Source organism: Dromiciops gliroides, chromosome 6, assembly GCF_019393635.1.
Source record: "Dromiciops gliroides isolate mDroGli1 chromosome 6, mDroGli1.pri, whole genome shotgun sequence".
NCBI lineage: Eukaryota > Metazoa > Chordata > Mammalia > Microbiotheria > Microbiotheriidae > Dromiciops > Dromiciops gliroides.
In genome coordinates this window covers 3,476,730-3,539,446 of record NC_057866.1, presented here as the reverse complement: position 1 = coordinate 3,539,446, position 62,717 = coordinate 3,476,730, and the positions used below count along the sequence as shown (strand labels likewise).

The 62,717-nt window shown below is 50.4% G+C and overlaps 1 protein-coding gene across 1 annotated transcript; it reads right to left on the bottom strand.

Annotated features, from left to right (window-relative positions):
- Nucleotides 1–2,031: 2,031 nt before the first annotated feature.
- Nucleotides 2,032–19,588, bottom strand: LOC122731758. Its single transcript, XM_043972035.1, has 13 exons — nucleotides 19,458–19,588; nucleotides 16,497–16,620; nucleotides 15,107–15,181; nucleotides 14,436–14,523; nucleotides 10,972–11,156; nucleotides 8,733–8,810; nucleotides 8,161–8,301; nucleotides 5,647–5,880; nucleotides 4,863–4,969; nucleotides 4,665–4,793; nucleotides 4,003–4,093; nucleotides 3,068–3,286; nucleotides 2,032–2,542 (listed from the first exon to the last, which is right to left on the bottom strand). Exons 1-13 carry the CDS (start codon nucleotides 19,586–19,588, stop codon nucleotides 2,426–2,428), a joined length of 1,719 nt encoding a protein of 572 aa, XP_043827970.1. The 3' UTR covers nucleotides 2,032–2,425.
- Nucleotides 19,589–62,717: the final 43,129 nt, after the last annotated feature.

Here is a 62,717-nt window from a genome sequence, read left to right as displayed (position 1 = left end):
CCAGAGAAGGAGACCCCCAGAGCCTCTGAATCAGCTGAAGCGCCAGCGTCGTCTAGAACTAAGCTCACAGTCTGGTGAGTGGGCTGAGCCCTGGGCAGGGGAGAGACTACAGGGGTCTATGCTGGTGCTAAGGCAGAACTTGGATTTTACACCCCTTCTGAGAACCAGGAGGCAGGCTTGAGTAGCAGGGGCCCTGGTGGGGGAGGGGCACAGGCTCCTCAGAGCTAACAATGACAACACACAAGGCTGGTTGATTAGCAAGTTGGTCTGGGGTCATCTAAGGACCAGGGAACAGGCCAGGTGAGTGAAGAACCTGATTCTCCTTAAATCATACCACCTGGGACCCCCTGAAGCTTGGGACAGTGCCACCTGGAAACCGCCCCACTTTAAGGAGCTAAAAGTCAAGTAAAAGAAAGGCAAGATGAGCAGATAGAGAAAGATGAGGACCATAGAAAGTTTCTTCAGTGACAAGGAAGATTGAGGTGCACCCTCAGAGGAAGATGTCAGCGTCAGGGCCCCTATATCTAAAGCTGCCAGGAAAAATATGAATTGGTCTCAGGCCATAGAGGTGCTCAAAAAAGACTTTGATGATAAAGTTAGAGAGGTAGAGGAAAAAATGGAAAGAGTAATGAGGGGGATGCAGGAAAGACATGAGAAAAAAGTCAACAGCTTGAAAAGTCTCTGATGAAAATAATTGCCTAAGAATTAGGGTTGAACAAATGGAAGCTAGTGACTTTATGAGAAACCAAGACACAATAAAGCAAATCCAAATGAATAAAAAAAAATAGAGGGCAATGCAAAATATCTTCTTGGAAAAACTGCTGACCTGGAAAATAGGTCCAGGAGAGATAATTTGAAAATTATGGGTCTACCTGAAAACCATGATCAAGGAAAGAGCTTAGACACCATCTTCCAAGATATTCTCAGGGAAAATTGCCCTGAAATTCTAGAAGCAGAAGGTAAAATAGAAATTGAAAGAATTCACCCATCACCTCCAGAAAGAGACCCCAAAAGGAAAACTCCTAGGAATATTATAGCCAAACTCCAGAGCTCTCAGGTCAAGGAGGAAATACTGCAAGCTGCCAAAAAGAAAGAATTCAAGTACTATGGAGCCCCAGTCAGGATAGCACAAGATCTAGCAGCCTGCACTCTTTAAGTCACTGGAGCCCTGACAAGCAGTTTAATTTGGGTGAGGGGAAAAAAAATTAAACTAGCTGAGCATGACAATTACCTACAATGTGAAATCTGTCCCAAATAGAATGTTAGCCCTGACACTGCCCCCCCAGGGAAATTGCCTCTCCCTGAGGCCCCCTTTCAAATTGGGCAGATTGAGTTTATTCAGCTCCCACCCTACTCAATTTATAAGTTTGTATTATTAGTCTCGATCTGTCTGTTTTCTCTAGTGGGTGGAGGCTTTTCCTTGCAGGCAAGCTACTGTAATGGACCTAGCCAAGTACCCTTAATCCTCCAGTCCAGTAGAACCATCAGGCATCCTATGCCCCTGCCAGCTTTCTCCCCCCAAGGACTCCCTCACCAGTTTCCCTTCTGTCCTACTGCTGAAACTCACTCAAAACTTTTTGAGCCCTTTAAGTATCTTGTTCCTCAGTCTTTTTCTAGGGTATCAATCTTGAATCAGTGTACCTTGCCATTGGAGCCCAGAGACTGGGCCCAGGGGGAAGGGTCCTGCTGACCAGCCTTTCTGCTCCAAAACTGAAGGGAACTGCCAGCTGGGTACACCTATCACCCCCCCACCCCCACCCCAGTGGACAGCCACACCCACTACCAGCAATACCAAACGGTCTAACCCGGAAAAAGAAACAGCTGACTTCAGGGATAGCCCACTCATCTGTGCCCCTCGCCCCAGCTCACATGAATTAAAACTTTTTGTAACCCATGTCCCTCTACCAATGTCCCCTGGTTGTTACTCTATCTGTCCTATCCATTCCTATTACCATATGCCTTTTCAGAGCCAAAATGTGTATACAAATCACATCCCCCCTTATAAATCAGTCAACTTCTGTAGGAGTCTCGTTCCAACCAAACAGTGGCCTCAGCCCTTTATTGGGGTTTCAGAATTCTTAGGAATCAGGAGAGGAAATGACAAGCAGCACTGACTGAGGATGGACCGAACTGCATCACGTCTGTTCCCAGGCCAACGAATCGCCCGACATTATAGTGCAGCTTCGGATGATTGTGGAAAACCCCGAACTTTCCTCTTCCGGAGGTTGCCACGGCTTCTTGCTGGTCTTTATTTAGCCAGTTATGCCAAAGGACCCACATTCTTCCCTCTCTCTGTTCTGGTGCCCCACGCCAACCCCGTCCCCAGTTCCCATCTTCAAGCACCCCGAGGACTTGCTATGGAGCTGCGGCTGCTCTGCCCCAATTAAAGACCTTAGTGTTGTTCCACTGATCATGGTGATGATTCTCAGGCTGACAGCGGTAAGCAGAGGCGGCACCGGAAGCGGGCTTTCCAGTCTTCATCTCCGTGCTCCCTCCGCACACACATGTGGTGAACCCAGCCCCGACAGGATTCGCATTGTAGCTGGGAAGCACAAACAAGGTGGGGAAGGGAGGGATGGAGAAATGACAGCCAGCCCATGTTCCGCCCCCTCTCCTAAGCCCTCTTCCCAGTCCCTCCAAGGGGAGAGGAAAGGCCTTTTCACCTTCCAGAAGCGGCCACCTCAAGTCACAAAATAATGGTTAAACCAGAAGTAACCCAAAGCCCAAGTGCCTGACGAGCCTTTACAGGAAGACCTCCGGTGATGGGGAGCTCACCACCTTCCTAGGCAGCCCATTCATTCTACTTTGGGGTAGCTCATGTGATTTGGGAAATTGACCCCCCATGACTCTGCCCTAATCCTGAGAGCAGGCAATTCTCCTGTCCCTGGTGGTGGCGGTAAGCCTCCCATATAGGAATTCCAACCTCTGCCTCACCCACTCACCCACTCACCCTCCAGCCCTTAGAGCCACAGGAATCAGCCAGAAAGGGAGGCCAAAGGAGCAGGGCTCTGGCCATGGCATTGGGGAAAGAGCTGAAGCAAGATGACAATCAGCAAAATGTCCTCACCATGGTGAACACGTCACTGTTGCCTTCGTCGGTGAGCCTGTTGCAATAGGAGCACGTGTCATCCACGCTAACGGTTACAGCTGGGCCCTTGTCCCGCTCCTGGGCGACGTCCAGGGCTTCCGGAAGGCTGACAAACGTCGGCCAGATGTCAGCGTCAGAGTCCTCTGCGGAGGAATCCTCCAGGCTGTCGAGGTATTCATCATCTTCATCCTCTTCATCCTGGGTGTGAAGAGGAAGAGACACCAAGAGCTTCCCCAACTCTTTCTAATGTTGCGTTCTGAACTTAAACACCAACACAGCATTTCCACACGCACGGATAAATGAAAACAGAGCCACAGAAGGCTCTTTTACACCCCTCGGTTTTTACCAAATGATCAGAAATGCCATAAATTGCTTTCCAGACTCTCCGGTACAACAACATGTTCTGGGCACTGGGCTAAGTAAGTGCTTCCCAAACACCCCCAGATTAAATTGTTATAACAGGCCCCTCCCAGTTCCCATAACATCTTGGGAAGTTTTCTCCTACCAAGGCAAAATCTGGCCTCACAAAATCCTCCCAATGCCCTCTGGGCCAAGCCCGGGGACAGCCTCCCCCTATGCTGGAAGGCAGGATTGCTTCCCATTCAATTTAAGACATTCATAAAGTGCTTCCTGCGGGCCAAGCCCTTTATTAGAAGTTGGGGAAAGCAAAGAAAGAGACTGGGGGAGAAAGGACTGCCACCTATGGAATCTAAGGAGGGCCAGGAATCAGGTGCCAGCTCAGTAACACAAGAAAGGAGACCGAGTTCTAGAGTATAGGACACATGGTGTGAAAGGAGCCGCTCCCTCCCCCTGCTCCTGGTTGGCTTCACATCACAGCAGAACTTGGCAAAGGGTAGGAGAGGGAGAGGCCCCCCCAAACCCCCCAAAGAAGGCAGCCAGGCCTGGTCACTTACGTTGTAGGAGTCTCGGTTCTGCAGAAAGAGAATCTTCTGGAGCTGCTCATCCCAGTCCACCTGGTTTAGATTCACCACCAAGGAAAGCAGGCTAGAAAGGGAAGAGGCCATAGCATGGGAACATGCATGGTCCCCTAGAAAGAGCAAGCCAAGGCCTGAGGTAGGGCAGCAGCCCCAGGATCATCCCTCAGGATTCCTATTCTAGTGCCTAATGCCAATCCCTGCCAGTCCTCAGTGGAGCCTCTTCCTCCTCTTCTCCTTCCCCCTCCCCGCTTTCCTTTCCCTCTCCCCCCCTTTCCAAAGGGAGCGCTCCTGAAGGTTTTTGGGCTCTAAGATCTTAACCCTTTTCCAGACAGAATCTGAAGGCAAATGAGCTGGGCCTGGGGTCTGGAGAAACCTAATTTTGAACCGTAGCCCCAACACTGACTGTGGGCAAAAGGAGACCACTGAACTACCCTACCTTCAATGGATCATTGAGAGAAAAATGCTTGATAAATAAACTTTTGGGTGTTCAAGGAAAAACCAAGGCCCAGGAAAATCGGGTCACTCGCCCAAGGTCACGCAGCCAGGTAAGTGTGTCCCCAACTAGACTCAGAAAGCTTGGCCAGATTTCCCATCCCCCAGGTCTGAGTGCTGCATGGCAGGCGGCCCCATTGCCACACTGGCCCCTGAGGGTGGGAGACAGAAAATGCCTGGCTGCCAAGCAGCTGGATGCCTCCACCTCCCAGATTTCCTCCAAGGCCACACACGAGTGGGCAGACAGCACCAGGGCCAAGGCATGAGGTGGCCCCCTGAGGAGGGAAGAAGGGGGAGAAGGCAGTGACACCTCAGCCCAGGGCTCCCCTCCCACCCAGCCTCACCTCCTCACAAATGAGTTGGTTTTCTCCAGGAGCCCGTGTGTTTGGGGGTGATAGACGACAATCAGGTCGCACTTGATCTTTGTTTCTGCTCTCAGAATCTGATTCAGCTGCAAGAGTTGGGGGGGGGGGGAAGAGCTGAATTGGAAGCCAGCCAGGGGCCATGCAAGTGAAAGATGGAGGCAGGATTCTTGGGCACCTGAGGATCTCCTTCTGTGAGGCAGGGGCTCCAGATGAGTCCGAGGAACCAGCTTCTAACCCTAACTCTTGCTGCCTATTATCTGTGTCACCCTGGGCTCACACTTTCCCTTCTTAGGCCTGACTTAATTTACTCCACAGCAAAAGGAGGGGAGATTAGACGGCACAAGCTAAGTTCTAGAAAACCAATTCTCCTAAATAAGATGACTCTCCTTAGCACAGCTGGCAGATCCCCGTCTCCAAGCCTTTGCTCGTGTCCCTCCCTTCCACCTAGAATGCCCTGCCTCTCTGATGGCTACGTTTGAGATCCAGTGGAAGCCCTTTGCCACCCTTTCTGTGACATCTTATCCTGACATGTCAAGGACACTCAACCCCCCCCCCCATAGTATGCCAAGGTCTTGTCTCTCAATTCTCCCCCGGCCGCTGATCCGGTGAGTGCACAGCGCAGAGCTGCTACCTAATGTGTGGCCTCCACAGAGGCAGTCTTCTTACTCAGGCAGCTCTGTCTGCATCCACCCCCACCCCACATGCCAAGAGTGGAGACACCATGCCAAGCACTCAGCCAGTCAGTGCCAACAGATGACCCTACCTGTTGGACAAAGCCGCCGCACTGGGTACTGATGATCCTTTCTGGGAAGCCAAATCGATACACCAACTTGAGCACCTGTTCAGCCGTCTCCTCAGGGGAGCAGGTCTTCATGGGGGCAGCCTCGACCCATCGAGTGAAGTGGTCTACGACCACGAAGATGAAGCGAGCCCCCTGCGCCGTCTGCTTCATGGGCCCCACCAGCTGAAGGCCAATGAGATGGAACAGACCTCTGGCCTGGGGGGCACAAAGGGCATGGGTCAGTGGAGCAGAGAAACCCTGGCCGACTGTGTGGCCGGCCGGGCACCATACCCAGAGAGGGCTCAGAGGCCCAGGGACACCGGAGGGCAGGTGCTTGGGAGCCAGGAAGCCTGGGTTTCTGTCTCATAAGCTGCCCTCCCTGTGACTTCCAACGACCTGGCACCACAGAATGGTAGGATTGGCAGGGACCTTGAGGAACAGCCCATGACTCAGAGGTAGGGGGACCCTCCCTAGCAGCCCATAGTCCTTCCATTCCCAATGTTCCATCAGTCTTTTTTTATTTTTATTTTTTTGTGGGGCAATGGGGGTTAAGTGACTTGCCCAGGGTCACATAGCTAGTAAGTGTCAAGTGTCTAAGGCTGGATTTGAACTCAGGTCCTCCTGAATCCAAGACCAGTGCTTTATCCACTGTGCCACCTAGCTGCCCTGTTCCATCAGTCTTAAAGAGTTCCAGGATCCCCCCATTTAGTCCGCACAGCGTCATGCCCTTTCTAGTGACATGCCAGCCGGCCTGGCCTACTGAGCTACATTAGGGCTTCTTGGACTTTCCACCCATGACCCCGGGTGTCTGGGCCTATAAGATAAGGACACAAACCAGACATTGGCTGCCAGATTTCTCACCATTCCCACATTCAGTGCTACAAGCCCCTATGGTGGAGACCCAGGGCCAAAGAAAGCTTTGCTCTGTGTAACCCCCATCCCAGCCTTTGCACAGACAGGAGTGAGCTCCTGTCTCACGTGCCCACATAGTGATTCACATCTTCCTCACGAGTGAGAGTCAAATGCCACCTACCACAAAAAGCCTGTACTGCGCTGGGTACACAGGTGCTGCTCCACCCCCCCCCCCCAGCAGAGTGGAAGCTCCCTGAAGTCAGGGACTGTTTCATTTGTTTCCTACACCCCCCCCCAGCAGACTTGATGTAGGAGGCAAAAAGGGGTTAACAGAAAAACCCAAGACCCAAGCTCTAATCCAGATATTAGCTCTAAAAGGGATTCAGACCCCCCAGTTAATGAATAATTATAAATCAGGATGCTAGGTTCTCGTACCCACAGAAATCAGTACTCATAATGGGAACAGAGGGAGCTAGGCCATGAAGATCTTAAATAAAATGACAGGCTACAGAAATTCTAATGAAAAATGAAGATGTTTTGAAACTAGCCATGGGAATCAGAAAGAGACATGCACAGAAAAGGCCAAATTTGTCCCCAGATTCCCTTTATGAGGTGTAAACCCCCAAAACACACCTCCACAGAAAAAGGTACCCACCATGAGGGTTGGCTTAGGACCCCAGGAACTCCAAATTAGGATAGGCCCTCCCCTGTACCTCCCAAAGGTAGAGATTATTGTAATGAGACTGATAATCAGTTTATCCATACTATAAATATAACTATTTCCTTTCACTATTGGAGAGATAACTTTCCACTATTCTGGTTCTCTCCCTGTGGTCACTCACAGTATTGCAATAAAACGGGAAACTGAGTCACTGAGTCTTGTAATTCTTTTGGGATGACTAGCAATTTGACCCAAATTCCAGCCCACATCATTTGGCACCCAAAGCAGCTCAAACTCCTTTTCTTTTCTTTTTGAAAGCAGTGGGGTGAGATCTTGCGATGGTAAGTTTGGGATCTGCCTTTAATTCCTGCACTTGGGTTTTGTCTCATTTGGGAGGCTGGCTGGCTCACCAAATGGAGGGGTATTTCTCATTGATCCTGGATCAAGTGATTTACCCTGAGGGATTTCGCCCCTTTTTTTCTGAGAAGGGAAAAAGGGAATTGCCCTGTTAGCAAGACCCAGCAGTCTGGGGGGTGCCCTGGATTGGGTTCTTTGTAGTTAATTAATGGATACCCACATGGACACAGGTGAGGTGTTGGTAATCTCTGAGAGGTGACGGATGGGTCAGGAAGTTATGGTAGCTCGGGGTACATTTTGAGAGTCACTAAGTTTTGTAATTCTTTTGGGACGACTCACGATCAATTTGACCCCAAATTTAGCCCACATCAGACTGAAGTCAGGGGCTGCTTCATTTGTTTCCTACACCCATCCCCATAGTGCAGGCCCACAGTAAATGGTCGGTGGGCCCAAAATGGGCCCTTCTTTGTGGAAGAAAGGAGAACCAAAGTGGCGAGGGGGGTAGGAGTATAACAGAGGGGACCTTGGAGGTAACTCCCCCCATTCCCTCCTAGGCCCAGCAGGTTCTTCCCACATCTTGGCCCCAATGAATACCCCCAAACTCACCCCAATGACTCGATGCCTACCTGGGCCGCAGGCAGCTCCCTTTGGGGCGCCTTCTTCGCCTTCAGTGGCAAGGCTGGGTCTGCCTTAGGTGTTGTTGTGGTGCCTTCTTTCTTAGGAGCGCGGGTGGGCTTGGCTTTCTTGAAGGACTCAGTTTTCCCCATCTGTGAGACAAAGCACAAAGCTGGGCTCCCGCCTGGCCAGGAAAGAATCCTGTTCTGCTGCCCTCCCAAGGGGTCAAGAATGCTGTGCCGTCCTCGAGGAGGGACCCATCTAATCTTACTCCTTCCCTTGCCCACTGGGTCCCTGGAGGGATGGATGGGGGCGAGACAGAGCCCCTCTGGACCCCTGCCCACCCCACTGGACACCCACTCACCCCGCTGGACAGTCCCCCCACTCACCCCACTGGACAGCCCCCCACTCACCCCGCCAGACAGTCTCCCCACTCACCCTGCAGGACAGACCCCCACTCACCCTGCCAGACAGACCCCCACCCACCCTGCAGGACAGCCCTCCACTCACCCCGCCAGACAGTCTCCCCACTTACCCTGCAGGACAGCCCCCCAGTCAGCCCCCTGGACAGCTCCCCACTCACCCCCTTGGAGGAGCGGCTCTCTTTCTCTTTCTCTTTCTCTGCTAACTTCTCCTTCTGGCATTTCTTACATTCCTTGACCTGGGAGAAGGGAGGAGCTTTCAGGCCAGGCAGGAGAGAAGCCAGACCTCCCCCAGGACCAGATCTTAGGTTTTCACTTGCAGTTTTATGGAAGTCATTTGTAAAATAAGGAAATCACCTGGTGAAAGGCCTCCCAGGTCATAAACAAAAGGCTGGCCAGACCCAGGACAACATAAGTATTCCCATTCTATAGCTAGAAAAACTAAGGGTCAAAGAAATTAAGTGACTTGCCCAAGGTCACACCATCAGCAAATGTCAGAGTCAAACCCTAGTTCCCAGGGCAGGCTGCCCAGTATCAGGGCCCAGTGAGGGCCCAGCCCCAGTCCGTACCCCAACCCAAAGGTCTCAGGACTCTACTGATGACGGTGTTTGAGCATCAAACCAGCATCTTTCCTGGGGGAGTTAAACTGGCTGAAATGTGCAGAGAGAGAAGAGACCCTCAAAACTGAGATGCTCTTAGAAGTGGATGAGCTGGTGTGCTTGGAGATGGAGGCTGGCATCCTTATTGTTGGGACCTCAAACATCCCAGAGATGCAGGGGCTCCCCTGGACCCAGAGTTCTCAAAGTGATTCTTGAGGTCTGGTCCAAGGACTCCTGGGTCCCAAGAGCCTTTCAGGGGGCCTGCCGGGTGCGGACTTTTCATAATGACCTCGATGTTTTAGTTCTAGTAGGGTAAGTAGCGAGAGAGAACCCGAGGAAATAAAAACCTTTTGGCAAAAGAGGGACCAAGAATTTTTAAGAGTGAAGTCGTCCCGAGACCAAAGCCTTGAGAACGACCACCCTCGAGGGTCCAGCTACAGGACCCTGAGGGATCATCCACTCAGACCCTCCTGTCTGGGAGGCCGAACTTCAGCCACACTAGGTCAGCGACACAGAAATTGGAGAGTCTGCAGTCACCTCCCCCGAGGGCTGCCTAGGCATGCCCCGTAACGCTAAAGAATAGCCAAAGAATAACCTAAACCCAGGAAGATGCTTTCCAGCACACCGGAAACCAGAGTCTCCAATTAAGTGAGGCGAGTAACATGACTAATACCAAAATTGAAACGTTCATTCTCCCCAGGATAAAGAGCCGCCCTTATTCAAAAGCTAGGGTGGGGGGAGGGAAGAAGGAGAAAATAACCCCGGAAGGCGGCTTTTCAATACACCAGAAACCAGCTGTCTCAGCTTCAGCTGCTTAAGGAGCCCTTGTTATTCACAAGCTGCTCTCCCCCTCCCAATACTGCAGGTGAATTTAAATTTTAAGTAGGTCCCCGCCACCTCGGGGGAAGGAAGGAAGGGCCACAAGGTTCTTTTCAAAGCAAACCCTCAGCACCACTCATTGTTTCAAAACCGCAAAGGAGAAAACTTTGCATTCCCTCCTGCCCCCAGCCCCCAGCTCCACAACCGCAGCAAGATCGGGACACTTTGGAACGACAGAGTACTGACCATCCGGGCACGGGACACAAGGGAAAGGGGGGGGGAGGCGGCAGCCATGGCACCTGATGGCAGGCGCCCGGCAGCAGCCCCCTCTCTGGGGTGCCCATTTTCAGAGATGTAAAAAGGGGGGTCAGAATGGCCACCAGGAGAGGAGGTCCCTCGCTTTTCTGCAGTCATAACTCCTTGGGCATCAGGCTGGGCAAGCCTGGGCCCCATCTCAAGAAGCATTTCAAATGCCACCCCGCCCACCCAGGATTCCAGAGGAAAGCAAGGGTCAAATTAAAACAAGCTCTCAGTCCCCCATTAAGAATTCACTCCCCTAGCTAAGTGCAAAGAGCAGCAGCACCACCAGAACTGGGCAGGCTGTGGCTGAAGCTGGAGGCGAGCTCCAGACAGACTGGCAGCCGCACCCCCACCCCCCGCCCCACGAAGCAAAGGGGGAATTATGTGCATGCGGAGTGAGTTCACCGGAGATTCAGGATGGCGATGGGTGCATAAAAAGGGGCCTCCCCGCTTCCCAGCACTCGCCCCTCCCGCTTCCCAGCACTCGCCCCTCCCTCGGACGTGGGTAAAATCAAGCTGGGGGGTGGCCAGATAGGAAGAGGAGGTTTCCACTTCCAAATGTAGACACTTTGAGTTGGCTAAGCCAGGTCTCCCCTCAAAAAGCAGGGGCCCAGAGCCGTCCCTAAGGCTGGTGGGGACACCCTCCTCCCTTCCACCATCCCCCCCACCCAGCTCTCCTTACCCATTTCCGGGAGTCAAAAACCACCCCAGGCCAGTAGTAGGACTTGGTGACATTGCCCCCGGTCTTCCGGATGCCCAGGTGGCCTTGCTCTGAGATGTGGGCTTCCAGGAACGCTTGTCTCTTCTCCTCCAGGGTAAACAGAATCTTCTGCTTCTTACCTCTGCCCTTGTAGTACAGGTGATTTCCTTGCAAAGGAGACAAAACAAAAGCAAAAACCAGAAGTTTTACCTGCAACCTGAAACTCCTCTGTCTTTCTTCACCCCCTCCCCCAGCGAGGTCAAGGTTGTGACCTTAGCCCCGTGGGCTTCTCATTCACTGACAGCAGAAGACGATCTGAGCCAGCTCCTAGCAAAGGATTTCTAAGTCCCTCTACATGCCCAGCCCAGGGTTGGAGGTGACTACCCTGGCATTCTGAATTCCCTAGCATCCTTCCCCTCTCCTTAGACTCAGAACAGTAAAAGACTGCCTACTCCAGCCTTCAATGCCTTAGGATGAAGGGGGGAGGGGAGAGAAAACTGAATCAAGAGATAAGTGAGAGCAAAATGGTGGTGGGGGGCGCCTGGATAGGGAAAGGCCCCAGGTGGGAAGCTGGGAGGGAGGGAGGGATTCCAGGAGGTAGAGCTGAGATCAGAGAGAACCAGGAGGGTGCAGAGGCAAGAAGAGGCAGGATAGAAGAGCCCACCCCACTGCACCTCAGCCTGAGTAAGGGGTAGAACCAGGGAGAAATCAGTGCAGAGAACACTCTACCTGGAGCCTCATCAGCCGCAGGAACCAACTGTTCTGGAACGCAGTGGGCACCGCTGCTCACAGTCCTGGCTCAACCCGCTCTCCACACCCTGTCAGGTGCCTCCATCTATAATATCCTCTCCAGGGTAGTTCTAGCCACCCACCACTCTGTGCCTTACCTCCCTTTCTAGAGGATCCCAGTCTCTCCATTGCCAGGGTCACCAGACTGGTGGTTTCCTCATTGGTCCCCCTCCTTCCTCAATTTTCTCCCTTCCCTAATCCACCCTCCCACTCTGTGGCCAAAGTCACTTCCTTGAAAGACAAGTCTCAATCTGTCACATGCTGCTCCCACTCAATAAACTCCAGTGGCTCCCTACTGTACCTAGGTCCAGAGGCAAACTGAAGACATTGCATAGAGTCTTTTTTTTTTTTGTCTTTTTGCAGGGCAATGAGGGTTAAGGGACTTGCCCAGGGTCACACAGCTAGTAAGTGTCAAGTGTCTGAGGCTGGATTTGAACTCAGGTCCTCCTGAATCCAAGGCTGGTGCTTTATCCACTGCACCACCTAGCTGCCCCCAGAGGGTCTTTTTTTTTTAATTAAATAAACATTTGTATTTAAGGTTTCGAGTAACAAATTCTATCCCTCCTTTCCTCCCTCCCCTGTCCCTGAGAGAGTAAGCAACCATAGGTTATACAAGTGCAATTATGTAAAACATTACTGTATTAGTCATTTTGTACAAGAAAACTCAAATAAAAGGGGAAAAAACGAAAGAAAGTGAAAAAGAGCATGCTTCAGTCTGTGTTCTGTCACTATCAGTTCTTTCTCTGGAGGTGGATCATATGCTTCAACATGAGTCTTTGGGACTGTCTTGGATCCTTGTATTGTTGAGAATAGTTAAGTCATTCACAGTTCTTCAACAAACAATATGGCTGTCTCTGCACAAGGTTCTGGTTCTGCTCCCTTCATTATGCATCAGTTCATACAAGTCTTTCCAGACCCTTCTAAAATCATCCTCAACCACACAGTCCCTTTCCACCTCCAGTGAACAGCTCTCCCCTCCTCTCAGCCTTGGGAGGGATGTGTCATCCCACACACCTCTTCTACAAATTATTCTCATCTTCTTAGAATCCTCGGCCACCCCCAGGAGATGAGGCCTTTCCCATCTTTCTCGCCACACCACAACTATAGTCAGACCACTGCCCTCCCACCTCTCCCCCCCACGTGCGCGCGTGCGCGCGCACACACACACACACACACACACACACACACACACACTCACTGCACCTAGAGATGGTCACTTTAGCCTCTATCTGGCCTCTCTTCTTCGTGTCTCTCAATCTCCAGTCCATCCCTTTACACCAACATGAGTCCAACCATATCTATCATTTCCCAGTTGTTTCAGTGGCTTCCTTTAGGATGAGATAGGAACACCTCTTTCTGGCACGGAAGCCCCTTTCGACCTACCTTACAGGCCTCTATCTGTGGTGCCAACAGACTGACAAGCTCAGTGGTCCTGACACACAACCTGCCATCTGGTGGCTATGCTGCCCTCCCTTCCTCATCGCCAACTCCTGCCATCCCTAGTTTCCCTCAAAGTTCAGCTCAAGTGCCCTCCCTTCCTGACCTATGCGGTTCCCATCCCCCAAAGTTACTAGTTAGTGCCTTCTAGTGAAAAGACTATGTCACGTTATAAAAAGTCTCCAAACGAAATAGCAGGGGCCTTTTCACTTCTGTCTTTGCACCCGCCCCCCACCCCCATCAGTGCCTGGCAAGAAGTAGGCGCTGGCCCATCACACTCTCCTTTATGATTTCCCCTACAGTCCCCTCAAAATTCACAGCGAAGCAAGCTCTGGGGAGACAGAGCCTATCGGCACCAGGCTTTGTACATCCTAGAAAGAAAGGTAGCAGAGCCGAAGGTGTAATCAAACCAGGCAGTCTGGAAGCGAGGGAGGGTATCTGGGATCCTCCCGCCGGTCACTGACACCAGCTTCCAAGGGCAAGTTCATGATGTCAGATCTGGAAAATCCTGCTCAGAGAGCAGGGGGCACAGGGCAGGAAGGAATTGCCTTGGGTTCCGCCATCAAGGAATTCTAGGACTTAGTTACTCTCAGGGGAGTGGGTTCAGAGTTCTGGGCCAAGGGGTGGCTGCCGTAAGCCCATCCAAGATCAAGGTCTCGGGCCCTCAGTGATGGGAGGAAGGAGGCTGGCATTAGAGTCTTCTGAGCACCAAGTCTCCTCCTTGTCCAAAAAAGATCAAGGTTAATGTAATGGGGTAGGACTGTCGAAGTTTGACCTGGCCAGCTGACATGGGTCTTTTCCTGGAGACACACCTAGAAGCAGGTCCATTGGGTGCGGTTGCTGCCTTTGTGGGGGGAGGGGGACAGAGATGGCGAGAGAGATTCCAGCTGCCTCTCGCCAAACTTCCAACCACCACCAGCCGGAGACGGTCCTCCCCCAAGAAGGGAACTTTCCACAGTCAGATGGTCACCCCATCGGACCACCATCAGTCCTATATAAAAATATCTGCCTTTCTCCTGCTCTGGGAGATAGGTATCCCAGAGAGCCACGTCTCTGTGCCATGCCTTCTCTCTTGGTTTCCTTTCCTTAGCGCCCAAATAAAATCTCATTTTATTCTAATTGGATTTGTGCGCAAGAGCATGTAATTCTTTAAAGAGGAATTCCTAAGAAACCCCAACTACCACCAATTTCCCCCCAACAGTCAAGAAAGAAATACTGACCTTCCAGAAAGAAATTAGCCTTTTGAAGAAGCTGTGTTCTCAGTGCCTCTGGGGAAGACTCAGTCTTCAAAAGCTGCAAAACCGTGGCCTGGCAAAGGAAACGAGAATAGAGTGGTTGAGGGGTGCAGGTGGGGGAACTCCAAGCCCTGCAGTGGCGTGAGAGGTGGTCCGGACAGCCAGCTCACCTGCCGCTCCTTCCTAAGGGACTCCATCCTTTAGTAGCCTCCAAACTCAGGAAATGAGGCGAGGGCAGGACCCGGCCAGCCCCAGGCTCTATTTAAGCTGAGGGAAACTCTCCCCAGCCCCTCCCCCATGGTCCTATACATCCCCTCCCCCTCCCCACTTTCCGGCTTCTTGGGGTATAGCTCTGCTGCCCGGGTTCCCGATCTTTGCCTTGCAACTGAGTCTTTGTGTTTTAACCTAGCAGACAAGTGTATTCCCCAAAGGAGTCACCCAGAGAAGTTACTGATGAACTTGTAAAGCTGCTGGAAGGGTCAGATGAGAACAATTCATTCCAGTGGCTGCTGAAGCAGGCGCCTGTCTCAGGGCTCAGAGGGCTTGTTCAGATTTGGAAGATGCCAAGCCCATCCGCAGCTTCCCGGACCATCACCAGTCATCCTGACTTTTGCCCTGCCTCTGGAAGAGAGCAAGGCTGACACTTTGTGCCTCACATCCAACTGGGGGCTGGACACTTGGTTAAATTGCTGAGCCCAAGGATGGATGCAAAACTCCAGGTGAGCAGAAACCTGAGAGCAGAGCACAGGTTAGTTTGAGCCAGCCTGCTTCAGATGGGCATAACATATAAAGGAACTTCTGTGAAATTGAAAGCAGGACATTTTTTAAAAATAACAAATGTTTTTATTTAAAAGTTTTGAGTTCCAAATTTTATCCCTTCTTCCCTGCCTCCCTTCCCCCGCTCCTTGAGGTGTTAATAATCAGATATGGCTTTTACATGTGCAGTTATGTAAAACATTAACATTTTAGTCATTTTGTGTAAGAAAACTCGAATAAAAGAAAAAAATGAGAGTGAAAAATAGCATGTTTCAGTCTGTGTTCAATCAATATCAGTGCTTTCTTAAAGATTGTCTTGGATCATGGTATTGTTGAGAATAGTTAAGTCACTCACAGTTCTAGTTTCTTTTTTTTTTCTTTTTCTTTTTTTTTTTTCCGGGGCAGTGGGAGTTAAGTGACTTGCCCAAGGTCACACAGCTAGTAAGTGTCAAGTGTCTGAGGCCGGATTTGAACTCAGGAACTCCTGAATCCAAGGCTGGTGCTTTATCCACTGTGCTAGCTGCCCCCACTCACAGTTCTTCATCAAACCATGTTGCTGTCTCTGTGCACAAGGTTCTCTAGGTTCTTCTCACTTCACTTGACATCAGTTCATACAAGTCTTTCCAGGCTTTTCTCAAATCATCCTGCTTGTCATTTCTTAGAGCACAATAATATTCCCTCACCATCATGTACCACAGCTTGTTTAGCCATTCCCCAATTAATGGGCATTCTTTTGATTTCCAATTCTTAGCCACTACAAAAATAGCTGCTATCAATATTTTTGTACAAATAGGTCCTTTTCTCTTTTCGGGGATGTCTGGGATATAAACCTAGCAGTGGTGTTGTTAGGTCAAAAGGTATGCATAGTTCTATAGCCCTTTGGCCATAATTCCAAATTACTCTCCAGAATGATTGGGTTGGGGCAGCTAGGTGGCACAGTGGATAAAGCACTGGCCCTGGATTCAGGAGGACCTGAGTTCAAATCCGGTTTCAGACTCTTGACACTTACTAGCTGTGTGACCTTAGGCAAGTCACTTAACCCTCATTGCCCCCCACCACACAAAAAAAAACACAAAACAAAAAAGCAAAAAACCAGAATGATTGGGTCTTTTCACAACTCCACCAACAGTGCATTAGCTTCCCAACATCCAACATTTTCCTTTTTTTGTTATATTGGGGCTAGGTGTTTGACAGCGTCCTCAAGAAATAACTCTTCAAAGCAAAAGAGAAAGGAAGCTAGAGGCCTGGAAGACAAGAATGGGGAATCATTGTCGCTGGAGCCAAACCCACAAACACAGTGGCAGTGGTCCAAGTTCCTTTTGCATCCAACTCCTGCGTCCCCACAGCCCTGAAGGAGGCATCTCCCACGGGCTTCTGCCCATTTTGAAGCTGGAGAAAGCCCAGGATCTGTTGCCTATCGTGGGGAAGGGCAGGAGACTGCAGACGCTGAACGGGGCAGCCTCCCCACCTCCTTCCTGCTTGAGCTGTCTCAGAGATGGGGGCTGGGAAGGACTTTTGGCTTTTCCAATCACCCCATACTGGGGCTGCTGCTCAGGCCCATAAGCCTGGACATCTAACAAATTCAAAATGATCTAGCTGTGCAAATGACTGCACTGTCTCAGGTCCCCTTGCTGGATCACATCCACTAACACTGGGGGGGTCTCCTCAGCATCCACAGATTCAATTCTCATCTCTCTGCAGATGATTCTCATACTTACTTCTTCAGCCCTAACTTCTCTTCTGACCTTCATACTCACATCTCCAAATGACTATTGAGGCTCATCCAATCAGATGTCTGTCCAGCAGACATCTTCAACTCAGTATGTCCAAAACTTAACTCTTTACCTTTCCCCCCCAAAAAAACCCTCTTCCGAACTCCCCAATTAGTGTGGTTGAATTCTATTTTATTTTCCATTTTGAATTCTCTCCCTCCCCCTTTCAATTGAGAAATTAAGAAAAACAAACCCTATTACAAGTTCAGACAGTTATGCAATATAAGTGCTCTCATTAGGCGTGTCCAAGAACATTTGCTTCGGTCTGCCCTCTCTTCAGAGCCTGGAACATAGTAGGTGACGAATACATGATGAGATATACATCTCCAGTGAAAGAACTGATGGTTGGGGTTATCTATGGATCAGGGAACAGGCCAGGCAAGTGAAGAACCTGCCCCTCCTTAAATCATACAACCTGGGGCCTCCTGAAGTTTGAGACAATGCAGCCTGAAAACAGTGCCCCACTTTAAGGAGTTAAAATACAAGTAAAAGGGGGCAGCTACGGGGCACAGTGGTAGAGCACTGGCCCTGGATTCAGGAGGACCTGAATTCAAATCTGCCCTCAGACACTTGACACTTACTAGCTGTGTGACCCTGGGCAAGTCACTTAACCCAAATTGCCTCACCCAAAAAAAAAAAAAAAGACATTAAAAAAGTCAAGTAAAAGATGGGCAGGATGAGCAGGCAGAGAAAGATGCGGAAAATAGGAAGTTTCTTCAGTGACAAGGAAGATCAAGGTGTACCCTCAGAAAAGGACAGCAATGTCAGGGCTCCTACATCCAAAGCTTCCAAGAAAAAGATGAATTGGTCTCAGGCCACTGAGGCACTCAAAAAGGACTTTGAAGATAAAGTAAGAGAAGTAGGGGGAAAAATGGAGAGAGAAATGAAGGTGATGCAGGAGGATCATGAAAAAAAGTCAACAGCTTGAAAAGCCAAATTGGCCAAATGGAAAAGTAGGTGCAAAAGCTCTGTGAAGAAAGAACTGATGGTGTCTGAATAGAGATTGAAGCAGAATTTTTTTTAAATTAATAAAGTATTTTATTTTTTTTCCGTTACATGTAAAGATAGTTCTCAACTTTTGTTTATACAAGCTTTACAATTTCAGATTTTTCTCCCTCCCTCCCCTCCCTCCCCCCTCCCCTAGACAGCAGGTAATCTGATATGTTTTATATATATATATATATATATATATATATATACATATATATACATAATAACATTAATCCTATTTCTGCATTAGTCATGTTATAAGAGAAAAAATCAGAGCAATGATGAAAAACCTCAAAATAGAAAAAAACAACAGCACCAAAAACAAAAGAAATAGTATGGTTCATTCAGCATCTATACTCCACAGTTCTTTTTTTTTCTTCTTGGATTTGGAGATCCTCTTCCATCACAAGTTCCCTGGAACTCTTCTGTACCATTGCATTGGTGAGAAGAATCTAGTCCATCACAGTAGGTCAACACTCAATGTTGATGATACTGTGTACAATGTTCTTCTGGTTCTGCTCATCTCACTCATCATCAGCCCATGCAAGACCCTCCAGGTTTCTCTGAACTCCTCCTGCTCATTGTTTCTTACAGCACAATAAATTCCATTGTATTCATATACCACAACTTGTCCAGCCATTCCCCAATTGATGGGCATCCCCTCAACTTCCAATTCCTTGCTACCACGTAAAGAGCAGCTATAAATATTTTTGTACATGTGGGTCCCTTTCCCCTTTCCATGATTTCTTTGGGAAAAAGACCTAAAAGTGGAATTGCTGGGTCAAAGGGTATGCACAGCTTTATCGCCCTTTGGGCATAATTCCAAATGAAGCAGAATTTTTTAAACTTTATTTTTCTTGAGGTATTTTTTGTCTGTTTTCTCTCTTTCACAACCTAACATGGAAATGTTTTGCATGACTACACATGTATAACTAATACTGAATTGCTTCTCTTCTTAAGGGGAGGAGAATGGAAGGAAGAGAATTTGGAACACAAAGTTTTAAAAAGGAATGTGAAAATTGTTTTGACATGGATTTGGGGAAAAATAAAATTCCTTTTTAAAAAAGCGAGTTTCCCAGTCTGTGGAATGGGGTGCCTCATGAGCAGACTCCTCCTCCTCCTTGGCTCCCTCTGTCTCCACACACACCTTTCCCCATTTTATTACCCTTCCTCCCTTCTCCCGTGTGCTAAGTCCAGGCTCTGAGTCTTGCATACATCCCATGCTGTCTCCTCCCTGAAGGATCCTGACTTGGCTGTCCAGTGCTGAAAGCCAGCTCTTCCAGCCTCCCTCAGGCTGGGCCCCTCCCCTCTCACTGCTTTAGGTGAGCTTTAGCAAGTACTGGGGAAAGCAGAGACTCACACCCAAGCCAAGGGGTCATCTGGTCTATATTCCTGGGACAAGTGCTTGGAGACCTTCTAGGAAGGGGAGTTAGCCCCTTCCCCTGAGGCTCAGGACTTTCTCCCAGCATTTAGTCAAGTTGGCCTCTACTTCCCTAATTCTGCTCTCTGGAGACAGATGTGGTCCACCGCCTGGCGGCCGTCTTCTTTCCCTGTCTCCAGGCTATCGACAGCCAGTTCCCTCAGTCCATCCTCACATGGCGTGACCCCATTGTAGCCCATCTTCTCTAGCGGATTTTCCCATGTGGCTTAGCTTCAAGAGGTCAAGGTTGGGGGCAGCTAGGTGGTACAGTGGATAAAGCACTGGCCTTGGGTTCAGGAGGACCTGAGTTCAAATCTGACCTCAGACACTTAACACTTACTAGCTGTGTGACCCTGGGCAAGTCACTTAACCCCACTTGCCTCACCAAAAACAAAAACAAACAAAAAGAACAATACCCTCTTGAGGGCCAGCCAGGTGTTTTAGATTTAATTAATTTTAAGTAGGTTAATCACCAAAGTCAATCACTCTCAGTCTAACTTAATTCAATCAGTCTAGATTAATGTCCTCTGGTTGGGGCCTTTGGGGGTTGACAGAAAGCCCATTATATCTTTCTTTTCTTTTTTGGTGTGGCAATTGGGGTTAAGTGACTTGCCCAGGGTCACACAGCTAGTAAGTGTTAAGTATCTGAGGTTGGATTTGAACTCAGGTTCTCCTGACTCCAGGGGCTGGTGTTCTATCCACTGCACCACCTAGCTACCCCTAAGCCCATTATATCTTACAGAACTGATGGCATCTGAAAACAGAGTGAAGAATCTTTTTACTTTATTTTCTTGAGTTGATTTTTGGTCCCTTTTCTTTCACAACGTGACGAATAATGGAAATGTTTTGTGTGACTACATGTGTAAAACCTATATAGAATTGTTTGCCTTCTCAAAGGGACTGGGGGAGGGAGGAAGGGCAAGAATTTGGAACTCAAAGTTTTGATGTTAAAATTGTTTTTACATGTAATTGGGGAAAATACTAAAAAATCAAAAGGAATTCTGCTGTGGGAGATAACCTGCTGTGTTTTCTAATTTGGCTGTGGATTAGTCATATTGTGATGGGGGCTTAGTCAGGGAAAGTGGCTGGAGCAGCTCTTTACTGTAGCACAGTTGAGGGGTCCTTGCACAGCATACACAAACCCACCACCATCCAAGTCCGCAGCAGAACAATCCAGCAGCCACCAAAGCCTGCAAGCGCTAGGTTCCAGATGGCTTCTCTCACCTGATGTGTAATAAAGAACAAGCAAGCTGCCCATACAGAACCGAGCTGCCCTGCTTCCCGTACAATACTGCACACTATCTGTAGACGGATTTTATTTGGTCTTTAAGGTTAGAATTTAAGAAATGAAAACATAAACCAAACCGAAGCAGTGCTAGGGGGCGAGGAGGTGTTTGAAGGGAGGAATGCATTCCAGGTTTGGTTGGGGAAGGAGGTGGAGGCAGCTGTTAGCCGAGGACAATGTGCAAGGGATGGGCTTGGGGGCACAGTGCTAAGTGAGCTAGGGCTCTAGGAGAGCTTAATGCCTCATCCCCCAAGGTCACCATTTGGACGATTCTCTGCCCCCCAGTAAAAATGTTCTTCCCCTCTCCCCAGACTTCCTGGGCCAGCCTCCTCTTACTTCATTGTTCTCCCATCTCCAATCATAGCCAAATCAATTTCCCAAAACCCGAGCCTGGATGGGCTCCAGTACCCAGGTTTAAGAAATCACTACTGGGGGGCAGCTAGGTGGAGCAGTGGAAAAAGCACAGGCCCTAGATTCGAGAGGACCTGAGTTCAGAGGCCTGTCCTATGACTCCCCCCACCCCTTTTTTGTTTTTTTGGTAGGGCAATGAGGATTAAGTGACTTGCCCAGGGTCACACAGCTACTAAGTATCAAGTGTCTGAAGCCGGATTTGAACTCAGGTCCTCCTGAATCCAGGGCCGGTGCTTTATCCACTGCACCACCTAGCTGCCTCTGTCCTATAACTCCTTATCACCCAGTTCTCCACCAGCCAAACGGTCCCCCTTACTCTTCATAGAAGTCGGCAATCTCCACCATAGTACCTTTGCACCAGGCTTCCCGGTGGTGCCTGGAGTGCCCTCCCACCTCACCCTCCAGCGTCACATCTTTTGCTTCCTTGAGGCCTCAGTTCAGGGGACGCTAGCTAGGGGAAGCCTCTAGTTAGTCTTCCTACCTCCTCAAATCTTAGAATTACTTTTTATTTTATTTTTGATTTACTTGTTTTTAAAGGTTGTTTCTCCCCTTCCAGTCCAGCCCAGTAGAGATCAAGGATTGTCTTGGTTTTTTCCTTAACCCAGTACACAGTAGGTGCTAGATAAGTGCTTGTTTATTGATAGCAGTGCTTTTTGAGGTAGCACAGAGCAGGACAGACAACTGAGTGAAAGAACACAAATCAGGCTTCGGAAGGCCCCAGCTGATGCCACCACCCGGAGGACCTGCAGGTTTCCTGATTGAACTGACCTCACCACTGTCTGCAGAGGTACAGAAAACAACACCCCCATTTTCACTCAGGGCTGATGTGCTGATCCGTTTGGCGTGACTGGACTTATTTGGAACAGTGGAGAATGAAATAAGTTAGTGAGAAAGGACAACATGACGTCGGCAAGGGAACCAACCGGGCCATTCCGTCCCTACTTTGCTACCATCTATATACAAGTTCACAGTTTCATATCTAATCAATCCTCTTTTTGCGTTTGAATATGATTTAAGTTAAAAGGTTTCAAGGGGTGAGGGACAGTGGCCAGATCCGCTGTGGCCCCCGAGGCAGAGTATAGGGGAGTGGAGGCCATCCTGGGAGGCATGACCGTGGAGGGGCTGGAAACTAGGGAGACACGTGGGTTGGAACTCCATGTGGCCAGCAGAAGTCGTGGCCTGTCCTTTGGACAGGGAGCCAAGGCCTCTGTGTCCTCTGTGGATCACCAGAGACAAGCCAGAGACTTGGGAGTAGGTTAGGAGGGACAGGGCACACGGTGAGGAGGCTGCTACTTCTCAGTTACCCTGAAAGCTTGTGGTTTCCTTGGCCAGTGCCAGGATCAGCCCCACTTTCCAGAGGCCCCCAGCCAGAGAGAAGCCTATGGTGCTATTCTAGAATGGACTTTTGGAGGAAACTGTGTGTGCGAGGAGGGCAAGAGGAGGCCTGGCTGCTCCTTTGGCGTTCGATGATCTGACCAAGAGCATAATCAGGAGAGTCGTGGCCTGTGGGTGCTCAGGGTCCTCGGGCCAGGACCGCCTGGGCCTAGAGAGAAGGCCACACACAGCCCACGCCAGCCACCAGCTCCAGGCTTACCACCCAGCTGGGGCCACTCCATCACTCTGGTGCCGAGTTGCGCTCATGTCCCAGGAAGCAGGTTTTGCACTGGAATCCGGTTTTCCATTCTTCTTTTCTGTGCCACTGCATGACACACATCTGGTGGGCCCAGGCCTGACATTTGTTGCACTGCAGCTGGAAAACCCAAACATCCCCCTTAAATTGTAAGCTCTTTGAGGGCAGGGACTGTGCTTAATACAGTGCCTAGCAAGGAGTAGGCACTTAATATTGATTGGATTGGGCACCACTTATTCCCAGTCAGAAATAATAGCAATTACACTCTGTTCCCCAGAAATTCTTACCTCCCCACCCCCTTCAAGGGCAGCTGAGTCCTCACCCACCCCTAACACATTTTGATCTAACACCAGGGACGACACAGACCCCTCATGGGGTAAAGAAGCCCTCATCTAATTTATCTCAGAAGGATGTCACCATATTGTTTGTCTCCCCTAAGAAATATGGGATAGGGGGCAGCTAAGTGGCATAGTGGATAAAGCACCAGTCCTGGATTCAGGAGCACCTGAGTTCAAATCCAACCTCAGACACGACACTTACTAGCTGTGTGACCCTGGGCAAGTCACTTAACCCTCATGGCCCAGCAAAAAAAAAAAAAAGAAAAAGGAAAAAAAAAGAAAAATGGGATACAAGAAGAGCCAAGTAAGCCTCGTTGTAAAGTAAACTTCAGAGGCACGCACTGAAACCTACAACATGTGAAAGGACTCCCCCAAGGACATCCTGGCCACTGCCTGAAAATCGTGACCACTAAAAGCTATCGTTTCTCATCAGGGTGAGGCCTGGGCCCCAATACTAGGTCCGTTCAATCTTGGGACAGCTCTCCTAGTTAAGGTTCCCAGCTTTGCTGGCCAAGTTTCAGGTAGTTGTCACTAGCACCCAGATGAGCCTGGAGCATCCTGGGATGGGAGGCAGCAGAGTAAAGGTCTCGACTCACCATTGTGAAGAGCTCGCTGTTGCCCTTGTCAGTGAGCTGGTTACAGTACAGACACATGTCCTCCATGCCGAGGATGTTCGCCATCACCATCTCCGACTCCTCAACTGGGGGCAGCTCTGAGGAGGCTGTGGGGAAGGGGGCCGGTGGCAAGCTTTCATCGCTGTCAGACTCTTCTTCTAACTCATGCTCCGAGCTAAGGTCCCCTTCTTCTTCAGACTCATTCTCCACCTAGAAGGGCAAGACCCCAAGCCCTAGGAATCAGCATCTCCTGTGACCGGCTCCCCCTGAAGCCCAGAGAGGCTTCCCTTCCTCTGCTTTTTCTTCCACCCAAGCCCCTTCCCATCCCTCTTCCAGCTCCTACCGCATCATGCCTGGACTGTTGAGGTCCCTAGCCCCCTGACCATCCCCCAGCACACACTGCACCTTCCCACATCACACCTTTGTTCACCTGTCCTTAAAAACCTTCCATGGCTCCCCATTACCTGCTAGACCATTTCAGAACGCTCCGCTTGGAGTTCTGTGCCCTTCAAGATCCAGGCTTGGCCTGTGCCTTCAGCCTCACCTCTAGTTACTCAGAAGCGGTCAGAGGCGATTTACAGAACCTGTCTTTGCTTCCGTTTCCTTGTCTGCATGAGGGCATATTCTCTAAGCCACCTTTTAACTCTATGATGGTGACAATAGCAATAACTGGCACTCACGTCGCTGGGACAGTTTGTAAAGCACTTCACAAATATTATCAATCCTCGACCTTCCAGCATTTAACTACCTAACCGTGACTTCACCCATTCTCCTGACTTTATTAGTAACCTCATTTTCACTTTCATGTTTGTGATGGCACAAGCTCCCTTAATGGGCAGCAGAGAAATGTCCTACTGGGTGCTTCCCTGGCCTCGTTCTCTCCCCTCTTGTAGAGAACTCCCTGGGCATTCATTGAAGAAAGCTCCAGTTTGGTGTTGCAATTATGGTTCCAAAGCGCAGTGCAAGTCCTTTAGGCTCTAAGCCGGAGCATCCAAAGTCAGGGATGCGGCTTAGTGAGAAACTAACAGGGTGAAATAAGCTTCATGTTGGAACATCTGCAGCCACTGTTGGCCACGAATTTGGTTTTGTTCTATCAGTAAAAATGAGGAAAGGTTCATCCCTCCCAACCTCCAACACCGCGAAGGACAGTATCAGAGGTGCCGCTGGGACCTCACCACCACTTCTTCTGCATCTTCCTACAGCAAGGCTGAAGTCCCGGCAACCTCACTCTTGGTTTTCGGAGGGGGGCCAAGGTGGAGAGGTGTGGAGTAGCCAGCGCCACACCCTCACACTGCCATCTGACACAGTGGAAGGGAAGGTTGAGCTTCAAAAAATGTTTTTAAGAATTTTATTTGCCCTACGATATTATGTACTGTAGATTTCGTGTATTAGAAAAAGTGAATATTGTCCAAAATCAATTTTTACTGAGATGTTGGCACAAAAGGTCCCAGAGTGCTAGGGAATTAAAAGCCAGAAAAAAAGTTTTGCTCGTCACCAATTTTATTTTGTGTACTGCATTGTAAGGGCTATTGCAGAGTTACTATTAGAAAAAGTGCCTAGGATCAGAACTAATGGGATAACAAATTGTATGTGGACTGCTATTGACAGGGAGCTTAGCCCCAGTTGGCTGAGTCCACCTTTCTGTAGGCTCCTCTCTCAGCTCTAGGACCCTCACCAAGCAGAGACAGCAGCACAGCAAAGACCTTCCCCCAGGAGACGGCCAAGCAGAAGGTGGACAGACAAATAGCCGGATGGAGGAAGAAAGGAGGATGGGAAGGTAGATGGATGGCAGACGGGGAGATTGATGGCTAGAGGATGATGGGAAGGTAGACGGATAGGAGGGAGGAGCCCCTTACCTGCTTTTGTAGGAAGAGAATACTTGGCAGGTGGAGGTCCCAGTCATCAGTGTTCTCTTTCACCACCAGCTTGAGCAACCTGAAAACCAAAGCAGTTTGTGGGGCTTCCACCGAAAGGGGTGGGGAGGGGAAGCCAGCAGGGGGTGCACCCCTCCTCACAGCCCAGCTGCCCTCCTTCAGACCTGGGCCACATCCCCTCAGGCCCAGAACACAGCGCTTCTCTCAGAAAATAAAGGTGAGTCTCTCCACACAGAGCCAAGATTTCAAGGTTAAGAAGGATCCTAGGGGCAGCCAGGTGGCACAGTGGATAAAGCACTGGCCCTGGATTCAGGAGAACCTGAGTTCAAATCCTGCCTCAGACACTTGACACTTACTAGCTGTGTGACCCTGGTCAAGTCACTTAACCATGACAGCCTCACCTGACAGCCCTGGAAAAAAAAAAAAAAGGATCCCACAGAGTCACTTCTATAGAATGGGGAGCAGTCAAGAGGAGTGGGTAGGACCTGGAGAGAAGCCTGGCTTGGGCATGCACTCACTGCGTGACCGAGCCTCAGTGTTCATCTGGAAAATGGGGGAGAAGAGCACCACCCCTAATAGGGCTGGGGCATTGTGAACCACAAAGTAGAAGCTGCCACCTTATCACTGAACTCCTGTTAGAATCTGAAGGGACCTTAGAGAACCTTTTGTCCAAGCCTCTCATTTTATAAGTTAAACTGAGGCCCAGAGAGGGGGTTGTATTTGTGCATAAGTGTGTGCATGTATATGTGTGAGAAAGGAACTAGCCAAGGCCACACACACACTCTCACATACTCTCACACACTCTCTCTCTCTCTCTCTCTCTCTCTCTCTCTCACACACACACACACACACACACACACACACACACACACACACACACACACACACGCACATTTTCCTCAATTAGCCTGTGGAATCTCAGAGGGCAGGGATCAGGTCATGTGAGGATTTCTTTTCCCTCCTGCCCCCTGATCTTCCCTGCATGGCCATACTGGCCCCCTCTGGTGGAAGATTCACCCCCACAAAGCCTAGGTTCAATCTCTTGGGCGTTAAGTGACTTGCCCAGGGTCACACAGCTAGTAAAGTGTCTGAGGCCAGATTGGAACTCAGGTCCTCCCAACTCCAGGGCCAGTGCTCTATCCACTGCACCATCTAAACCAAAGAGAGCCTGGAGGCGGAAGAGCTAGCTGCGGCCATCTGCCAAGCTTTCGCCCGAGATCATACAGGGCCAGCCAGACGGAGGCCAAAAACACAAGGAGGGGAAGATTCAGGAGAAGAGAGGGCTCACTCACTCCCAGAGATGCTGGGCCCAGGCCACCGACCCTGGCTCACCTCTTCACAAAGGCGTTGGTCTCTTCCAGAAGCCCGTGTGTCTGGGGGTGATACTGAACGACAAGGTCACAGAGGAGCTTGGTCTGCATTCTCAAAGTCTGATTTAGCTGCAAGAAATGGGGGAGGAGAGCTAGGTTGACACGGGAGGTTGGGATGGTACAGACTGTTGGGCAATAGATACAGATGCCATCCGCCGAGTCAGGGGCTAGTCTGGGAGCAGTCTCAGGGCCAGTGCAGATCGGAACTCGGCTCCTAACTACAAGCAGGCAGATCCCTGGGCAAGCATCTTCTCTTTGCTCCTCTGCCAAGTGGAGATCCTTTGCCGGAATGAAGCATCTCTAAGGTCCCTTCCAGATCTAGAACCTAGAAAATTCTAGCACTACTCCCCTAAGTTGCATTGTCCCCTAATGATATGTTTCCAAGCTTTTGCTCACGTCCTTCTCTGCCACCTGTAATGCCGTCCTCCTTCTCTGCCTATCTGAACCCAACCTATCTTCCAAGACTCATCTGAATTCCTGTCTTTCCCTGAAGCAGCGTCCCCCTCCCCCCCCACATCAGCTCTTGACTGGTGACACCCCACACGGACACACCGCTTTTTGGTCTTTTTTTTTTTTTTTTATATTTGGGCACCCAAAGTGCCTACACACTGTGCTAAACACTCAGGAGGCACTCAGCCAGTCAGTGCCAACAAATGACCCTACCTTTTGGACAAATCTACTGCACTGGGTACTGATGATCCTTTCTGGGAAGCCAAATCGATACACCAACTTGAGCACCTGTTCAGCCGTCTCCTCAGGGGAGCAGGTCTTCATGGGGGCAGCCTCGACCCATCGAGTGAAGTGGTCTACGACCACGAAGATGAAGCGAGCCCCCTGCGCCGTCTGCTTCATGGGCCCCACCAGCTGAAGGCTGACAAGATGGAACAGACCTCTGGCCTGGGGGGCACAAAGGGCACGGGTCAGTGGAGCAGAGAAACCCTGGCCGACTGTGTGGCCGGCCGGGCACCACCAGAGGGGTGTCTCCTTCAGACTGACTCACTTCTGGGACAGAGGCGGGAAAAGCACAAACTTGTGTTGATGAAGAGATATCTGAGGCCTCCATAGGCCCATTTCTCAGAAGCTGCCTTGTGCACTAGAGTCTTCCCTCCCTCCTCTCCGGCCAGCCTTTGGAGGTTATTGACCCTCAGCCCTCCCATGATTCCCTCCCCACTGGAATCCGGTGGGAGACTGAACAGCCCCCACAAGTCTCACTGGAGAAAACTGGGGCCCCCTGATACCTGGACCACTGGGGCCACTCTCTTGGGTGCTGCCACTGCTGGGGGGAGGGGCGCCATCTTGGGGGACCTGGGGGGCGTCCTCTGGACCTGAAGTGCCAGGGGCTCTTCCTCCGGAGGTCCCGGGAGCCGTCTCCTCTTAGGTTCTGGGGGCGATTTTGGCTCGGGGACCAAGGGCTCTTCACTCTTACACTTCTTAGCCTCAACCTGTGAAGGAAGGAATGAGATGACTCGAACCCAGCCAAGAAAGACCAAGGCCAGATGGTCCCATCTCCACCCACCCTCCTGGCCATGGCATTTTGGGCCAGTGCAGAAGGGCCCTGGCTCTTCCCTCTCAAGCTCTGCCTCCCACATCGGTGTACCAGCCCTTACCTTGGCATTCTGGGCTTCCAGCTCCGCTAACCGGTCTTTCTGGCATTTCTCACATTCCTTCACCTGTGGATGGAAAAGCCCTAGTTGAGTCAGATGGGGAGAGGGAGGGAGGCTTGCTGCACATGGCGCATCATCCACCCCCTGTTGCTCCCATTCAGCGCGGCTCTTATTCCATGGGCCCTTTCGGCCATCTCGGGAAGCCTCTGGGGCCCTCTCACTTCCCCAACCAGTGTCTTTAATGAGGGAGTCAGAACCAGGTGAACTCCCTCTAGGGAGAAGAGATGCCCCAGAGCCCCTGACCCACTGGCTCAAGCCCTGACCTACAAATGCAGTACCCAGAGCCAAAGGAGAGCTAGACTCAGCAGAGGTGTGCTGTGGACCAGCCTGGGGCTCTGGAGCCCCACCCCCCAAAACAGAACAGGGCTCATGCGAGTGAGCCCTGAAAAACATGAACGAGTGAGAGGCATGGAGGACAGCCTGGAAGGGCAGGAAGAAAGGAGGTGAGTGTTACATGTGAGGAGCATGGAGGCTGGGGCCAAGCCATGCAAGGCTGGTCACACATCCATTCATAAAGTGGGAGAGCTTCTTGGGAGCTCCCCTAGCTCCCCAAGGACTTGGTCTCTTTCCTGTCAATTCCCTTTTATTCTGAATCAGTATCTGGGGAACACACAGCCACTACCTCCCGGGAATACCCTAGACATGCCAGCTCTTAGTGGACAAGGGTTCCCTTTGCCGGCCCCGCCCCCCACATACCCACTGCCGGGCTTGGATGGTGATTCTTGGCCAGAAGTAAGATCTGGTGATGTTGACACCCGTGGCCCGGACGCCATGGTGCCTGTCCTTAGACACAATATGAGCCTCCTCAAATGCTTTCCGCTTCTTCTCCAGGGTGAAGAGAACTCTTTGATACTTACCTTTACCCCGGTAGTAAAGTACATCATCTTGGGGGAAACAGAGGCATGTTTAGCTCCCCCAAAGGACTGGGGTGGTTCCCTAGCCCTGTTTGGGAGTTGCTGGGACATCTCCTCCCAGCTTCCCCAAGACTCCTCTTTCTGCCTCTGTCCTCGCTCCCCTCCCCTCTTGTTTTGTTTTAGTGAGGCAATTGGAGTTAAGTGACTTGCCCAGGGTCACACAGCTAATAAGTGTTAAGTGTCTGCGGCCGAATTTGAGCTCAGGTCCTCTTGACTCCAGGACCGGTGCTCTATCCACTGCCCCACCTAGCTGCCCCTCCCCTCCCCTCTTAACCAGAGGCTCAGTCACCACTTCTGTGCAGATACCCTCACTCTACTTCCCAACTGGTGGAACTCTCTTTTCCTCCCTCCTTGAGTCATTTTCAATCATATCCAAACCTTTGGGACCCCCTAGGAGGTTTTCTTGGCAAAGATGCCCAAGTGGTTTGCCATGTCCTTCTCCAGCTTATTTTACAGATGAGGAAACTGAGGCAAATGGGGTTAAGGGACTTGCCCAAGATCACACAGCTAGAAAGTGTCAGGCTGGACTTGAACTCAGGAAGATGAGTCTTCTTGACTCCAGGCCAAGTGCTCTATCCCGTGCCACCTCTGTCTGCCACCCATACCAAAAAAGGCTTGGAGCTTTTGCCTCCCATGCAGGTGGGCATAGCCCCCTCCCTCCCTCTCAAGGGATCAGCTCTCTCATCCCTCATTCTCCAAATATTCTACCTCTAAGGCTTTTCCCCACAAGTACTCCCCTCCGCCCCATATACGCGTCCTTGCCTTTATTTAGGTATTTCTTCAGCTTCCCTCCCTCAGCCCTAGAAGGCTATGGAAGGGGCAGGAAAGGAGAACATCCGGGTTCTCCTCCAGCCCCAGCCAGGCTCTGTATGGACGCCCATGCTCAAGCTCACTGAGATTTGGGGATAGGGTTGGGATCTGAAGCTCTTTCCCAGCAGTTCCCTCTAACGGAGCTCCACAACCACTGGCCACCAGTCAAGAGTTGCAAAGGGCACAGAGGTCAAGTGACTTGTCCAAAGCCATACGAGGATTAGTAAAGCAATTATGTGTCTGTTCCAGGCACCTCGGGTTTTCTTCTGGGGACCCTTCCCACCGACCAATCTAGGCTGCAGCTCCCTAGCCAGGGCACAGTCTGAGGGAGGCCAGAGGATGCCTCAGGGGTCGGTCAGACCAGGTGTGAGAGCCAGGCTGGGCCCGTATTGGGCATCCCCTTGTGTCGGCTGAATACTTGGCCCCCGGGTCCAAGGCAAGAAGGAGATACTGACCTTCCAATACAAAACTGGAGTGCAGACTAAGCTTTCTTTTGACTGACTGTGTTGGGGAAGACGTCATCTTTAACAGCTCCATGATATTGCTCTGCCCAAGAAAATGCCCAGGTCATTTTGGCTTGAGCAGACGCAGACGGAAGCCTGTGCAAAGGTGCGGATTTCCTGCCGGGCGCCCCCCCCACCAGCCAGCCCAGCTTCCTTACCTTTGTGGTAGAAGAGGCCATAGCCTGCCAGTCTGGCGAGGTCTGTTTGCTCACTAGAAGGGGGAATTAAAAGGCTAAGAAGAAGCCCCCCAGCTCAGTGCCCCCTCCCCTCTCTTCACCCCTTCAGCCCAGCCGCTGTCTGGGTTTCTCTCTCTCCAGGAATCCCACCAAGGTCTCTACTCACAGAGAGGAGGGAAGAGCCAGGAGTAAAAGGGGAGGTGTACCCATCCACACCGCAAGCTAAAATCCAATCAGCCAGGAAGCGATAAGAGCCGGGCTGTAGTCCAGGACTGGGGACGCGAAAGCTGGAGGCCGCAGGCCTTTAGAGTATTCCGGAGGCAAATATTAAGGTGTTTGCTACAGATAAGAGCAATCCGCAGAGGGGTCTGGGAAAGCTCCCTGGGCCTGAGATTGGGACAAACTCTAGCCCTGAGACCTGCAGGACAGAAGGTCGGAACTAGGAAAGAACTAAGACGACGATAAGATTCCCCCTCCCCCCCAAAAAAGGCTGGCCTGGGCGGGAGGGGGAAACACTGAAGAGATTACCCGGCCCAACCCCTTCCTTTTCAAAAGGAGGCTCTAGGTTTTCCCCCAACACATACCCTGAGGGCAGGGATGCTTTGTGGTCTGTTCCCCCAGGGCTGGGGGCAGGGCTCTGAATTTGGTGTCTACTAGTTACTTGACTTAGCTTCAGTCAGTACGGAACCTCAGTTTACCCCTTGGGAAATGCCCCTTCGGGCTTGTACCGACCCTGAGGAGCTCCTCCCTCCTCCCCAGCCCTCTGAGGGTCTCTTTTTGGAGATGGAAACTGAGACACCAGGGTGAGGTTAAGGCATTTTCCCCAGTGTCACAGCTAGTAAGTGTCTGAACAAGTTCTCAATCCATCCATTTGCAGGCATTTTCTAAACGCAGTCTCTGCCCTCAAGGGGTTCCAGTCTCTCGGTGCAGACAATATGCAAACAACTCCGGACAAACCCGAGACGGACGGGACGAGGTAAAAGGGAAGAGTTTGAACTTGGAAGAAGCTGCAAGGTTGAAGTGAGGAGGAGGAAGGACTTTCCCTCTGAGGAAAGCCAGAGGGGTCAGCTGGGCTGAATCTCAGAGTTTGGGAGGGGAGGGAACACGGGAGGGCGGAGCTCCCTGGGAAGGGCCACTCTCTTGTGGGGGGGGGGGGTCTGGGAGGATTGAATAAGGGATTTCATTTGGGAGGTGGAAGAGGGGAGCCTGGGGGTCTCAAAGAACAGCCGGGGCTGAAGGAGCCAAGCACCCGGACACTTCCTTCAGCATCATTCTGGGGATGTCCAAGGCTTGGCAGTGCGGGAGGGGGCTGGACGAGGGGAGAGAGGCTTGGAGTCAAGTGCTGGATCGGGCAGGGTTTCTAGGAAAAGGCTTCTGCTGAGCCGAGCTTTGAAGGAAAGGGCAGATGTCCAGGAAGTTGAGAGTGTGCCCAGGGCAGAGGGTGTGCGGGGCCATAGCTGGGATCTTCATTTCCATTGCCTGGTTTCCTTCAAGACTATAGGGCTCCAGGCTGGGAGTTAGGAAGGCCTGAGTTCAAATGCTGCCTCAGACACTCTGGGCTAGTCACTTCACCCTGTTTGCCTCAGTTTCCTCATCTGTCAAATGGGCTGGAAAAGGACATGGCAAGCCCTCCAGTATCTCTGCCAAGAAAACTCCAAACGGGGTCAAGAAGAGTCGGGAGTGACTGAAATGACTGAACAGCAGCATATCTGATGCTTCCATGTTGTCTCCCCTTCCCCCCTAGACTGTCAGTTCTTTGAGGGAAAGGCCTTTTTTTTCCTGCCTCTTTTTGTATTCCTAGTGCTTAGTACAGTGTCTTAGAAGGTGCCTAATAAATGTTCATTTGCTGACCCTGAGGCCAATGACCTGGCGCCTCATTTTCCTTGGCTGTAAAACGAGGGGCAATGATATCCTCTACCTGCTGCTAGGACTGCTGGGGATGAAATGAGACCGTATTTTTAAAGGGTTTATTTGGCACAGTGCCTGGCACAGTGAGTGCTTGATAAATGTTCACTGACTGGCTGGCTGGAATTAAATATGGAAATCCAGAATTCGAGGTCCCACAGCTGGAAGTGGCATAGGGAAGAGTCGGGCATTCATTCCATCGCGCCCTCCACACACAGACACAGACACAGACACAGACACAGACACACACACACACACACACACACACACACACACACACTCTGCCTCTCCTAAGAAAGCAGAGATGGGGGTTCACTCAGTGACCTCAGGAGAGTCACAAAAGGCTTTGGTGGGAGCCAGTAACCACCACCAGACCGCCTGGATCACAGGCGCCCTAACCTCACCAGTGGAAGGACCGCTAGCGGATCCTCTCCTTGACTTCCCTCCCCCCACTTTCTTTCCCATCAGGTCCTCACCCTTGATAGGCTCCGCCCCTGAGCCGGACCTATAGTTTGGACACCTGGGTCGGAAGGTTGGAATAGTTAGTAAGCCAATTGGAGAAGGGTATGGAGTCCCGTGGGAGGTCCGAGTCTAGGAGGGAGGGATGGATGAAGTACGCTAAGAAGGGAACTCTGGGTGCGCCTCGGTAAAAGACCGAGGGGAAGGGACTGTGTGTATGTTGGGGGGGGGGGGCGGGGTGTGGTAGAGGGTCAGGTGAAGGGGGAGGTCAGTGAAGGAGTGTAAGAAAGAGGGCCGCGCGAGAGTGGAGACCCGGGAGGAGAGACCTTGGTCTTGTCCCCTCTCCTCCTCACAGACTAATAATCATGTCAGCCGCTGAGACTTTGAAGCACACCTCCAGCTCCTTCATGCTCCAGTCCCAGAGGGGCCAACTTCCTCCCAGTAACCCAGAGGTGAGTGCGCAGCCTGGGCTCGCCTGCCCCCTGCTCGAGGAGTCTAACAGCCCCGCCCTCCCCCATTCCTTCTCTCCCCCCACCCCCCTCCGAGGTGCCCACGCAGCAAACCACCCCTGGCTTGGAGAGGTAGCCAGGATTAGGCTTGCTCGCCTTCTGAGCAGACGGCCAGGCCTGGCCGGGAAGGATCGGAAGTGTCCTGGGCTTTGGTCTTGGGTTTCTTTGCCTCATTCCCACCTTTGGGGCTCCTCAGCCACAACAGAACTACAGGGGGTGAGGGCAACGTGGAAGGGAATTGGAGCTGGAGGAAGGACGCGGTCTCCAGTCTCTGGGAGGAATCCTGGGGTCTTTAGTGAGTGCCCCCCCCCTTAGGAAGCTGATCAGACTAGGCTGCTCCATGCTTGTTTGGGGACGCCTACCTATGGGCACAGCTGAGCTAGCACCTAATACGAGTTTCCTGATTGATGGAATGCCTTCCCCTTTCCTCGCCTTTGACAGACCTGAAATTCTCTCCCTCTTCCTCTCCCGGACCCTTGGAATCTCTACCTTCTTGCAAACCCCTTCCCTCACTCTCTTTTCGTTCTTTTTTTCCGGAGTCAACTGGGGTTAAGTAACTTGCTGCTCAGTCAGTGTCTGAGGAAGGATTTGAATTCAGGTCCTCCTGACTCCAGGGCCAGGGCTCTGTTTGCTGTGACACCTAGCTGCCCCCTTTCCCACCCTCAAGTCATGTCAGTCAATCGAGTTAAATGTTGCTAACCAATTAGATTTGTTTGATGTATAATGATCCGTTAGCTTCGACCAATGTTTAATGACCCACCTCTATCAAAAGAGGATAAAGGGGAGGCAGCTAGGTGGCACAGTGGATAGAGCACTGACCCTGGATTCAGGAGGACCTGAGTTCAAATGTGACCTCAGACACTTGACACTTACTAGCTGTGTGACCTTGGGCAAGTCACTTAACCCCAATTGCCCCACAAGAAAAAAAAAAAGAGGATAAAGGAAGGAGGTCTTCTAGGACTCCTGGAGTTTCTGTGGCATCTACTCTGGCTCTCTTGGTTCTCTGGGACCACCGTGGTTTCTGTCTGTCTCTCTCTCTGGAAGACCACATGGGACTCTCGGAGGCTTTTCTCCTGCTTGTCCTAACTGGCCTGCTGCAGCTCTCTACTATGTGGCCTGAGACCTTTAGAAGTTAGGGAGAGACACACAGTCAATCCTTTACTGGCATAATATTGATAAATGAATAACATGTTCACCCCAAACTGGGGTCTATAGTATTTCATTTGAAACAACACAATGTGCTTACTAAATGCTTGTTGATTGTCATAACTAGTAAGTGAAGCTGGCTCCGAGTGCATTGATGTCCCACCCGCAGTCTTTCTTAGAAAGGGGGTGGGGCCTTGCTCCATCCGATGCTTAGGGAAGACCCATGGAGGTGACCAGCCATAATTAGCAATTTTCAAACCTGATTGGCTAGGGCAGGGAAGGAGGGAAACAGGAAACCCACTCTCCCACCAGCTGGCCGCTCCTAATGAAGCTCCTGATGCTGCTAGGTGTCACTGACCTGGCCTGGCCAGTCCCAGTGTCCCCTGGTTGGGAGGGCGACTTACACCTTTCTCTGCTCACTTACCCATCTCCTTTCCACCACCATCCTTGTCTATCAGCATGGGCTTCTCCTGTTGGCTCATGGGGTTCTGGCCACAGCTGGCAAAGGGCCCTGACCCTTAGCTCCTCCCTCCACAAGAAGAGCTGACCCTGACTCGGGGCAGGGCACCGGCAGCTTAGTTACCCAGATCTAAATATAGAACCGCCACCACCCGCTCCTGGACTGCTCCATACCCCATGAGAGCATGGCCAGGGGGATGAATGGGGATGCCAGCACTCCCCAGCACTCCACCCTGCCTTAGGGGAATTGAACCGGAAGCATAGCTGCTAAGTAAGAATGGATGTGGGTGGAGTTTTTTTTTTTTTGTTATTTTACATATAAGGTATTTTATTTTTTCCATTACATGTAAAGATAGTTCTCAACTTTTGTTTATACAAGCTTTCCAATTTCAGATTTTTCTCCCTCCCTCCCCTCCCTCCCCCCTCCCCTAGACAGCAGGTAATCTGATATAGGTTATATCTATATATCTATATCTATATACATATATATACACATAATAACATTAATCCTATTTCTGCATTAGTCCTGTTATAAGAGAAAAAAATCAGAGCAATGATGAAAAACCTCAAAATAGAAAAAAAAACAACAGCTCCAAAAACAAAAGAAATAGCATGGTTCATTCAGCATCTATACTCCACAGTTCTTTTTTTCTTTCCTGGATTTGGAGATCCTCTTCCATCACGAGTTCCCTGGAACTCTTCTGTACCATTGCATTGGTGAGAAGAATCTAGTCCATCACAGTAGATCAACACTCAATGTTGATGATACTGTGTACAATGTTCTTCTGGTTCTGCTCATCTCACTCATCATCAGCCCATGCAAGACCCTCCAGGTTTCTCTGAACTCCTCCTGCTCATCGTTTCTTACAGCACAATAGTATTCCATTGTATTCATATACCACAACTTGTCCAGCCATTCCCCAGTTGATGGGCATCCCCTCAACTTCCAATTCCTTGCTACCACGTAAAGAGCAGCTATAAATATTTTTGTACATGTGGGTCCCTTTCCCCTTTCCATGATTTCTTTGGGAAAAAGACCTAAAAGTGGAATTGCTGGGTCAAAGGGTATGCACAGCTTTATCACCCTTTGGGCATAATTCCAAATTGCTCTCCAGAATGGTTGGATCAGTTCACAGCTCCACCAACAATGAATTAGTGTTCCAATTTTCCCACAGCTCCAACATTTATTATTTTCCTTTTTTGTCATTTTAGTCAATCTGATAAGTGTCAGGTGGTACCTCGGAGTTGTTTTTATTTGCATCTCTCTAATCATTAGAGATTTAGAGCATTTTTTCATATGGGAATAGATAGCTTTGGATTCTTCATCAGAAAACTGCCTGTTCATATCCTTTGACCATTTCTCAATTGGGGAATGACTTGGATTCTTATCAATTTGATTTAGTTTCCTATATATTTTAGAGATGAGGCCTTTATCAGAAGTACTGGCCTCAAAAATTGTTTCCCAGCTTTCTGCCTCCCTTCTAATTTTGGATGCATTGCTTCTGTTTGTACAAAAACTTTTAAATTTAATTTAATTGAAATCATCCATTTTGCATTTTATAATATACTCTATCTCTTGTTTGGTCATAAACTGTTTTCCTTTCCAAAGATCTGATAGGTAGACTATTCCTTTCTCTCCTAATTTACCTATGGTATCACCTCTTATGTCTAAATCATGTATCCATTTTGACCTTATTTTAGTATAAGGTATAAGATGTTGGTCTATGCCTAATTTCTGCCATACTATCTTCCAGTTTTCCCAGCAGTTTTTGTCAAATACTGAGTTTCCTACCCAGAAGCTGGAGTCTTTGGGTTTATCAAACACTACATTACTAGTGTCATTTACTACTGCATTTCCTGAGCCTAGCCTATTCCATTGATCTACCACTCTATTTTTTAGTCAGTACCAGATAGTTTTGATGGTAACTTGTTTTTACACACTCACATTTGAGCCTTAAAATAGGCCCCAGAGGAGGAAGGCTTTTCAGCGATTATAGCTTGGTTTTACAGATGAAGAAACCAGCCCTGCAATAATAAGTGTTAAAACCAACTTCAGCTCTAAGGATCTTCCTAGTCCCAATGCTGGACTCGGGGATGCGGTTTCCCAAGGCCACATCTCTTAGGGAGTCCAGGATAAGACCCTGTGTCCTTGCCAGCTGGCCAGTTGAGACAGGTCTGTGCACCTGTGGCCAAGGCCTGCAGGCTGGTTAATGTGTGAGCCGTCCCATTCCAGTGAACAAGAATGTTTGAAGTGTCTAGTCTGTGCAGGGCTCCATGCCCGGTGATAGGGATGCAAAAATAAAAGGAAAATTCTCCTGCCTTTTGGGGGGGATAACTTGAGGCAGGGGAGAAAAGTGACAGCAGGAGCTAGGAAAGGCATAGCCAATGTCCAGAGCCTCCAGGGCAGAGACAAAAGCCTTCAAGCCCTAAAGGCCAAGCTCAAGGGCTCAGGACAGTGAGGGTCACACAAGACATGGAAGCTTCTACCTCCATGAGAGGAGAAGTTAGACTATAGAATGCCCAAAGGTACAGGATTACCACGGCCTGAAAAACTAAGCAACCCCATAAGGGAAAAACAAACCTTTAGTGGAATAAAAGACCTTCAGAGGACCTGAGTTCAAATCCCATCTCAGACACTTGACACTTACAAGCTGTGTGACCCTGGGCAAGTCACTTAACCCCAATTGCCTCACCCAAAAAACCAAAACAACAACAACAAAAAGACCTTCAGAGAGTCCAGATGAAAAGATCAGGCCTTGAATAGGAACTTTGAAACATAAACACAAGAGTAAGGTGCCCACCATTTCAGATCTGAGTAACTAAGTTATTCAGGTTTGATTTCATCTCAGAGCTGAGTGTGGAAGAGGCCTAGAAGCCCCCTTGAGTCAATCAAAGACCCTGAGTGAGAGCTCGTCACCCTCTAGGGCATTGGAATAGAAGGAAGATGCTCTCTCAGAACCAGAAGGGGAGACAGAGGGGTTGGATTTGCCAGGTTGGAGCCCGGGGCATTTCTAATCACCTCTGGGCAGCAGAGGGAGGATTGAGCTGTGGGAGGGAAGGGAAGTATTTTTTTTTTTTTGCGCGGGGCAATGGGGGTTAAGTGACTTGTCCAGGGTCACACAGCTAGTAAGTGTCAAGTGACTGAGGCTGGATTGGAACTCAGGTATTCCTGAATCCAGGGACGGGTGCTTTATCCAGCTAGCTGCCCGAGGGAAGGGAAGTATTGAGAACAGAGTCACTGGCTCTAGAAGCAGCTCCGCAGATCAGCCAGACTGAAGAAGAAGGCCACTTCCTTCCCAACTTCCCCTCCCAAGGCCTGTCTAGCCACAGAAACAGAATGTGATCAATAAGTTGGTCATCCTAGTTGTTGGTCCTAATAAGCTGAATTTTTTGCTTCAGAGAAGCCGGGAGATAGGTAGATATACACACCTATACATAGATACACATCTGCATGTGCGTATGTGTGACATATATACGCATGTTTTATAAAGGTCCTGTATATGTATGTGTGTGTTCATACACATATGCATGGCTGACTCCATTCTGAGGGTTTGTAGGGATTACAATAGAATGTCTAAGCATGGAGCGGGCGGCAAGGGGTAATTGGACCAATGAGGGTTGAACACAGGCGCACACACCCCATTCAGAGTTTGTATAGAAACACATCAAACTCAACAGGGAAACAAGTCGGAATAGGGAGGGAAGGAGGGAAACTTAGGAAAGTCAATTGTTGAGGTTGTCAGTCTAAGTATCTACACAGGGCAGCTAAGTGGATAAGTCACTAAGAGTCGTCATCATGAGTTTAAGCCTGGCTTCAGACTCTTCCTAGTTGTGTGACCCTGGGTAAGTCACCTTACCTGACTTGCCTAGCTTGCCTCATCTGTAAAATGAGCTGAAGAAGGAAATGGCAAAATACTCCAGTATCTTTGCCAAGAAAATCCCAGATGGGGCCACAAAGAGTCAGATATGACTGAAATGGTTGAACAAGGAATAGGGAAAGTACCCTGACTGGGGTAAGGTGGGGAGGTGCTCAAGATTTGAAATGATATATTATAGCTTTTTTATCTACACAGCTCTGTGAGGTGGGTGCTATTATTATAAAACTGTGACTAAGTCCCTTGCTCAGGGTGACCAGCTCAGCGAGTAAATGAATGTGGGGTTAAGACTCTGAGTGCTGCGCCATCCCCCGGCCACCCAACTGCTCCATAAATCTCAATAAATAGAAGCGGATCCATTGGTTAACCAACCTGTTTTGGAAGTTGTACAGGCCGAGACTTCTGTCATAGGCCTGTCCAAGCAGGACTTTGTCTTTGTGGGGGTGGGAAGGGGGTAATTCATGTGGAGCTTGGTCTCCACTGCAGGGTCCGTCCACATGTGTGACCCCTGCTGAACAGTGAGAGGCTTCAGACACCACCAGGTGTTCTGGGGGGCAGGCGGGGGCAAGGTATGGTTAAGGTGGGCTGCCCCGCCTGAGGCTACCCAGGTAATGTTTGAGGCAGGATTGGAATGTGTCTTCTCATTTCATGTGAGGCACCTTGGCATAGTGGAGAGAGGCCCAGGACCTGAGTTCAAATCCAGCTTCAGACAGTAGCTGTTCAACCCTGGGGAAGTCACTTAAAACTGTTTGCCTCAGTTTCCTCCTCTGTCAAATGAGCTGGAGAAGGAAATGGCAAACCTCTCCATTATCTCTGCCAGGAAAACCCCAGATGGGGTCAGGAAGAGTCAAACATGACTGAACATTCAACATATATTTGTTTCTCAGTCCTCTGTCCTTCTTTGAATCTGTCTGTCTACCGAGGTGGCCTGGCAACCAGGCTTTCTGAGGGAATTTGAAAAGCCCAATTATGTGGGCCAAACCATCGGTCAGGTCTAGTGGATGCAAAGGATCAGATGGGGCCCAAGAGAGCCCAGAGGGACACACCCTGGCCTGGAACAAAGATCTACTGGTGTGGATCAAGGTTCCTGATTGCAGAATGTGGGGGAGGCCCAGGGACCAAAGGCCAAGGGCAGGCTGTGGGCGAGATAGCCCCAGGAGAGGGAGGGCACCCTAAAACTGGGCTTTGGGGGCACGAAAACCAAAAAAAGAAAGTGCTTAATTCTGTTGAAGGGAACCAGTGTAGGGGTGTGTGTGTGTGTGTGTGTGTGTGTGTGTGTGTGTGTGTGTACACGCTTACTGGGGGGGCAGTCTTGTGAGTTTCTTTGACTGCCATCAGACATACTGGATGGATGGCCAGACGGACTGACAGACTGATAAGGGACACAGACAGGGCTGACACAGAGGCACATGAGGGATGGAGGGACATGGAGGAAGGGTCTTATAGAGCAATCTGGCTGTAAGTAGGCATGGGGGAATGGGAAGCCTGCAGGGTCAGCTGGGTCCAAGGGAACAGTTCCTTGGGCAAAGTGGAACCTGTGGTGATTCCTGTAACTAGTGTTTGGCTCCAGTGACCCTTGGCCTGGGTGAGCATGGGGTGGGGTGGCTTCATGTAGGAAATGGGGCTCTATCTCCCTTTAGCTTCCTAAACTCTCTGAAGGCTTAATCCTCCCTCTAAGAGGCCGCTGGAATCCCCCTCCCCACTGTCCCTGGGGACTCCCCACCCTTTATTCTGTGGGTCAATCTGCCCCTCCTCTCTCTGCCCGCTGTTGGGGGTGGGTATCCATGAGCACGGCGAGAGCAATTGGATTGGAGGGACGAGGCCCTGGACATCACAGTCCTGTTGGCTGGGCTGAGGATGCTGGAGCTCTGTCCTTACCCACATGCTCCTGGGTATGTGTCCTGGGGACACACTGTAACATGACTAACATAGTGCTGTCCTTCATTTTGGGTAATGACCGTCCATCTCCTAAGGCTAGAGCCCCCATTACCCAGACTGCAGATCTCTGCTTGATGTCTCCTGCTGGGCATGTCCCCTTTCTTGAGCCTCATTTTCATCATAAAACAGCTCCTACGCCCTTCCCCCACCCCTGTCCTTAATAGTAAGTGAGGTTCCTGTGAGAAAATAGTTTGAAAAGCTTTGGCACCCCGCTGAGCCCCAAGAAATGGGAGGTGATGGCTGGCTGGTCCAGCACAGCCTGGGAGGCCCTTGTCCCTGTTAGGCCTCCTCTTCCCCCCACCCCGCCAGCTGGCCCACACTGAGCTTGCCCGGCCTGGGAGATCAGTCCATGCCATTGGCACCAGTCCTATGCTGGTAGGAACATAAGAGGCTCAATGGAGTCTAGGCCTGCCTGGTTTCACCTCAACAAGCATATATTAAGCACCTACTGTTTCTGCTACTTTGGAGGGTACAACCCTCCTTCTCCCAGGTCAGCCAGTCCTATAACCTCAGCGATTCCCTTTCTCTTCTGGATGAGGGGGGGCCCTCACACATCTCCCCAATTTCTCCTCTCAGCATTGCCCCCCGACTGGCGCAGACCCTCATCCCTTCAGGCCTGGACTAAGCCAGTAGCCAGCTTGGGGGGGGGGGGATCTGCCTGCCTCAGTCTCTCCGCCAGTCGCTTTTCCTGAAGCCCAGGTCACCTCTCTCGTTTTAAGGCCAGTGGCTCCCTAGTGCTCCCTGGAGCAAATGTCCGATGCTGACTTGTGCCCCCCTACCCCCATCTTTCTTCAGCCCCCTCTGCCGACCACCCCCCACCCCTGCATAGCTTTCCTTCCACCCTTCAGGAAATCTGAATTTTTTTCTGGCATCTTTCAAGTGACCTTTCTTGGCGCTGCCCCTGCCCTGGGACATCTTACCGCACTTAATGCTAGGCACGGAACTAAATGCTGGGTACGGACAGACACATAATTGACCAGATACCTAGACAGACACTGGACAGACAGAGGGATGCATGATAGAAAGATTCACCAGGAACCCTCAGTTTAAATTCTACCCCAAACACTTAGTGGTTGTTGGGACCACAGGCAAATCCCTTCCCCAAAGAGCCTCAGTTTCCTCCTGTTAAATGGGGTTACTGGCTGCAGCCTCATCAGTGGGCTATGCAGACATCCCCCTCGCTGGGGGTGGGCTTGGGTCAGATGTATTGGGGAATCTTATACTGAAGTGTTTGTTCAATGAAAACAAGATTCTTTTATTTTTTGTAAGGCAATTGGGGTTAAGTGACTTGCCCAGGGTCACACAGCTAGTAAGTGTTAAGTGTCTGAGGCCGAATTTGAACTCAGGTCCTCCTGAATCCAGGGCCGGTGCTCTATCCACTGCGCCACCTAGCTGCCCCTCAAACGTCCAGTGCTGGGGGGAGGGGGGGTTGGTTGAGGGCAGAGGATGGGAAGAGGGAGAAGAGTGGGGGCTGGGGGGGCGGGGGGGGGGGGGGGGGGGGCCGAGGCCTGAGGCCCGGCCAGGTGCACTCTACCCAGTTTGTTCTGTCTCCTCTTCACCTGGAGAAGGCCAAGTACTTGGCCACAGCCCCAGCAGTGGAGACTGTGGAGCCGGAGGGCCTGGCAGCTGAAAGGCCTGCCCAGGCCCCAGCTGCCCCTGGTCTGGATGCCTCGGGGCTGGCCGCTGGGGACACCCTTCTGGACACAGGATTGCCCGTGAAAACACCGAGATGGAAAAAGGCTAACTACTTCCAGACAGGTGGGTATCTCTTGGCTGAATGGCCAAAGGACTTGGCAAAGTTACCCCAGTTTGGCTAAGGGGTGACGACCCCCCACCCCCACAGGACTAGTCTTACTTTCCACTGAATTCAATTTACCTAAAACCTGTTATGGCTCCTCCAGATCTTGCCCTGAGGGTGTTTACCTTCCTGAGACTTGCATTCACTTAACTAATTAAATGCAAATTGCTAATTTGGGGGGTGGGGCACTTGGCTTCTGAAGAGGGAATGAATTTCAGGTTTTGGGCACTGCACGGCCTATGCAAAGATAAGGAGGTGGGAAGGGACCTGTCTCGGAGACTACTAGATAAGTCTGACTTGCATGAAGTCAGACTGGGGAGGTAGGTAGGGGCCCCCGGCTCTGTTGGGCACTCACTGTCCAGCCAGCCTTCTTCCCCCCTCCTCCAGGTGCCCTGGGTCATGAGCTCAGAGTAGGGATAAGTCCCAGATTTGGAGAGGACCCACCCCCCCACACACACACACACGTCTGCTATTACAGACTTCCAGTTGTGTTTAGCTGATGGCTGGGCCCGAAGGAAGGTTTTCACAGGTAGCCTCTACCTTCCTCCTTGCCTTAGAGTGACTGGGCACTGTTAACCTGCTAATTTGTGCCAAGTCCTGGCCTTAGGGATCCATAGCCAAACGAAGCCAGGATCCCTTGCTTCCCAAGTGGGGATGGGGTGTGTGCACGCATAGCCTAAGGCTGGGTACCAGAGGGAGAGTGATGGAGGGGGTTGGGGAGGGGCCTTGGGGAAGAGGTGACAGCTGTGATGAGCACCTGGGAAGGTAGAATAACATCTCTCCAGAAGAGATGGGAAAGCACAGTCCAGTGCAGGCATGCAGGGCTGCCAGCTGATGGAATCCCATAGGGAGAAGGCCTGGGGAGTTGAGTGATGCTGGACCTGGGAATAGAGAGAGCAACAGTGGCCCAGGTTTGGGGGAAGGTCAGTTGGGGATGGCTGGAGCTGCAGGTGTCTGCAGGACAAGTAGCCAAGGGCTTGGAGTTTAGAGATTATAGGTCTAGGAGTCCCTCTCTTCTGTCCTCACCTGCCTCCCTGGCCCTCTACCACTAGTTCAAATCTGGCCTCAGACACTTCCTGGCAGTGTGACTCTGGGCAAGTCACTTCACCCTGTTTGCCTCAGTTTCCTCTGTAAAATGAGCTGGAGAAGGAAATGGCAAATCACTCTAGTATCTTTGCCCAAAAAGCTCCAAATGGGGTCAAGAAGAGACGGACACAACTGAACAACATTCATTTTGGGGGGCAGCAGTGGATTCAGGAGGACCAGAGTTGAAATCCATCCTCAGACACTTGACACTTACTAGCTATGTGACTCTGGGCAAGTCACTTAACCCTCGTTGCCCCACAAATAATAATAATAATAATTCTTTAGAAGTTTCCTGTCTCCTCTTTTCATTCTTTATCTTAATCCTTTAGTCCAGTCTCCAACAAGTGCCATAGACCTCATTTCCAGCACCTCCCCCCATTGCTTATCCACTTGTCCTTTCTCTCTCTTTCTCTTTACCAGGCTCTCCCTAATCACTGCTGCCTACCCCCACCCAGGGCTCCCCCAAACTCCACATCTCACCCTTCTATCCATGGCCCTCCCTATGTCAGCCAGGCTTTCAGAGAAAGTGCCTCCCAGCCCCCTGGGCACTTCTCACTGCCTGGGAGATTCAGCAGTCACCTGGCTGCCTTGATGTCCCCAGAGCTCTGCCCGGGGTCAGGGAGTACTCCCTGGTGCCTTTTCGGCTCATCTCTTCATCACCAGACCTGAGGGGCTTTCTCAGCTTGCCCTTCTCAGCCCATCTTCTGCTGGGACACTGGGTGCTTCTCCGTCCCCTCACCCCTTGGTTTCCCTAACCATTCTTTCCCCGGAATGATTGGAATGACGCCCCCTGCTGGAGACTTACTGTAGAAGAGTTCTGCCCATGAAGTGAAGGTCTTTGAGGGCAAGACCAGGAGTCTTTTCTTTGGCATCAGGAAGTGACGTCGGCTAGTGGGAGGAGGAAGGAAGAGACTGGCGCTCGGTCTGGGGCTCTTTCCTTGGGACTCTGGTGGAGAGCGGAGCTAGAAATGTGCTCTCCCTTTAATAGACAGGAATCTAGGCCTTTCTCTCTTTACCAAATTCTCATTCTCCTTAATAAATGCTTAAAAGTCTAACTCTTGCTAAAGCTTATAATTTATTGGCGACCACTCACTAGATATTTTAGACAGTTTAGCTAGAATTTTAGCTCTTAACACAGTCCAACTGCAGGCTCTGGCCTGGGCTCCCTCTTTTAGATCCTCCTTATCTCATTGCCTTTCATGCTTTTAAAACAATTGCACTTGTTAAAATTTTTATTTTTATTTGTGAGCAAAGATCTGTTTTCTCACCATCCTACCTTCCCTTGAGAAAGCCAGAAAGATGAAACTCCTGGGTTTAATTGTAGACGCTGCTAGATCCATCTATCCAGGCCTTTCCCACATGGTGGGGGGGCTGACCCTACTCAGTGACCATCAGCTTCCATTTATACAAATCCCTCCCCAGCCTGACACAGGCCCAGACTGAGGAGGCCCCATCTGGGACTGGTGCCTCTGGCTGGGCTGTCCCTCACTACCGCCTGGGGGTAGTGGATGCATGGCACCATCTTTTGCAGGAGGCATCTCCTGCTTCCCCAACTGTCTGCCACAAATGTGCCCTATACCTCTGTGGGCCCTCCTTCCCCGTGGAGAGGAGACAAAACCCCTCGGTATCTTCTTGCTCCCAGGTTCCCACAGTTTCTCCTCGGTCAAACAGAATTCACTTCAAGGCGGGGGCTTTCTCTTGGGCTGCCCAGGACCCAACACAGCTCTGGGAACATGGCGCCTAGACAGTGTTTTGACTGCACAGGGATGGAGCTGATGATCGATGCCCAAAGAAGTCAGGGGAGATGAGGACCAAGGACAGAGCCTAAATGCAGGAAGGGGAAGGGCACGGAACCCAGCTGGGCACTGCCACGTGGGCTGGTTAGGAGAGGAAGGAGGAGGAGCCATGGGCCAATCACACACCCTGTTTCTTTTTCTTCCCCAAGATGGCATCCTTTATCGCCAGAGCAAAGATCGAAATCAGAAGTGTCTCTTCACCGAGGGGGAGAAGAAAAAGGCCTTTTGGGAGGCCCATGTTGTGAAACGCAGGCACTATGGTTCACGAACTACCCATGCCAATCTCAGGAGGAAATACTACTGGCCGGAGATGGCCACTGATGTCCAGAAACGGGTATGAGCAATCATGGAAACAACAGCCTTCCTTCAAGCGGTGTGGGGAAGGAAGGCTGGGTGGCACAGTGGATGGAGCTCTGGACACAGCGGCCGATCCTGCCTGGGTGACCCCGGGTGACCGTGTCTCTCAGCCACGACTTCCTCACCTGTAAGAAAGGAGGGGCTCTGGATTCAGTGGCCTCTCAGGTTCACGTCGCCTCTAAGTAGGATCCTCTGATCTTAGCCTGGCCGCTCACATCTTCCTGGCTTCCCCTCGTAAGTCCAGGGGTGTGTCTTTGGTGACTAGTTTAATCCTGAATGCTCACAGGAGCTTAGATCATAGAGCCAGAGAGAAAGCTGGAGCTCCGGACATGGAAGGGGGCCCAAGGTCACTCAGGTGATGGGGGGGCCAGAGCTGGGTCTTCCATCTCCAAGGCCACAAGCTCGTGGGTGTTTCTGAAGGCTCACCTTTGGAGCCTCCCTCCTCCCTCTGGAGAGTTCATCCAGCTTAGCTTTTTCTCAGGAATAAAGCTGGTTAGGGAGACTTAGCAACCCCAGCCCTACGCTGCTGCATGCAGAGAGCCCTGGCAGCTCAGAGGCTCTGGGCAGAGCTTGTGCCCTGGTTGGGATGTGGGTGGGGGGGAGGTCGCTGCACAGAGAGCAACCACTCGGGCTGGGACCTGCAGTTTGACTCTAAACCCTTCCTGGGTATGTGACCTTGGGCGAGTCCATGAAGTTCTAGGAGCCTCGGTCTGCCCATCTCTACAATGGGGAGCATGTGTCTATGCTAGGGAGCGTTGCTGTGGGCCAAGCTCCTTGTCGGTTACTCTCAGATACTGCTGTGACCTTTCCTAGTCTCCCACAAGTCCTTGCCATGTCAATGAGAAATGCCCAAGAGGCCTGGGGGAGGAGGCCCTTGGCTGGAGAGAGCCAGCCCCCTTCCTCCTCCTGGCCTGACTCGGAAGCTTTGTGCTCTCACAACCCCCAGATCAAGAAGTGTAAGAAATGTGAAGACAAACACATACGGATGGCAGCACAGGTTGCCCTGGTGAGTGCAGGGAGACAGTGAGCCCAAGGGGGCCTCCCTGGGGGGGTGCAGATAGGCTTCCCTCCCCGGGTCTGGGATTGGATGTGTCGGGAGCATGCGTACCCGACCCGGCACTTGGGGGCACAGGGTGGAGAGGGGGCAGCGCCAGGGCTTGGGGGGAGGCCGGTGGCTCTCGATCCCTTTCTCAGCCTGGCTTCAGTCACTTCCTTTGTTCCACTCCATTTGAAGGAAGCCAGCTCACTGGGAGGCCTTAAGGAAGAGAGCAGGACCGGCCTTCAGTCCTTGGTACCCCAGGTACTGTTGCATGCCCAGGAGCTGTCCCTGCCTCAAGCAATGGTTGCCATGCAGGTGGCTTGCTTCATCATGAGGCCTTTGGAATTGGGGGGGGGTGCCCATCACTCTGGAAAGAGTGTGTTTAGCTTGGGGCTGGCCCCTCAGTGCCCCCCCACCCCCCTCCAGTTTCCCTGCTGAATGACATCTGCTTCAGGCCCCAGCCACGAGCAGGTGTCATCTTCCCTCCTTTTGGCCAGTTCAGATGAGGGAGGGCCCGGAGTTGCCCACTGCCCCCAGCCCTCCTTCCTTGTGCGCAGAGACTTTTCCATTCACTCCCCGTTGTGTGTGCCCAGGCTTCCTACCTCCCCTCCCCGCAGGGCTCCCATGGGCCTCCATTGCTGTGCCTGCCTGGGCAGCTCCTGAGCTTTTCCCTGGTGCTCGTGACCTCGGCAGGCAGCCAGAGCCTGGGCTTCCCTCCCGCTCCCTAGGAGAAAGGGCTCTTCAGCTTCGCCAGCCTGCATCTCTTTGGGCCCCTGGAGCTGACGGCCACGGGAGCCCGCTTTGCCTTTGTGGCTGTCGACTACTTCACCCAGTCAGTCCATGCAGCCCCTATGCAGACCTGCTCCCCCCAGGAGACCGGCGCACAGATCCTTAAACTGGTGAAGAGGTTCGGCTTACCGGAAGGGATCATCAGCACTCAGCAGCACAGCTTCCTCCACCAGGTAGGGAGGGAGATGCTCTCTGCTCATCCACAGCTGAAGACACCCCCTCGCCGGCCCCAACACAACGGCGCGTGGCAGGCAGGGCGTTGCTCGGGTCTGAGGAAGAAGTGTAGAAGGGCCCCACCCCAGGAAGGTTACCAGGGAAGTGGGAAATGAGAGCAAGACAGAGTGGGTGAGTCAGGAGGCACTAGAGGGCACGGGCCACAGGGACCTGGACAGACCCCCAAGGGCTGCCAGGATGGGGGGCCCGGGCGGCTCCTCAAACAGCCAGGGTTCCAAGAGGCTGAGGAAGGAGAGGACCCTGGGCGCACAGGCAGGATGCGGTGTGAGCACAGAAGGACGAGTTGGCAGGAATGGTAGCAGGGAGTGAAGTGTGAAACGATGATAATGATAAAGCACCTACTAGGGGCTGAGCGCTTTACAGAGTGGCTCCTTGGAGCCTTACAACAGTCCCAGGAGGGGGGCTACTTATTGTCCTCATTCTACAGGTGAGGAAACTGAAGCCAACTGCAGCTTGTCCACCTGGTGCAGTGGGACTGTGGCGCCCCTAGTGGCAGGGAAAGCTTGATGGGACCCAGATGCATAACATGAGGGAGGCAGTGAAGAGTGGTCAGTGTGTGTGTTGTGCTTGAGGAGGCTTTGTCACACAGACACCACTTGGGTGGTCGGCCCGGCCTCACTGAAAGGGCAGCATATGACCTGCTGGGCGCCAAAGGCCCCAGAAGCCTGGGGATGGCATCCCAGGGGAAGGGGAGGATGTGAGAAAGGGCTCAAAAGGCAGAAGTGGCGTCAGAACTGGAGGTCAGCAGCGATTTCCTGGGCTCCAGAGTTGGAGCATAGAGCTCCTCCCTCTCACCTAAGCCCTGGTTTTACAGAGAAGAACTGAGGCAGACAGCACAGGGGAGAGTGTGGACTAGAGAGATCTACACCTACCTGTGTGGCCTCGAGTGGCCCAGGGCCTCATGTTCCTCATCTCTTAAATGAGGGAGTTTGATTGCGTGACCTCAGAGCTTTGGCGCTTCTAGCTTTAACCTAAAGTCCTATGTCAGAGGCCATCTAGTTAGGGGTGCAGCTCTGATTGGAACTCGGGTCCAGGAACTGAACAAAGTGTTTCTTTAAGCTTTAAGCTTAAATTTCTTTTTTTTTCTAATTTCTTTAAGCTTTTTTTTTAATACCACTTATTTCTACGTGAATACTTGTTTAACAGAACACCTCTTGTCCACCCCATGAGTCCTCCTCTGCAAGAAAGAAAAGCCAGTAAAGTACAGCTAGCTCCCCACCCCCACCCCATGGCCACTTCCTGTTGGATGTGGATACATGGCTGTTGGCGTCCACCTCTCTGTTGCCATCTGTCCTTAGAGGGATGGATCTGTCACTGCATTTAACCTGAGCTCAGCCGCCACGTTTCCATTCCCTTTTGATTCTCACTTCATTCAGGTCTTCCCAGCTTCCTCTGAAATGATCCCTTTTGTTAGTCTGGGGAATAACATCCCAGTTGCACCCCTTCCCAATGGATGGGCATCCCCTTGAATTTCCAGTTCTTGCCCACCATGAAAAGATGCTTCTTTTGTAAACACAGGTCTCCTCTCCTTTTGTCCCTGTTTTCTTTGGAGGTACAGGCATCATTGGATTGACAGGATGCACCGTTTAGCAGCTGAGGACATAGTTCCAAATTGCTTTCCCAAATGGCTACACCATAGGCACAACTCCACCAACCATGTACCAGTGTTCCTTAAGTCCTCTCCAACAATTTCCTTTTTCATTTTTTGTCATCCTCTTGGCCAATCTGATGTTTTGGGTGTTGTTAGGGGTTTGTTTGTTTCTTTGTTTTTAATGTGGCTTTGGAGAGCTTGTATTTTTTTCCTTCTGAAAGCTTCCTTCCAGTGAGTGGCTACCTGCCCTTGTGGAGTCCCAGAACTCCTAGGGACTGAAAGATGAGGTGGATGGGTTAACACTGCTCACAAGAATATAGATAGCTAACACTGGCAAATATCCTAACAGGACAGTGGGCCGTTTTGTGTGTAAGGTAATGGGCTCTCCATCATCAAGGTATCCAAGAGATGAGATTCTTTTGGGTCTAGGGTTGGTGCCTTGAAATTTCCCATTGGGGGAGTGCTGCCCCCTGCTCCCACCAGATTGGCTACTGCCTCTCACTGGCTGAAGCTTAGGCCTCAAATTCCAGTGTGTCCATAGCTAACATTGCCTCTCACTTCTGATTAATTTACTTATTTGGTCTTATCCTTTCAGCTAAATACAATTTTGAAAATGGCTTTGAAAATACAGCGTAACTTGGTTGTTCAATACAACCCTCAAACAGACTGCTTCCTAGAAAATTCCACGTCCTTCGTGAGGAGGTGAGCTTGGGGTTGGGAATGAGCCCCTCTTCTGCCAGGTGTGGGGACAGCCTGGGAGAGCACAGTGGCCTGTGTGTTTGGTTCCTGAGCTTCGTGTCCCCATCCCCTTGTCCTTGGATCCTGGCGAGTCCCCAGAGGGTGGGTCAGCTGCCCACGTGGGCTCTGGTGGGCGCCCACATCCAAAGGAGCCTGGCTGTCCTCCCTGTCAGGTCTTGGATTAATGAGATCCTGCATTAAGAAGATAGAGCTTGGGGCAGCTAGGTGGCACAGTGGATAGAGCACCAGCCCTGGATTCCTGAAGGAGGACCTGAGTTCAGATCTGGGCTCAGACACTTGACACTTACTAGCTGTGTGACCCTGGGCAAGTCACTTAACCCTCATTGCCTCACCAAAAAAAAAAGAAGACATAGCTTGGGGCAGTGAGGTGGCGCACTGGATAAAGAACCAGCCTTGGATTCAGGAGGACCTGAGTTCAAAGTCAGCCTCAGACACTTGACACTTACTAGTTGTGTGACCCTGGGCAAATCACTTAACCCCAACTGCCCCGACCAAAAAAAAGAAAGAAAGAAAGAAAGACATGGCTGTAGGCAAGACTTGGTCTACTCCATGTTTGTGTATCCATCCATCCGTCCATCCCAAACCACCCCCTTTCATTTCAGGCTTCTTTCCCTGGTGCTGACGGCCAACCCAGCTGACTGGGACCAACATTTACATAAGGTTTTTTTTCTCCCGAACAGATACCCAGGCTGTGTAAGTGCCTTGGCTGGCAAGTCCTCCCTGCCCTGCCCCACCCACCCCCCCCACTCTGCCCTGCCTTGTAGAGGTTTTGCTTAGCCCCCCTAGCTTCTGTAGACACAGGAATTATAGCTCAGTCAATGAGCAATGAGCATGGGAGGGAAGAGAGGTTCACAGGTTGTGGGGGGTGTGAGCGTGGTGCTTGGGAGTAGGGGAAGAATTAGTCAGATCTGGAGGTCTCTTCACAAATGTTCCTGGATCACTCTGGCTCAGTTCTGGGCCCATCACATCTGCTGTGGATCTCCTACTAACCCATTCATTTATCATATTCTTCCCAGACAATTACTAGCTGTGTGACCCTGGGCAAGTCACTTCACCCTGTTTGCCTCTGTTTCCCCATCTGCAAAATGAGCTGGAGAAAGAAATGGCAAACCCCTCCAGGATCTTTGCCAAGAGAACCCCAAGTGGGGTCACAAAGAGTCAGACATGACTGAAAGACTGTTGAACAACATCTGGGGAAAAGAGGACTCGAGTGAGGGTGACCAGCTGTATAGCAGGGGTAGTAACTACCCCGTTACCGCAGAACGCCGTGGGCTGGGCACAGGTGTCGTGGAAGGAGGCTGCAGGGCACGGCCCGAGTGCAGGCGTTTCTGGAGGAATCACACCTGATGCTCAGCTTTCTTCACTTCTCCATCTCTAGGAGGAGGAGGTAGAGGAGGAGGAGGTAGAGGAACAAGAGGAGGTGGAAGAGGAGCAAGAGGAGGTGGAGGAAGAGGACTTGAGTAGTCTGAAGGTCAAGCTGCAAGAAGCCTCTGCTCCTGCTGAAAACTGGCCCCCATCCATCTGTGCCCCAGAAGCCCCAGGGGGCTCTGCAGATGGCGAGAGGGAGTCCCTGGTAAAAGCCCAAAGCAGGGACACATGTTTCTATTGTAACAGGCTTCCTGACGAGGGGGACAGTGATGTGTTCGCTGTGGTGAGTAGACCCTTTCACCCACAGGAGCTTGGCCCCTGGGATTCTAACTGCTCTGGAGCTAGCCATGTCCAGCCTTCTGGGCGGAGGGAGCAGACCACCAAACAGCAGGAGGCTCGGAAGCACAGCAGACGGGCACTGGTTCTGGCCCCTGGGGTGGAGGGATCCTGCAGTCCCAGAGCACAGGGCAGGGCACACAACCTGCCTTGAGCTCAGCTGACTCTGGCTGCCTGGGAGGTGTGGGGGCTCAGCCACTGTGTGTTTGTGCCCCCAGATACAGTGTGACAAATGTCAGGTATGGGCCCATGACTTGTGCGTGAGGAGGAAACATGGATACGTGTATCAGAAAACGCTCATCCGCTGTAGAACCTGCATCCTGGCAGATGTGAGCGTGGGGAGCTCCAGAGCCAGGGAAGCAGGAGACGGTGGGGCAAGCAGCTTGGAGCACTAAGGAGGCCGTTGAACCAGCCGAGCTGGCCACGGGCACCACTGGGCACTGCGCAGCCGTCATCTTCCCACCTTCCAAGGAGCTGCAGGGCCCTGAGCCGGGGGGCTGGCCAGGGCAGACACATGTGCACAGTGAGGACCATGAAAAGATCCTGCAGTGACTGGCGGAATCGATTGGACTTCCAGTGTCTCTTTGGTATTTTTTAGTCTTCCGATCGCTAAAAACAGCAGATCCACTGCCCTTCTCTTCCCCACCCACCCCAACATTTACTTACGAGGCCTCCGAAAGTCCTACACTGGCTGGGAAAGCCACTCATTGCTTCTCCAGCTTCTGCTAACTCCTCCAAGGAGCCAGTATGGTGAGACAAGTCACCTGCCATGGGATAGTCACCGTGTCCACAGACCGGGGATGGAAAGGCAGAAATGGAGATGTCGTATCTGAGACTGCGTCTCTGGCTCTGAACCCCTAACCCACTCCCTTCACCAAGACGCACAATGTTATTTCTTAAATAATAAACATTTTTATTTCGTTTTGAGTTGCAATTATTATTCCTCATTCCCTGCCTTCCCTACTCACTCCCTGAAGCAGTAGATGTGGGTTACACATGTGCAATTATATGAAACGTTGCCATATTAGTCATATAACAAGACTTGATTAAAAGAAAGAAAATGAAAGAAAGTGAAAAATGTCCTGCCTGTGTTCAGTCAGTATCAGTTCTTTCTCTGGAGGTGGATCATCTGCTTCATCATTAGACCTTTGGGATTGTCTGGGATCGTTGTATTGTTGAGAATAGTTAAGTCCTTCACAGTTCTTCATCAAACAATGTTGCTGTCTCTGTGCACAACATTCTCTTGGTTCTGCTCACTTCACTATATATCAGTTCACACAAGTCTTTGCAAAACTTTCTGAAATCCTCCTGCTTGTCATTTCTTATAGCACAGTAATATTCCATCACCATCATCTACCACAGCTTGTTTAGCCATTCCCCAATTGATGGGTATTCCTTTGATTTCCAATTATTAGCCATCACAAAAAGAACTGCTATAAATATTTTTACACAATAGGTACTTCCCCCTTTTTTTGGTATGTCTTTGGGATGTAAACCTAGCTGTGCTATTGCTGGCTCAAAGGGCGTGCACAGTTCTATGGCCCTTTGGGCATGGTTCCAAACATGTAATGTCATTTTATTTATTTATTTATTTTTAATGAGGCAATTGGGGTTAAGTAACTTGCCCAGGGTCACACAGCTAATAAGTGTTATGTGTCTGAGGCCGGATTTGAACTCAGGTACTCCTGACTCCAGGGCCAGTGCTCTATCCACTGGGCCACCTAGCTGCCCCCACGTAATGTCATTTTATTAAAAGTTAGCATATTCAATGGTACAGAAGAGTTCCAGGGAACTCATGATAGAAGAGGATCTCCAAATCCAAGAAAAAAAAAAAAAAGAACCGTGGAGTATAGATGCTGATTGAACCATATTATTTCTTTTGTTTTGGGTACTGTTATTTTTTTTTTCTATTTTGAGGTTTTGCATTACTACTCTGATTTTTTCTCTTATAACAGGATTAATGCAGAAATAGGATTGATGTTATTATGGGTATATATATATATATATGTGTGTGTGTGTGTATATATATATATATACACATCTATATGTATCTGTATATAGATATATAGATATAACCTATATCAGATTACCTGATGCCTAGGGGAGGGGGGAGGGAGGGAGAAAAATCTGAAATTGTAAAGCTTGTATAAACAAAAGTTGAGAACTATCTTTACATGTAATGGAAAAAATAAAATACCTTATATGTAAAAAAACCCAAAAAAACCAACCAAACAAAAGTTAGCATATTTATGGGTTCATTGGGAAGTTTTGCTATGAAAGTCCCTATGCCAACACTGCTAGGTATGGAGAGGGAAGTTAACTCTCCAGGGAATAGCCTGCAAGAGTCAGTCTGGTCTGATTTCATCACCACAGAGCTACTGACAGATGTTGGCAGACTTATCTAGGCTTGGCTTCAGAGGGCAGATGCACAGTGTCATGCATCTGCCATGAAGGCCTCACTCCCGCATCTCATGAAGACAAAAATAATCAAAGGCAGTACAACATGACCCCTCCTAGCACCTAGTAATCTGTTCCTCCTTTGAAACCTTTTCAGATTGGTGAGGAGGAAAGGGGGTGTTACTCCACTGCGTTTGACCTGGAGAACCTGGAAACATTTTCTTTTTTTTTTTTTTTTTAGTGAGGCAATTGGGGTTAAGTGACTTGCCCAGGGTCACACAGCTAGTAAGTGCTAAGTGTCTGAGGCCGGATTTGAACCCAGGTACTCCTGACTCCAGGTCCAGTGCTCTATCCACTGCGCCACCTAGCTGCCCCTCTGGAAACATTTTTACATTGTGATGATAACAGAGTTGGACCTTCAGGGAGAATGGATGGATGCATGAGTGCCTGGATGCATGGGTGGGTGGATGGATGATAAATCAAGAAGGTGAATGAAACTGCCAACCATCTAGTATAGGACATGACATTACATTGCCAGGTATAGATCTTGGCTATATGTTTCAATTGAACAATGATTTGCACCCAGAATGAAGCAGGATAAAAATAGTTTTTAAAAGTTTTTGATCTCCCTGTAAGTCTCCTCCCAAAAAATTAAACTCATTTAATTTACAGACTCTAAGTAGCTCACAGTTAGTTACTGGTTTTCTGTGGCATGTATTTTTAGCTAATTTTGAAAGTTTAAAACTTCAATAATACTTTAAAATTGTTGATTAGTTTATCTATTTTTTTTTTGTGGTGCAATGAGGGTTAATTGACTTGCCCAGACTCACACAGCTAGTAAGTGTCAAGTGTCTGAGGCTGGATTTGAACTCGGGTACTCCTGAATCCAGAGCCGGTGCTTTATCCACTGTGCCACCTAGCTGCCCGTATTTTATCTATTTTTATTAAATGTTTGCATTAAAAATAGAAAATATTTGTGTTCCCAAAAAATGGATACTTCGTTTTGCATCCATAGGCTCTGACATCTTGGTCAAGGGGCATGTAGAGGACTATTTCCATCCTCTGAACTTAGCTGATGGTGTCAAGGTAATTATGAGATTTGCCTTTGGTTTTTCTGTTTTTGTTTTTGGTGGGGCAATGAGAGTTAAATGACTTGCCCAGGGTCACCACACAGCTAGTAAGTATCAAGTGTCTGAGGCCGGATTTGAACTCAGGTACTCCTGAATCCAGGGCCTGTGCTTTATCCACTGTGCCACCTCGCTGCCCCAACCAAGTTAGATTTTTAAAGGACAGACATAGGCAGAAACAAAGCCAAATAACAGGTGACCAGAAAAACACAACAGGATGTGGTAAAGGGATGGAAGTGCTCGAGCTCTGAGTGAAGTGAGGTGGCTGAGGAAAACTTAGGACAACAAAAGGATATTGTTCATGATGTGAAGGTGGCCGGGACTTCTGTTTGGGATGGATGGGATGATGACTGAAAGCAGAGAAGGCAGAAGTGCTCAACTCTAACATTGCCTCTGTTTTAGCTACCAAGATCAAAGGCCTTTGGATCTAAATGGGGAGAACCCAAATGGCCAATAGAGAGCCGACCCCCAAGATGAGGTAATAAGATAGGAAGGGGGCGCCTTGAAGCCCTTCACACACCTGAGTCCCCTAGCCCAGAGGAACTACATTTTTTGCTACCAAAAGAACTAATGGGTGTGATTGTCAAGCCCCCATCCATGATAGATGAGGACTTCTCGAGCAGAGAAGTGTAGAGAGCTCAGAGGGCCAGAGGCCTTTTCTGAAGTTGCCCTCCCCAGTGTTATGCCCAAACCCTTAGGCTTGAGGGGGAATGGTTAAAAGTGTTCCAGGCAATAGTCCAAACCTTTAGGCATGTCAAGGGTCGGTCCAAATGTTCTGATCATCAAGGGCAGAGGAGTAAGGAAGACAACACAACAAAACGCTAGCCGGGAGGAAAAATTCTCATGGCTGTAAGGGTCAACAAGAAGCCAGGTGGTCTCAATGTCTTGCACCCATTCCTGGGAATGTGCTGGAACTGTCAATGATAATTTGAGGAATGGTTTTGTTATTCAAAAAATGTTCTCACGAACTCATGCTTTGTTTTACTGTAAGAGAATTGCTAAGCTGGGAAATAAAGGAGAGTAGAGCCTGCTGCGTTTTAGAGAAGAAACCTCCCTCCTGTCAGTCGTCTCGCCTTCTGCCCCCTTTTGTGTTCCCTAGATCTGAAGTGCTGGCTGCTTCAGACAAGGACAGATGTGCAAATCTGAGAGAGAGAGAGAGAGAGAGAGAGAGAGAGAGAGAGAGAGAGGAGGGAAGAGAGAGGAGAGAGTGTGTAGAGAACACTGAGGACCATCTTTGAATATAAAAGACCCTCAGGCCGTTCCCCTCACCCTTGGGCCTTACAAACAGGCATTGCACTCCTGCCTGAGTCAAAGAGAAGTGCGGACATGACCAGGAGCATGTAGCAGAAGCATCTTGGGGCTGGAGATTAACCTTGGAGATAACATAAAGAATGTTTATGTAAACTCATGATCTTGTGACTTGAGAAGTGCCAAACATCCTGGATCCTTAGCCTTGCCTCCATCCTGCAAAATACTGACTCTGGCACATCTTTGTTACTGTGGGTACATAAAAGGCAGTGCTTTTGCCTCAATAAAGTGTCTCTCTTTGAGCATCAGAAAGAGTCCGTGTTTTCTTTCCTTTCTAGTCTGCCCCTGCCCGGTTACAGCAAGAGAGGAGAGAGGAGAGAGAGGGAGAGGGGGAGGAAGGGAGAGAGAGAGGAGAGAAGAGAGAGGAGAGAAGAGAGGAGAGAGAGGGAGAGGGAGAGGGAAAGGGAGAGGGAGGGAGAGAGAGAGGAGAGAAGAGAGAGAGGAAGGAGAGAGAGGGAGAGGGGGAGGGAGAGAGAGAGGAGAGAGAAGGAGAGGGGGAGGGAGAGAGAGAGGAGAGAAGAGAGAGGAGAGAGAGAAGAGAGAGACCAGAGAGAGGAGAGAGAGGGAGAGGGAGGGAGAGAGAGAGGAGAGAAGAGAGAGAGAGGGAGAGGGGGAGGGAGAGAAAGAGGGAGAGGGAGAAGAGAGAGAGGGAGAGGGGGAGGGAGAGAGAGAGGAGAGAAGAGAGAGGAGAGAAGAGAGAGGAGAGAAGAGAGATGAGAGAGGAGAGAGAGAGGGAGAGAGAGAGAGAAAGAGAGAGAGAGAGAGAGAGAGAGAGAGAGAGAGAGAGAGAGAGAAAGAGAGAGAAAGAGAGAGAGAGAGAAATAGAGAATGTGTACCAAGAACTGGATTTCAATTCCTGGCCAAATTCTAGGCTGTGATGTTAAATGGTTGATGAGCATTAAGGAAAGGCAGCAAAGGGAAGTAAAAAGCAGTTCAGCAGTTCCTGCTTGGTGGTGCCAGCAGGAGTACTAGGGACATTACAGATAATATCTCACTGAATCCTCACAATAACCCTGAGATGGGTGTATTATGATGCCATTATGTATGTATTTTGCATTTTACAGACTGGGCACATTAAATAGGCAGAGACTTAGTAACTTGCCCAGCTAGTAAGTGTCTGAGGCCAGGTCTTCCTGATTTCTTGACTTGCATGTCTCCACCCATTGTGCCAGGTAACTGCCTAGTAGAAGGAGTCAGCCAGATGCCACCAGGAGCAGGTCAGGCCACCACCTCACCTCACCTCTGTGGTAAAAATTATTTGTGGGGGCAGCTAGGTGGCACAGTGGATAGTGCACCGGCCCTGGAATCAGGAGGACCTGAGTTCAAATCCAGCCTCAGACACTTAACACTTACTAGCTGTGTGACCCTGAGCAAGTCACTTAACCCCAATTGCCTCACCAAAAAAAGTTATTTGTGGTAAAATTATTATTGCAGTTTTTTGCAATTTGGGAGGGGCCACACCTGGCCCACCCCGAAGTTACATATGCTACTGAGGTCAGAAGGAGAACTCTCCATAGGCAGTTTTTGGTTTTGCTTTTTTTTGTTTTTTTTCATAGGCAGTTTTTGAAGGACCTCCCCTTTTAGGGGAGGAAATATTGAATACTCCCTGAAGGGAAGAGGAGGCTCTTCCAGAACGCTAGGGCTCTTCAGGAATGGGTTCTCTCTCTTGGGCGGCTGCTTTTTCCCAGTGGTGTGCAACTGTAGACTGTCCAGGTGTTGGTGAGTTAATTACAGAAAACCCTAAATTCCTTTGAACTAGCTTAACTGGAAACGGTCTGGGGATTGCATAGGTTAAGTTTAGAGTTAAGAGCATTTATCTGTATTTCTTTTTTTTTCCTATTTCCTTGTCTTTGATTTTTATTAGTTTCACCTTTGTTGTTTAATTAATTCCCAAGTAATAAAATCTGATCCTTCTGTGAATTAAAGCTGTAAGGCTCCTTTCTTATTGGCCTGGGAGAAATATCTAAAAAGGGCAGTTCAGAGGGGAGGGTGAACCTAAAAGGTCCCTCATTATTTCCAGGACCCCAATATTAAGGCGAGTCACCCAAATAATGCTCCATATATCAAATTTTGGCCCTCACACCTCACTTCCTTTTTTTTTTTTTTTTGCAGGGCAATGAGGGTCAAGTGACTTGCCCAGGGTCACATAGCTAGTAAGTGTCAAGTGTCTGAGACCAGATTTGAACTCAGGTCCTCCTGAATCCAGAGCCGGTGCTTTATCCACTGTGCCACCTAGCTACCCCCCAGACAGCAAGTAATCTGATATAGGTTATATATGTACAATTACATTAAACATATTTCTGCATGAAGTCATGTAATGAGAAACTCACTTCCTTTTTTAAAAAATAGGGATCCTAGGGGCAGCTAGGTGGCGCAGTGGATAGAGCACCGGCCCTCGAGTCAGGAGTACCTGAGTTCAAATCTGGCCTCAGACACCTAACACTTGCTAGCTGTGTGACCCTGGGCAAGTCACTTAACCCCAATTGCCTCACCCAAAAAAAAAATAGGGCTCCTAACTGGTGGATCAACCAAGAGGGGGTTGATTTGAATTTTCACAGATTTCATTAGATTCAGTTTTTGTTTTTTTTTTAAAGATACATGTGGACGAGAGACTCAGAACTGTTTGACCGATGAGCCCAAGGAGTCCCTAGTGGTTCTTGGTCACCTTGGTGGGAATCCTCTAGCAGCCATTCTAGGGATCCATGCTTGGCACACCCTGTGCTGTTTAATGGTTCAATGAGCAACTTGCATAAAGGCCCAAGGACCACAATAACGAATTCCCCAGTGACTCAGAGCAGGGAAGGATCCCTAGCAAGAGAGACTCCAAAGAGAGGAGAACCTCAGAGGCCTGGGATGTAAAGTCATTCCCTGGGGTCTGTTTTCCTCCCATCCCCACAGTCAGCTGCAGAGGCTCCCCTCCCCTTCCCAGCCTGGCCCCTGCTCCTTTTGCTGCCTCCTCAAGCCTCACTGTCCTCCATGCACCTCATGATGTAGCAAGGCGGCCACTGGGCTGTTCCTCCCATTAGTGCCCCTCATGCCTTGGCCTTTCCCTCCCGGGAGTCCTGGAAAAGTCAGATCAAACCTCACCTTGGGCAAGAAGCCCCTCCCTCCCCTTCCTGGGGCCGCCCCTGCAGCCCCCTCCCTTCCACTGTGTCAGCCTTCTGGGCACAGACTGGATTCCTCAAGGTCTGAAACTGTCCTTTTCCTGTAGCCCCAGCACAGTGCCTGGCATATAGTAGGTGACTAATACATGCTTCTCGCCCAGCTGTCAGACTGTCTACTAAAACCCTCATTCCTTCTTTAAAAAATTGTCTTTCAGGGGCAGCTAGGTGAGGCAGTGGATAGAGCACCAACCCTGGAGTCAGGAGGACCTGAGTTCAAATCCGGCCTCAGACACTTAACACTTACTAGCTTATTTGTTTTTTTGGTTGTGTTTTTTTTTTCAGGGCAATGGGGGTTAAGTGACTTGCCCAGGGTTACACAGCTAGTCAGTTTCAAGTGTCTGAGGTCGGATTTGAACTCAAGTTTTCCTGAATCTAGGGCCAGTGCTCTATCCACTGCACCACCTAGCTGCCCCTAACGACTCTTTTCTTTTTTCTTTTTCTTGGGACAATGGGGGTTAAGTGACTTGCCCAGGGTCACACAGCTTGTAAGTGTCAAGTGTCTGAGGCCGGATTTGAACTCAGGTACTCCTGAATCCAGGGCTGGTGCTTTATCCACCGGGCCACCTAGCCGCCCCACCCCAAACTACTCTTAACAATACAATAATCCAAAACAATCCCAAAGGACTATGGATGAAACATACTATCCAACTCCAAAGAAAGAACTGATACTGAAGCATGATATTTTTCACTTCCATTTTTTCTTTTATTTCTTTTCTTATACAAAATGACCAATATGGTAATGTTTTATGTAATCATACGTGTATAACCTATTTCTGATTGCTTACTGCCTCAGGAAGCAGGGAGGGGAGAGAGGGAAGGAGGGATAAAAATTGGAACCCAAAACTATAAATAAAATGTTTATTACTTTATTTATTTTATTTTGCGGGGCAATGAGGGTTAAGTGACTTGCCCAGGGTCACACAGTGTCAAGTGTCTGAGACCAAATTTGAACTCAGGTCTCCTGAATCCAGAGCCGGTGCTTTATCCACTGCGCCACCTACCTGCCCCATGTTTATTACTTAAAAAAAAAATAAATCCTCCATCAAAAAAATATGTCTTATCAACAATAAATATAAACATTGCAATTCATAAAGAACAAAAAAGGATTACTTCCAAAAGTAAATCAGTTCCCTAAAATGAAAATGTTTATAATATTAACTTGGAGGAAATGGAGAGGATAGATCCTGGTGAGAAGGCTCAGCTGAAGGAAAAGGAAGATGCCGAGCCAAGAGATCTGTCTCCTTTTCCTTTCTTTTTTCCTTTCCCCTCCCCTTCCTTTCCATTTCCTTTCTTTTCTCCTTCCCACCAGAGAGAAAGTTGACCTCCAATATATGAAGGAAGGGCTACCTGGGGGAAACGACTTCAGTCTCTTGTTCCTGGCCCTGGGAGCAAACCAGGGGGTGCAGAGAGCCCTGGGCAGAGGCGGAAAGTGTCCAAGAAGCACACGGAAGCGGGGTGTCTGTCTGTAGGCCCTGCTCGGGCTCTGCCCGCCGCCGCCACCCTCCTCCCCTTGGAGGGCAACAAACCCCACGCTAGGGACCATTGGGTGGCACGTTCTGGGAAGGGATGAGGGCGGTGCCTCTCTCCTGTTCGGCCCAGTCCAGCTCGAGTGTTCTGAGGAGGATCGACTGGGACAAGGGTTGGACTGGCCGCCGGAGCCCCCGGGCTCGCCTGGACCCCGGCTGCCCACAGTGAGCCTTCTCCCCGCCCTCCTCATCCGCCTCCGGCCTCAATGCTCCCCCCTGCAAACGGAGGAGTGGCGTTCCGGTATCTCTCGGGGGCTTTTCTGCAGCCTTTCGGAGGAGCGACTTAACCTGGAGCGATGTGACTTACCTGGACGAGCTTTAAATCTTTCCGCGTTCTCCCTCCCTGGCCGGGAGCTGCCCTTCCCCCACCCGGGTTGCTCTCCTGGGTTGGAAAGGTGCGTCCAGGGTCGGCGGGGGTCCACTTGGGCCCCGGAGGCGTGGGCTGCCATGGGAAAGTGGGCTGTGCCTGGGCGCTGGGCTCAGGCCCCGCCCCCGCCTCGCCTCGCCTCCGTCCCGGCTCCGGCTCCGGCTCCTCCCCCGCCTCAGGCTCCGCCCCCCCAGTATAAATTCTGCTGCCGGCGACCCACGCGCACAGCAATGTTGTACTGTCTTTGGAGAGAGCCGTCCCGGGGTCCGGGAGGACCGAGCCCGAGAAAGCGGCAGCATCGGTATGGAGCCTTGATTTGGGCCTTGACCCTGGCTTTGAACCTGGCCTCGGCCAGGGCGCAAGTGAGTATGCCCGGTCCTCCGGCCCGGCTTGGGTAGAGCCTTCCC

Excerpts from the sequence above, each read along its gene's own strand:
- LOC122731758 (XM_043972035.1), bottom strand. The coding sequence starts at position 19,588 with ATGGGCTACAATGGGGTCACGCCATGTGAGGATGGACTGAGGGAACTG. Across the intron at positions 16,621-19,457 it reads CAGAGAGCAGAATTAGGGAA|GCAACAGATCCTGGGCTTTC; the intron begins GTAGAGGCCAAC and ends TCCCCACGATAG. Across the intron at positions 4,094-4,664 it reads TCTCCCACCCTCAGGGGCCA|CCTGCTTTCCTTGGTGGTGA; the intron begins GTGTGGCAATGG and ends TTCCCTTTCTAG.